General features: G+C 39.5%; 4 protein-coding genes and 1 non-coding gene across 5 annotated transcripts; all 5 read right to left on the bottom strand.

Moving 5' to 3' along the window:
* Nucleotides 1-4550: 4550 nt before the first annotated feature.
* On the bottom strand, nucleotides 4551-5075 carry LOC107808947 (1,4-dihydroxy-2-naphthoyl-CoA thioesterase 1-like). Its single transcript, XM_016633508.2, has one exon. It carries the CDS (start codon nucleotides 5058-5060, stop codon nucleotides 4590-4592), a length of 471 nt encoding a protein of 156 aa, XP_016488994.1. The 5' UTR covers nucleotides 5061-5075; the 3' UTR covers nucleotides 4551-4589.
* Nucleotides 5076-6463: 1388 nt separating this feature from the next.
* On the bottom strand, nucleotides 6464-9922 carry LOC107808948 (sphingolipid delta(4)-desaturase DES1-like). Its single transcript, XM_016633509.2, has 2 exons — nucleotides 9640-9922; nucleotides 6464-7596 (listed from the first exon to the last, which is right to left on the bottom strand). The coding sequence occupies exons 1-2, from the start codon at nucleotides 9811-9813 to the stop codon at nucleotides 6763-6765; spliced, it is 1008 nt and encodes a 335-aa protein (XP_016488995.1). The 5' UTR covers nucleotides 9814-9922; the 3' UTR covers nucleotides 6464-6762.
* Nucleotides 9923-35524: 25602 nt separating this feature from the next.
* On the bottom strand, nucleotides 35525-39357 carry LOC142179123 (CBS domain-containing protein CBSX5-like). Its single transcript, XM_075248939.1, has 2 exons — nucleotides 38864-39357; nucleotides 35525-36465 (listed from the first exon to the last, which is right to left on the bottom strand). The coding sequence occupies exons 1-2, from the start codon at nucleotides 39193-39195 to the stop codon at nucleotides 35613-35615; spliced, it is 1185 nt and encodes a 394-aa protein (XP_075105040.1). The 5' UTR covers nucleotides 39196-39357; the 3' UTR covers nucleotides 35525-35612.
* Nucleotides 39358-42780: 3423 nt separating this feature from the next.
* On the bottom strand, nucleotides 42781-42852 carry TRNAQ-UUG (transfer RNA glutamine (anticodon UUG)). The gene has a single exon. It is a non-coding gene; the product is annotated as a tRNA-Gln (tRNA).
* A 3854-nt stretch (nucleotides 42853-46706) lies between these two features.
* LOC107773872 (uncharacterized) lies at nucleotides 46707-55580 on the bottom strand (the record flags this gene model as incomplete). Its single annotated transcript, XM_075248938.1, has 8 exons — nucleotides 46707-47190; nucleotides 47368-47513; nucleotides 47807-50469; nucleotides 50919-51156; nucleotides 51274-51615; nucleotides 52568-53759; nucleotides 54567-55124; nucleotides 55225-55580. Coding segments are annotated over 8 exons (5784 nt in total), but the record flags the coding sequence as incomplete, so codon positions are not given.
* Nucleotides 55581-56145: the final 565 nt, after the last annotated feature.

Here is a 56145-nt window from a genome sequence, read left to right as displayed (position 1 = left end):
CAGTTTACTAGGCGTTGGTAAGTGGCACCGGTGTTTTTTAGTCCGAAAGACATTACATTATAACAATAGGTGCCAAATTTAGTGATAAAGAAAGTTTTTTCTTGATCGCCCAGGTGCATTCGGATTTAGTTGTACCCGAAATAGGCGTCGAGAAAGCTGAGTATCTTATGCCTGGCTATCGCATCGATCATGCGATCGATGTTAGGAAAGTAAAAGAGTCCTTGGGGCACGCCTTGTTCAAGTCTTTGTAATCTACGCATATTCTTAATTTATTTGCCTTTTTAGGCACTATTACTATGTTAGCCAACCCGTACGGGTATTTAACTTCCCGAATGGAACCTATTTTATAGAGTTTAGATACCTCATCGTTGATGAATGCATGCTTGACTTCTTACTGAGGCCTCTTCTTCTTTTTAACTGGGTGGAACTTCAGATCCAAGCTCAGCTTATGAGTGGTTATTTCTGGTGAGATCCATGTCATATCAAGATGGGACCAAGCGAAGCAATTTATGTTAGCTATAAATTATTTAATGAGTTCTTTCCTGAACTTAGGAATTAACCCCGTGCCCAGGTATACCTTCCGATCGGGCAAGTGTTCGATCAATATGACTTGCTCCAACTCCTCGACAGTCGATTTGGTGGCATCGGAATTGTCAGGGGTGATGAACGACCTAAGAACTCTGTAATCATCATCCTCGCCTACTTCTTGCTTCTCTGGTTCGGTCGGGGCCGGCATCGATGATTGCTATTTAGCTTCTTCCTTCCTAGCCAGCTCTATGTTCTTTGATGTCGAGAATGCGCACGCCGGGATCACCTCATCAACCGTGAACATTTCTTTTACGACCGGCTGCTCTCCTAAATCATCTTGATTCCTCCAGGTGTGGGGAATTTCAAAGCTTGGTGTAGTGTCGAGGGTATTGCCCTCATGTTGTGAATCCATGGCCTTCTGAATAGAGCATTATACCTCATATCCCCTTCAATCACATAGAACTTTGTTTCCTGAATGGTACCGGCGGTGTTCACCGCCAGGGTTATCTCTCCATTAGTAGTTTTACACGTCATGTTGAATCCGTTTAAAACCTTGGCTGCAAGCACTATTTGGTCTTGCACTCCCAACTGCTCTACGACCCTCGATCTGATGATATTGGCCGAGCTACCTAGATCAATTAACACATGCTTAACTCGAGATTTATTTATGAGTACAGATATTACCAGTGCATCATTATGCGGTTGCACGATGCCTTCAGCATCCTCATCGTTGAAAGAGATGGTTCCCTCCGGTATATAATCTCGGGTTCGTTTTTCCCTTGTGATGGACACCTTAGTGCGCTTCAGCATCGGTCCCTGGGAGACGTCGACTCCACCAATGATCATGTTAATGACGTGCTGAGGTTCCTCTTGTTCGGTCTATTTGTTGGAGTCCATATTCCTGAAGTGAGTTTTGGCTCGATCACTCAAGAATTCCCAGAGATGCTCGTTATTGAATAACCGAGCCACTTCTTCTCTTAGTTGTCGGCAGTCCTCGGTCATGTGGCCATGAGTGCCATGATACTTACACATCAAGTTAGGGTCTCTTTGGGTAGGGTTGGACTACAATGGTCGAGGCCACTTGGTATCTTTGATGTGCCCGATGGCGGACACGATGCTGGCAGCATCGACATAGAAGTTGTATTCTGATAATCTCGGTGCCTCCCTGGCCATGAGTGGCCTACCGAAACCATTTTTGCTTATGAGTCCCCGGCCATTGTGGCCTCGATCATTCCTTTTTTTTCATTTCTCGCAGAGTTACGCCCAGATCTGCTACCCTTTCGATCTCCGCTATATAGTTGGTACCGGTCTCTGTTCGGTCTTGGTTCATGATCGACGACTCTCTTAAACCTGTCGTTAGTTGGGATAAACGAACCTAGAGGGGTGCCTAAGCTGATCATCCTCGACTCTGATTTTCGATTGATACCTGTTATGAACGTCGGCCCAAGTTACCGCCGGGTATTCTATCAAATTTTGTTTCAGCTGCTGTGAAGCCAAGGAGCTTTGGGAGTTGAGTCCTTGAGTGAATGCCTGAACGGCCTAGTCATTCGCGACCGGAGGTAGGTCCATTCATTCCAATTGAAACCTTGACACGAATTCCCTAAGCATTTCGTTATCTCTTTGTTTTACTTTGAAAAGGTCCGATTTTCTGGTCTCGACCTTGATGGCCCCGACATGCGCTTCTACAAAGGCATCTACAAGCATAGCAAACGAATTAAAAGAATTAGGGGGTATGTTGTGATACCATATCATTGCCCCTTTTGACAGGGTTTCTCCAAACTTTTTCAGCAAAACCGACTCGATTTCGTCATCTTCTAAGTCATTTCCCTTGATGGCACACGTGTAGGAAGTAACGCGCTCATTTGGATTCATGGTTCCATTATACTTCAAAATTTCTAGCATACGAAACTTCTTCAGGATCGGCTTCGGTACTGCGCTCGGGGGGAAAGGCTTTTGGATAAATTTCTTGGAATTCAGGCCTTGAAATATCGGGGGTGCTCCTAAGATTTGATCAACTCTGGAGTTATAAGTCTTCACTTTTTTGTCGTTGGCTTCAATCTTCCTTTTCTCCGATTCCACCCGATTTGTCAATTCCTCAAGCATCTTTATTATTTAGGGGTTAGTCCCGAATTCATCTTCACCCAGCCTTTCTGTGGTTTGTTCATTCCTTTGGGTGTTTTCTCGGGATAGTTCGGGCGCAACTTTGTTAGGGGCGCGAATTTTGTTCTGCAGCTGTGCTATCGTCACCTATTGTGCTTGTAACATTTTGAAGATCACCAGCAGATTGATCCCGTCGCCTTCACCATCGTGCGTATCCCGGGCTACTGATCGAGCTCCTCCGCGAACGCTATTCTCGGGGTCGGTCGATAGATTTGCATCGATGGCCACATGTGAGTTGGCATTGATTGGGTCCGCAATCGGGACTCCTTTGGGGTCAACATGGGGTACCTCGTTGCTGGGCATTATATTGTTGTTTTAGCCATGGTGGCCAGACTCAACATCAATGTTCAAGTGGGCAGACCGAGAGTTTTACATTCTTAAGTTGACCTAAAATTTAAATCTCAAAGAACAAGCATAAAACATAGTGCGTTATGAAAATTTGTATCAAATTACCACTATTATCTTTAGCCACACGGTGGGCGCCAAACTATTTACCTTAAAAATGGATAACAATTGAATTTATATGCGGTTTTAAGTATATATGGACTAATTCAATAAAAGTGATTAATGACGTTAGGTAAAGTATATAAAAGATATAGTAAATAGCCAAACCAATGATGATAGTGAGTCTGAGCTCAGTTTAAGACTAACAAGGAACCTGTCTTCGGTTCCGAGCTTGCCCTTATGAAGAACTTATGAACAAAAATAAGAACTTTTGAATAACTTTTAGAAACAGAGAGAACAGAAGTATATTGCCTAGGTATGCGTGTTACAGTGTGTCTAATTAATAATTAACTTTCCCTTTATATAGTAGGGGAGTTTTACCCTAGATACAATTTTAAGAAAGGTAAAAAACTTCCTTTTCGCTAGTCACTGATTTTCCGCCGATACGGGCCGAGATTCATGCCATGGTATCCGATTGGACACGGATATCACGGCCCTTTGTTAATCGTGTGCGACCGTTTGGTAATGCTCTCCGAGGTCTTGGGACTCGAACCGGATCCGGGGGACGTGGTCTCGATGGCTCCGAGGGTAGGTGTTTTTCTCGAACTCTGATACGAGAGGCTCCTGGTTCTGATTATGATTCCTTGAAGTCACGTCCTTGCTCTGTTTGCCTCATCCGAAAATCGGGGTGCGCATTGAACTCGATTTTACTTGTATACAACGCTCTTCGTTGGAAATCGTACTTTTTAATCTGTTAAAACAAATCAGATTTCTAAAGTTGAAAATAACTTAACTTCTCATTTTACTCTTTAAGACCAAATTTTTATAGCCGTACAAATATTTGGCATGTTTGTTAAATTACAAGTTTTGAAAATTTTATAGCTACACAAATATTATGATATGTCTAAAATTAAACCACAAATTTTAAAAGTTTTTTATTCTTTCATAAACTACGTACTTAGTCAAATTATGCTACATAAATTGAAAGAAAGAGACATACAATAACAACAATAATAATGAACCCAGTGAATTCACACAAGTGGGATTTAGGGAGGTGAGATGTACACATCCTTACCCCTCCCCTGGGGGGAGGGGTTGAAATGTTGTTTCCGAAAGACCCTCGGCTAAAGAAAAGATAAAAAGAAGTAATGGCAATAAGTATTAACAACAACAAATAAAAAGATGACAGAATCCAAGGTAGCAATTAAACGGCAATAATAGCAATTTAAGAATAAAGGGACAATAAACTAACATTAATGTTATCGAACTGAGGAAGACAAAGGGAAAAGGAAAAGATATACAACTAATAAAAACAAAAAAATCAATAAATTTCAAAATTTGAATTCATAATATCAAAAGTAAGACAAATTCTTATTAAAAATTTTTAAACTTAATTTCATCAAATTTAAATCTTAAATCTTAGATCCGCCTCTGTTTTGTTCTGCCCTGAGACCTAATCATAACCTGGCATATTTCTTGAGATTCAGAGCAGCATCTTTGACATTTTCTGGTACAGCCATGTTAGTCTTGACAGTAACCCTAGATGATGAAATCAAAATTCTATCTTCTCCCAATTTTGAAAAATTATCACTTTTCCATAATTTCACTTCCCAGACATGAATAGATTTTCCAATATTAAGAGGTGTAGCTTCAGCATAAACAAATTCACCTAGATGAGCACTCTTGAGATGGTGAATACTTAGATGAACTCCAGCTACTCTTTGAAATCCGGACGCCACGTGGGCACCCATACTCGCCAGAGCTTCAGCAATTAATGCTGAAACTCCGCCGTGCAACACCTTGAATGGGTTGCAGCATTTTTCGGTTACCGAAAAATGGCCTGTGATTTTTTGAGAGGAGATTTCTGAGATCTTAAAGCCAACTTCATGAAGTGGAGCATCTAAAATCTCATTATTTGATGGTTCCATTTTTTTTTCCCTTCCCTTTGATTTTCTCTTTGAGTTCTTGATTTATGAATTTATATATATAAAGAAGTTTGTTTATTGGTTTGGAGTTTTTCTACTTTTGCAGAAAACGATAAAAATATCTGATTCTATTAACAAAGATGTATGATGATAAAGATTATGCAATTGTGTTTGGCTAGGTGGTGTATTTAAAGATACATTTAAAATATAATCAAAGTTCACATAATTTGAATCTTGAGATTATTAAATATGAATTGACAACTCAGTTAAAGAAATAAATGACATGATATAATTGCTTCTATTGCACTGATTTTATAAGTTAATGTTATTCCATTTTTAGACTCTTTAAATACATCACCTAAAAAGTGACCGGTTGGTATTTTATACTAGTATTTTTCATATATTTTTTATATATTCAAATTTTAGTATTTCTAAATTATTTTTACCAGTTGCAGTAAGTAACATATTTTGTCATTTTCAAGATTACAAATCTCATATTTCAAAAAGATTTATCTGTAAATATTTTTTGAGTGACCGGATAGTAAAAATTATTTACTGACGATATATATAACTTAAATTCTTAGGTGTAATAGAACACTTGTTTCACATAATCTAATCATGAGAATCCGTGCCAGCTATTTTCTGATAATTCCTGTAAACAGTTCCTACACTATCAAACATTTAATAATTTCCTAGGAGATTTTGAATTGAAAATGTGACCTTTGAAGCAGTTTCTGCTTTAACACATTATAAATTTAATTTGTTTCTCTTTTAATAGGCTTTACACGGTACAAATTCGATTAGTCGATCAATAGAGTTTCAGATATCGAATAATTAAACTAAAGGAAAATAGGAAAAGAAAAATTGAGCCACTTAATCTAACGAAAGAACAAACATGTAGTTTTATTTTGAGTTTTCCTTTCATTTTGCTGTAAAATAGCACGGGCGAGCCACTTTTCGGACTTGTAATTGAAAAATAGCCGGCATTTGTAAAGTCATCGAAAAAAAGTCACTATTTTATACAGAGATAAAATCTGGACAAAAATACCCTAGCTGAAACACGGAAAGTTCTAGCATAACATGCTGGATTATGAAGCTCCTGCGTATAAACTTCCAGCATATTATATTGGAACTTCATCATATTATAAAATTCAAGCACATTATGCTGGAATTGCATATGTAAAAACTTCGAACTCAAACATATTATGCTGGAATTTTTTCGGATTTTAAGGGTGTTTTTGTTCAAATTTTATTTTTACGGAAAAAACTACAAACCATACTTGACACCATAAGTCAAGCTTTTACCATAAATCATGCAATTGTTTTCAGCAAGTAACTGATTTGAAGCTCATCAATGAATTCAAAAACATAAAAAGACTTTCTTGCTAAGATGTAGGCTGGCTCTATTTCTAATTGAAGCTGTAAATTTTTATTTTTCAAATATTTTGAAATAAAGGTAAATCTTTCATCTAATCTTTTCTTAGCTCCAAATGTCACACATATCATCAACAGAAAATTAAGTGTTAGTGTCACAAAAATTCTATAAAAATGAATATAGTACATAGACTACATCTACTGTGCATATGATGCAGGATTGCTATAATAATGTTACAAACAAAATAATTAAGAATCAAAGAATGGATAGGAAATATCCATACCAACACAGGAAAGAAGTGGAAAAAGAAACAGAACACTAGCATAGTACCTATTCAGATTTCCTGTCCATCTTTGTCGACAACTTCCTCTTCATTCTGCTAAAAGGCCCAACCGTCCGGTCCATTATATACATGTAGATAACCTGGCTCCAAGATTTGTAAGATTCTAAGTTTTCGTAGTATTCCGGTGCAATCTCCTTCACCTTGAAGAGCTTGCTTCCAGGAATCCTCGGGAAATCATGGTGCTCGTTGTGGTAACCTACGCTCCATGTCATAAGATTAAGTGGACCGTAGTAGGAGTACGTCTCTTGCTCGGGCTTGAAAACATAATGCTCGGAGATGAAATGACCGGCCATTGGGTGCATTCCACCCCCAACAAAAGTCGACAGGATCAAATAAGCGAAAGATTTCCAACCCCAGAAGTATACCATAGCTCCATCGAGGGATAGTTGGATAATCAAATTGGTGAACTCCCACATGCCGGGTGGTTTAGGTTTGAGAAAAAGAGGCCTAAGAGCATAAAAGAAGAGTTGGAGAATCACCCATATTGATTTCGCTATGACGTTTTTGACAACATGGGCTTCAGCAAGACTTGGGATATCCATATCGATTCCATCGACTCCTTGGAAGCGGTGGTGCTCGAGGTGATACTTTTGGAAGGTAACGGACATGGGAACACCAATGGGAAGGTTGGCGAATATCCCAAGCCAACGGTTGTAAACTGGAGTAGAGAAAGCGAGGTTGTGACTAAGCTCGTGAATGGCCAAGAAGAGATTGTGGTTAAGGAAAGAGCCGAAAAAGTAGGCAACTATCAATATCTTCAGCCAACTTGCATCACGGAGGAAGGTAGCGGACCAAAGCTGAAGCAAAACAACCATTGATATCTGCAATGCATATTTGGAGATCAATAAACAAAACAAAAAAAGAAAATTTTGGTGGATGGTAAAATCTAATTAGTCATGAAAAATCATATGCCTCAAAGCTTGCTAACATTTTAGGTTTCTGTAGCTATTGATAAGAAAAGATTACAAGACAATAAACCAAAGCATTTCGCACAGGAGGTTTTGTTGTCACCATAAGTTAAGCAGTTCACGGAAGACATCAGCGATAAATCATAGCATTGCAACAGAAAATTTGTAAGAAAAGATGCTTCTATCCAATCTGAATGCCATGAAGAGGCACAAAATTGGTAAGAGAGTTCTCGATACATAGTCTGTGTTTTAAGGCCGAGTTCCAGAAAAGGAAGTCAAGAAAATCCTGATTAGTTTTCTCTCAGCCTTATAAATCTTGGAATCAGTTTGACATGAGAGTAGGAGAAGTCTCGTGTGTTCTCTCGCAGTTATCCTTTTTTTCATAATAACAGTGGTGTCAGGGCAAAATTGCACGCGCCTCGACTATTTCACCGGATACCACCTAGCAGCACAGGTATTGGGTAACTATTCACAGCGAGTCTAAATTGACGCACCTTGGGTATTCCACCGAGTACTTGTTACCTCCCACCAATACAAGTATCATGCTATGTCTAGACTTCAACCAGTTTTTAACCATGTTAATACTTCCACATAATTGGTTAATAGAAAATCAAAAATGATTTACCAATGAATCGCGAAATGCTATGGTTCTTACATATAATTTCTGAATTTATTCAGAAGTAATTTGCGTTTTCATGCACCTTTTTTTTACTAGTTATAACGGAAAAGGGTACAACTGGTTGGTATCGACTATCGAGTAACTTTTCACACCAAATCTTGGTTAGATGGGAACAAATCAGCTAGCGTCTCTTGTCTCTGCTAGGATTTAAACCCTTGTCTACATGGTTTTCACCCACTTACAGGGGTGATGAGGTGGACAATTCCTTACTCCAGCTTCAAAGGGGCATCTTTGCGCGAATAAATACTAACTCCTCACTCAACCCCTTACTGGATAGAGCAAGCTTGGAGCACTGGGTCAGGGTGGTTGGCTGAACATTTGCAATTTTATACAAAAAAAAAAGGAAAGAAAGAAACCTCCACCTTACGCAGCAGAGCTACGGGAACCACTGGATTCATCCTTCGAAAATCCAAAGGTTCCAACAGCTCTGTCGTGGAAGGTGGTGATTCTTTTGCCGAAAAGAAAGCCATCCGCCCCGAGCTGGCGCTCTAATCTTGCTCTGTCGGGTAAGGGGTTGAACAAGAGTGAAAACAAAACTAAAGGAAGCAGGACTCTTCCCCCTTATATCCTTTAAAAGCAGTCCAAAGAGAGCTAAACTCTTATTTTTATATAAGAAGGGGGAGAAAGAGCTCCTCTCCTACAAGTAAGTCCACAGGCCACTCCCTTTGATGCATTCTTTCACTGTTAAGTTCATTGTTTTCATTATCAAATTGCATCTACAGTGTGAATAAATACATGAATAACCTAACAACTAACTTGTTGAGAACAATGAAAATGACACCACAAGTCCATGGAACATAACATTATGCAAGTGCCAAACCACATGAATCTAAATGCAAGCTTTTCCCTACTCTCTAAAATGACTGAAAAAGGCAAAAGATTTTACCTTTTTCAAAAAAGTGAAAAAAAGAAAGGATTTTTAATCACTTTTACAGCAAAGTTGAAAGATTGAAATCCTACCAATTTCACAGTTAAATGATGCATATTTAATCAATAAAATTCTGAAAGGAATCCAATATATAGAAACATATTACAATGCCAAATCCAACAGATTCATGAAAACACAATGTATTATAAACAGAGCAAGCCTATATATAAAATAAAAAAAACTAAAATGATTAAAAAGATTCAAACTTTTGGAACCCATGTTTATAATCCAGATCCAAATATGACCCATTAAGCAAAATCATTAATACAACAAATTCATATCAGCATTATTTGGAAAAATACATAAGAAGGGAATAAAAGTTTGTATATTTATGAAAAGGGGAATATACCTTGAGGAAAGCAAAAGGGTCAGGGCCAAAAAGCTGTTTGATTTGAGGGTACTGAGAGAGGATTTGTCTTCTACGAGAAGCGTGAGGTTCATCTGTGTATGACCAAAAGAAATCATTAGCCATTAATACACCTTCTTCTTCTTTATCTTCTCTCTTTTTCCCCTCAAATCCCATTTTTTGCTTCTCTTTTTCTTCTCTCTGTTTCTCTGTTTTGGACCTACCTTCCCTTCCCTTGTATGGCTGTTTAGATTTTCTTTATTCTGTTGTAGTAAAGTTTAATAGCTAAATTAGCGGTTTGTTTTAGATTTTTTAAAATAATAATAACAAGATGTAGTTTCAATAAAATAATGATATTCTGGAAAAGGGCCCACAAAAGAAAACAAACATATGGACTATCTGTCCAAAAAGTTGTTTGACGCTCGTGGGAAGAAAGAGAGACATCATTATAAGGATTTTTTACTATATACATTGTGTTCGGGTAAACTCGGGCTAAAGTTTTTCCCGATTCTCCGATGAAGGAACAAAGGGGAAGCACGGCTCAAAGTGATTATAATCGAGGCCCAGTAACCCCTCGTATCGAAACTCGGAAGGAATGAACAATGTAGCTGCGGTCGGACATGGTGAAATGACGGACTCGGGCCAAGTATAACTTCTCGACCTCGGGGGATGCGATGAACGGTTATGCATGATGAGCAGGGAGCCGTAATATTCGCGCTCAACCGGATATTACGACGCGAATCTCGTTCAGTATCAACTATAGATCAATATTTACCGGAAAAAGAAGATTTTTACCTTTTTTTAGACTTGTACTAGGACTGAAATTCTCATACTTTATAAATGGGAAGGTTTTCTTTATTCTGACACATTGGGACACACAAATCAAAGCTATAAAAGTTTACTTTTATCTTCTAGCTATTGTTCAAGGCATTATTCATTTATTTTTTTCTTCACTCGCGACCGAGCTTGTATCGAGGGTCTAATCGAGGACGAATTTCACTGTTCAATTGAAGTTCAGGCTTGGTCATTACATTGTGATTGGTTTGATCATTTATTTTATCTTTAACTCATTCACCAGTTGTTTTTAATTATTCGTATTGAGTTAAACCACATATCCTTTAAACCACGTACAAATTTAATTGTTACTCATTTTTGGGTAAACAGTTTGGTTTCACCGTGGGGCTAAGGATAATAGTGTTGATTTGATACGAATATCCATAACACACCCTATTTTACGCTTGTTCTTTGAACTTTTAATTCCAGGTTAGCCTAAGGATGTCAAACTCTCAGTCTGCTCACTTGAACGTTGACGTTGAGTCAAGCCATCACGGCGAGAATAATAATGTGGTGCCTAGTAATGATGTGCGATGTGTTGTGTAGGATTGAGAATTGCATGGGTAAGGTCATGGTTCAATTTTGAAGGGAAGGTCATGAGTCCTTAGGCAGTATGGACAATTTCGGACGATTAGGTAAATAATATTACTATCTGGTATACCCTGATGCTAACTCGCAGGTGGCTATCAACATCAATTTGCCAACTGATCCCGAAAATAGTATTCGCGAGGGCCCCCGGCCAACGGCTCGAGAAGCGCACGAAGGTGAAGATGATGGGGTGAGCCTAGAATTTATTTTCGAAACGTTGCAGGCTCAACAAGCGGCAATAACATAACTGCAGAACCAAAGCTACGCCCCTAACAGGGTCGAGCCCGAACAATCCCTGGAAAATACTCTGAGAGATGAACAAGTTGCCGTGGAACCGGGAGAAGTCAAGCCCAGAGAAACTTCTGAGGTGATGAAGATGCTCGAAGCATTAACGAAACGGGTGGAGTCAGGCGAGAAAAAGATTGAGGCCAATGACAAGAAGGTAGAAACATACAACTCCAGGGTCGATCAGATCCCGGGAGCGCCTCCGATATTGAAGGGACCGGACTCCAAAACGTTTATGCAGAAGCATTTCCCCCTGAGCGCGGCACCGAGGCCGATCCCGAAGAGGTATCGAATGCCTGACATTCCCAAGTACAGTGGGACCACGAATCCAAATGATCATGTAACCTCGTATACATGCGCGATCAAAGAAAATAACTTGGAAGATGACGAAATCGAGTTGGTGTTGCTGAAAAAGTTTGGGGAAACTTTGTCCAAGGGGGCAATGATATGGTATCACAACTTGCCTCTGAATTCTATTGACTCATTTTCTATGCTTGCAGATGCTTTCATGAAGGCCCATGCCTGAGCCATCAAGGTCAAGACCAGAAAGTCAGATCTTTTCAAGGTCAAATAAAGGGATAACGAGATGCTCAGGGAATTCGTGTCAAGATTCCAGATGGAACAGATGGATCTGCCACCAGTTGCGGACGATTGGGCTGTTCAGGCATTCACTCAGGGGCTCAACCCCCGAAGTTCCATGGCCTCTCAACAGCTAAAACAAAATTTGGTGGAGTACCTAGTGGTAACCTGGGCCGACGTCCACAACAGATACCAATCGAAGATCAGGGTCGAAGACAACCAACTCGGGGCCCTTTCTGGATATGTTTACCCCATCAGAACCGATGATAGATCTAAGAGAGCCATTGATCAGGAGCCGAGGCTGGTCCGAGATTGATATCAGCCATACAGCGCGGATCAGAGGGGAAACAAATCCAGGCATCACCCAACAAGGAACGAGAAGAGAAGTGACTGAGGACCAAGTGGTCGGGGCCTGATGAGAAATAGCAGGTTTGACAGGTCGCTCAGGAGCAGGTAAGCGACAAAATTATCGGAATACAATTTCAACGTGGACGCTGCAAGTATTGTGTCGGCCATAGGGCGCATCAAAGAGACCAAGTAGACCTGACCGTTGCAGTCCGACCCTTCCTAGAGAGATCCTAATTTTGATGTGTAAGTTTCACGACACTCACAGTCATAGGATCGAATATTGGCGACAGTTTAGAGAAGAAGTTGCTCGATTGTTCAACAAGGGAACCTCCGAGAATTCCTAAGCGAGCGAGTCAAAAACCACTTCAGAAATAGGGATGAAAACAAACAGGTCGAACAAGAGGAGCCTACGCATGTAATCAACATGATCATTGGGGGAGTCGATGTACCCCAAGGGCCAATGATAAAATGCATAAAAGTGTCTATTACAAGGGACAAACACACCCGAGATTACGTCTCGGAAGAAGCTATCTCATTCAGCGACGAAGATGCCGAGGGCATCGTATAGCCTCACGACGATGCACTGGCAATATCTCTGCTTATCAATAAATCTTGGGTTAAGCATGAGTTGATTGATCCAGGTAGCTCGGCCAACATCATCAGATCGAGGGTCGTATAGCAACTGGGATTACATGATCAAATCGTACCAGCAGTCTGGGTATTGAATAAATTCAATATGGCGTGCGAGACCACGAAAAGTGAGATAACTTTACCGGTAAACACTGTCAGGACAACCCAAAAAATAAAGTTCTACGTGATCGAAGGGGATATGAGGCACACCGCGTTATTCGGAAGGCCATGGGTCCACAACATGAGGCCGGTACCTTCGACCTTACACCAGACACTGAAATTTCCCACTCCGAGGTGAGTCAAGAAGGTCTACGGAGAACAGTCAGTCGCAAGGGAAATGCTCGTTGTCGATGAAGTGATCCCGGCGCCCGCGGTTTCAACATCAAGAAACGCATAATCGACCAAAAAAGAAGAAACTAAATAGCAAGCAATCATACCTTCCCCAGCCGAACTGGAAAAATAAGAGCACGGAGCGGACGATGTGAATGATTACAGTGTCGCGAGATCATTCATAGTACCCGATGACAGTGACGCCACTAAATCAATGGCCGAGGAGTTGGAGCAAGCTATATTGATCGAGGACCTACCGAATTGAAAGGTATACCTGGACACGGGTTAACCCCCGAGCTTAGGAAAAAACTTATTGATTTTATTAAGGCTAACGCTGATTGTTTTGCCTGGTCCCATCTAGACATAACAGGGATCCCACCGGAGGTAACCACTTACAAGTTAAGTTTGGACCAAAGTTCCATCCGGTTAAGCAGAAGAGAAGGCCACAGTCAGAGATCAAACATGTGTTCATAAAGGATGAGGTATCCAAACTTCTAAAAATAGGTTCCATCTGGGAAGTTAAATACCCGGATTGGTTAGCTAACATAGTGGTAGTACCTAAAAAAGGAAATAAACTGAGAATGTGTGTAGATTATAAAAATCTAAACAAGGCATATCGAAAGTATTCTTTCCCTTTGCCTAACATCGATCGAATGATCGACACGACGGCCAGACATAAGATACTCAGTTTTCTCGATGCCTACTCCGGGTACAACCAAATTCGAATGGACCCGGACAATCAAGAAAGACTTCTTTCATAATCAAGTTCGGCACCTACTGCTATAACATAATGTCGTTCGGATTAAATAACTATGGTGCCACATACCAACACCTAATAAACCGGATGTTCGAAGAACAAATAGGAAAATTAATGAAAGTTTATATTGATAATATGTTGGTCAAGTCCCTGCGATCAGAGGACTATTTGAAACATTTGCATGAAACCTTTGACATATTAAGGAAGTACAATATTATGCTAAACCCGGAGAAGTATGCATTTTGGGTCGGCTCAGGAAAGCATCTCAGATTCATGGTATCTAATCGGGGAATAGAGATCAACCCCGCCAAAATAAAGGCCATAGAGGTCATCATTGTAGTCAACAACGTCAAGGCACTTCAAAGACTGACCGGGCGGATAGCCGCGTTGGGCCGATTCATCTCGAGACCGTCGGACAAGAGCCATCGGTTCTTCTCACTATTGAAGAAGAACAATATTTTTTGGACTCCGGAATGCCAGCAAGCTTTAGAAGAACTCAAGTGATACCTATCAAGCCCCTCTTTGCTGCACACTTTGAAGGCAGACGAACAACTGTACCTCTACTTGGCGGTTTTTGAGGTGGCGATAAGTGGTGTCCTAGTTCGGGAAGAAGAAGGTACACAATTTCATATTTATTATGTTACTAGAACCCTAGGCAATGCCGAAACAAGGTATCCTCACCTAGAAAAATTAGCGCTCGCCTTACTAAGCGCTTCTAGGAAATTAAAACCATACTTTCAATGCCACCTCATATGTGTCGTAACCTCTTACCTGCTGAGGAATGTCATACATAAGCCTGAGCTCTCGGGATGGCTGGACAAATGGGCCATAGAGATTATCGAGTATAGACCCCAGAGTGCCATAAAATCTCATATTTTGGCAGACTTTGTAGCCGACTTTATGCTGGCCTTAATACTCAAGGTCGAAAGGGAATTGTTGCTCACTTCGGGGACTAGCTCGGGGATCTGGACCCTATTCACGGATGGTGCCTCCAAAGTGAAAGGGTCCGAGCACGGTATCGTTTTAAAACCACCTGCGGGTAACATAATTAGATAGTCCATTAGAACTGTGAAATTGACTAACAATGAAGCCGAGTATGAAGCTATAATTGTAGGTCTAGAACTAGCTAAGAGCCTCGGCGCTGAAGTGATCGAAGCCAAATGTGTTTCCCCCTTCCTCGTAACTTGTCACGACCCGAAATTTTTACCTTCGGGACCGTGATGGCACCTAACATTTCACTTGCTAGGCAAGCCAACATTAGAGGATTCTTTAAACCAATTTTTATTCAATTTCAATAGCAGAATCAATTAAGCTAAATAGATGCTAAAACTAAAATGCAAAATAACATAAAGCCCATCATATTTGATACAATACAGATCTGGAGTCATAACTCACGCGCTTCTAAAATTTACTACAAACAGAGTCTGAAAGAAAATACAATTGTTCTGAATGAAAAGAAACAGTAAAATAAGGAAACTAGGAAGGGACTCCAAGGTCTTCGGATGCCAGCAGATCTACCTTGAGTCTCCGATGAGCAAGTCCGGACTGCCGAGTCTCGCGATTAGCTAGGGCCGGTACCAAAATATGCACAAGAAGTGCAGAGTATAGTATGAGTACAGCCGATCCCATGTACTCATAAGTGTCGAGTCTAACCTCGATGAAGTAGTGACGAGGCTATGACAAGTCACCCACATAATAAACCTATGTAGATAATATTATATGTATAAGAAAACAACAATAACAGCTAAACATGTACTATTGGAGGGGGACATGCTAAAGGGGCACAAGATGTAAGAGATACAACGGAAATGATAACCAGCACAGTCAACATGCTTTTAACCAGTGAAAAACAACTAAACACAATGAAGAAAATTGCACGGCATCACCGTTCGCGCTTTTACTCTCAACCTCACAATGAAGCAATAATATTGCACGGCATCACCTTTCGTGCTTTTACTCTCAGCCTCACGATATAAATCAATAGATACGGCACGACATCACCCTTCGTGCATTAACTCTCATAACATGGCACGACATCACCTTTCGTGCATTAACACTCACAATATGACATGACATCACCCTTCGTGTATTAACACTTACAATATGGCACGGCATTACCCTTCGTGCATTAACACTCTCACTTACCACATAACAATGAACAAGTAATAGCAGGGAGATAGAATCAACAAGAGCAAGTCTTACTTCAACAATGATTCCACAATATCAATCTCAACTTTGGAATCAATACTCAATTATCACTAGAGCCCGTAAATACGATAAGAACGATCAATTTAGTAAGTAACTAGTCTAAGCATGGATAACAAGATCAAAGTAAGCAATAAACTACAAGGAACAAGTCCCCACCCGCATGCTTTAACCCGAAAACAACGCGTAAGTACTCGTCACCACACATATACGTTGTACCCGACATCTAAACATGTAGCAAATAGACAAACAAGTCCCAGTCCCTCAAGTCAAGGTTAACCACGACACTTACCTCGCTCCCAATGTCCATTTCAAAGTTCAATCACAGCTTTGCCTTTCAAACAAGCCTTCGAACTAATAGAATCTAGCAAATTACCAATCAAACGATTCAAATTAAGCCTTAGGAACTACCTACGATTGCAAAGGATTCAATTTAGGTCATTATTGAAAAAGTCAACAAAAGTCAACTCCAGGGCCCACTTGGTCCAAACCTAAAATTCAAACCAAAACCCGATTACACATTCACCCCCAAGCCCAGTTATATCATTTGTTTTTGAAATCTGACCTCAATTTGAGGTCTAAATCCCCATTTTACAAAAAAATCCCTAATTCTACCCAAAACCCCCAATTTTCACCATGAAAACACAAGATTTTTGGTTGAAATCTTAGGAAATGTAGTGAAAGATTAAAAGAAACTAGTTTATAATCACTTACCAATGATTTGGGGAAAAGAGGTTCTTTGAAAAATCGCCTCTAGGGTGTCTTGTTTTGAAAATTTGAGAGAATGAACCAAAATCCCGTCTAAGTACCATTTTGATCAGTTGCAGATGTCGCATTTGCGACCTGAGGTTCGCAAATGCGAAGAATCAATCGCAAAAGCGAAGTCCTCCCATCTCTTCTTTCATCGCATTTGTGATGACTTGTTCGCAAATGCGAACATTGATCTTCCGCATTTGCAACCAAATTGATCGCAAATGCGACCAAGCCTGCCCCAGCCCTACTTCGCAAATGCGAAGTATTGTTCGCAAATGTGAACTCTGGCCTCCCCGCAATTGCGACCTATTGATCGTAAATGCGAACTCATGCTGACCCAGGTACTCTTCGCAAATGCGAACATGTCAGGATTGGGGAATGTTCGCAATTGCGAGATCAGACACCAGTTAACAGAAATTGTAGAACCAGTTGAAGTTTCTAAGTCCAAACCACTACGTAGCCTATCCGAAACTCACCCGATCCCTCGGGGCTCCAAACCAAACATGCACACAAGTCTAAAAACATCATACGAACTTGATCGCGTGATTAAATCGCCAAAATAACACCTAGAACTATGAATTTAGTATCAAATCAAAGGAAATTTTCAAGAAAACTCATGAACTTCTAATTTCACAACCGGGCGTCCGAATCACGTCAAACCAACTCCGTTTCTCACCAAATTTGACAGACAAGTCATAAATATAGTATTGGACCTATACCGGATTTCGGAACCAAAATACGGACCAGATATCCAAAAAGTCAAACATTTCAAAGTCATTAAGCCTTTAACTTTCAAATTTCAACAAAGTGTGATAACTCGAGCTAGGGACTTCCAAATTCGATTCTGGGCATACGCCCAAGTCCCAAATCACGATATGGACCCATCGGGACCGTCAAAATATGAATTTGGGTCTGTTTATTCAAAACATTGACCGAAGTTAACTCAAATGGATTTTAAGGTAAACATTTTATATTTTCTCAGTTTTTAACATAAAAGCTTTCTGGAAAAATACCAGACGGCGCACGCAAATTGAGGAAGGCTATAATAAGGTATTTAAGGCTTCATAACGTAGAATTAGGTTCTAAAACATAAGATGACCTATCGAATCATCACATTATCCACCTCTAAAATAATCATTCATCCTCGAACGGATATAGAAAAGTACCTGGGCTTGTGAAAAGATGGGGATATCTACTCCGGATGTCCGACTCGGACTCCCAAGCAGCTGCCTCGATGGGTTGACCTCTCCACTGCACTCGGATTGAAGGATAACTCTTCGACCTCAACTGACAAACCTGCCGGGCTAGAATAGCCATCGGCTCCTCCTCGTAAGTCAAATCGTTGTCCAAGTGGACATAGCTGAAATCTAACACGTGGGATGGATCGCCGTGATACTTCCGGAGCATGGACATATGGAACACCGGATGAACTGCTGATAAACCCGGTGGCAACGCAAGCCTGTAAGCCACCTCTCCCACTCTCTCAAGAATCTCAAAAGGCCCGATATACCTAGGGCTCAACTTGCCCTTCTTTCTGAATCTCATCACACCCTTCATAGGTGATACCCGAAGTAACACTCTCTCTCTGACCATGAATACAATATCACGAACTCTACAATCAGCATAACTCTTCTACCTGGACTGAGATGTACGAAGTCGATCCTGAATAATCTTAACCTTATCCAAGGCATCCTGTACTAAATTTGTACCCAACAACCGAGCCTCCCCCAGCTCGAACAATCCAACTGGCGATCGGCACGCCGACCATATAATGCCTCATAGGGAGCCATCTGGATGCTCGACTAGTAGTTATTGTTATAAGCAAACTCCTCAAGTAGGTAAGAACTGATCCCAAGAACCTCTGAAGTCTATAACACAAGAGCGAAGCATATCCTCCAATATCTGAATAGTGCGCTCGGTTGTAAGCAAACTCCTCAAGTAGGTAAGAACTGATCCCAAGAACCTCCGAAGTCTATAACACAAGTGCGAAGCATATCCTCCAATATCTGAATAGTGCGCTCGGACTGTCCATCCGTCTGAGAATGAAATGTTGTGCTCAACTCAACCTGCATGCCCAACTTACACTGTACTTCCCCCCAAAAGTGCGAGGTGAATTGCGTACCTCGATCAGAAATGATAGACACGGGCACACCGTGAAGACGAACGATCTCGCGTATGTAAATCTCTGCCAACCGCTCTGAAAAATAGGTAACTGCCACAGGAATGAAGTACGCTGATTTGGTCAGCCTGTCCATAACGACCCAAACTACATCAAACTTCCTATGAGTTCGTGGGAGTCCAACAACAAAATCCATAGTGATACGTTCCCACTTCCACTTAGGAATCTCTAACTTCTGAAGCAAACCACCAGGTCTTTGATGCTCACACTTTACCTGCTGACAATTTAGACACTGAGCTACATATGCAACTATGTCCTTCTTCATTCTCCTCCACCAATAATGTTGTCGCAAGTCCTGATACATCTTGGCGACGTCCGGATGAATAGAATACCGAGCACTATAGGCCTCCTCAAGAATCAACTCACGAAGTCCATCCACATTAGTCACACAAACATGACCCTGCATCCTCAAAACTCCATCATCTCCAATAGTAACCTGCTTGGCACCACCGTGCCGCACTGTATCCCTAAGTACCAGCAAATGAGGGTCGTCATACTGCCGCTCCCTGATACGCTCAAACAAGGAAGACCGAATGATTGTACAAGCTAGGACACGACTGGGCTCCGAAATATCCAACCTCACAAACTGATTGTCCAAAGTCTGAACATCTGATGCAAGCAGTCTCTCACCGACTGGAATGTACGCAATGCTACCCATACTCGCTGCCTTTCTACTCAAGGCGTCGGGCACCACATTGGCCTTCCCGGGATGATACAGGATGGTGATATCATAGTCTTTCAATAGCTCTAACAACCTCTTCTGTCTCAAATTGAGATCCTTTTTCTTTAACAAATACTGTAGGCTCCGATGATCCATGAAAACCTCACACGACATGCCATAAAGATAGTGCCTCCAAATCTTCAGTGCATGAACAATGGCTACCAACTCTAAGTCATGAACAGGGTAATTCTTCTCATGAACCTTCAACTACCGCGACGCATATGCAATCACCCTGCCATCCTACATCAATACTTCACCGAGCCCAACACGGGATGCATCACAATATACCGTATAAGATCCTGAACATGTGGGCAACACCAACACCGACATCGTAGTCAAAGCAGTCTTGAGCTTCTGAAAGCTCGCCTCACACTCGTCTGACCATCTGAATGGGGCACCCTTCTGGGTCAACCTGGTCAATGGGGTTGTTATGGATGAGAACCCCTCCACAAACCGACGGTAATAGCCCGCCAAACCCAAGAAACTCCGAATCTCCGTGGCTGAAGTGAGTCTGGGCCAGTTCTAAACTGCCTCAATCTTCTTAGGGTCCACCTGAATGCCCTCTGCTGATACAACGTGCGCCAAGAAAGCGACCGAATCCAATCAAAACTTGCCTTTGAAAACTTAGCATATATCTGGCTGTCTGAAGTACAATCCGAAGATGTTGCTCGTGCTCCCTTCGACTGCTGGAGTAGATCAAGATATCATCAATAAACACAATCACAAAGGAGTACAAATAAGGCTTGAACACTCGGTTCATCAAATCCATAAATGTTGTTGGGGCATTTGTCAACCAAAAGGACATCACTAGAAACTCATAATGCCCATACCGAGTCTGAAAAGTTGTCTTAGTGACATCGGTTGCCTTAATTCTCAACTGATGGTAGCCAGACCTCAAATCAATCTTCAAAAACACCTTGGCGCCCTGAAGCTGATCAAATAAGTCATCAATCCTCGGCAATGGATACTTGTTCTTGATGGTGACCTTGTTCAACTGCCGATAATCTATGCACATCCTCATCGATCCATCCTTCTTCTTCATGAACAACACAGGCGCACCCCATGTCGAGACACTAGGTCTAATGAAGCCCTTATCAAGCTAATCTTGCAATTTCTCCTTCAATTCTTTCAACTCTGGTGGGGCCATACGATACGGCAAAATAGAAATGGGCTGAGTGCCCGGAACCAAGTCAATACAGATGTCGATATCCCTGTCGGGTGGCATCCCGGGCAGGTCTGCAGGAAATACCTCTAGAAACTCACAGACAACTGGTACTGAATCCATGGAAGGAACCTCCATGCTAGAATCACATACATAAGCCAGATAAGCTAGACACCCCTTCTCGATCATACACTGAGTCTTCATATAAGAGATAACCTTGCTGGTAGAATGACTAGGAGTCCCTCTCCACTCTAATCGAGGCAACCCCGGCAAGGCTAAGGTCACTGTCTTAGTGTGACAATCCAACATAGCGTGATAAGGTGACAAACAATCCATACCCAAGATAACATTGAAATCTACCATATTGAGAAGTAGAAGATCTACACTAGTCTCAACATTCCCAATGGTGACCATACACGAACAATAAATGCGGTCTAAAATAATAGCATCTCCCACAGGTGTGGACACATACACAAGAGCACTCAAAGAATCACGAGGCACAACTAAATATGAAGCAAAATAGGATGACACGTAGGAATAAGTAGAATGAGGATCAAATAGATCTGAAGCATCTCTACTGCAAATTGAAACAGTACCTATGATAACAGCGCCAGATGACTCAGCCTCAGGCCTGGCTGGAAAAGCATAGCATCGGGGCTAGGACCTACTACTCTGAACTATATCTCTAGGACGGGCCCTAGCTGGCTGGCCTCCACCTTTAGTGGCCTGACCTCCACCTCTAATGGTCTGACCTCCACCTCTAGCTGTCTGACCCCTACCTCTAGTTGGATGAGCGGGCGGTGGAGCATTCGATGCCGGGACCATGGCACGAGAACACTGATACTGTGAATTGCTCGATGCACGAGGGCAAAATCTAGCAATGTACCTCGGATCACCACAAGTATAACAGGACCTCGGCTGAAACTGACCCTGTCGACCTGAGTAACCACCCTGAAAACTCTGGAGCGGAGGTGCACTAGTAGGAGCTGGTGGTGCACTGTAGGCTAGCTGGTCGGAATAAGGCATATGAGGGCCACGACCACCTGAAGCACTGTGGGATGCTTGGAGTGCTGAATGAAATGGCATGGGAGGATGGCCTCTACCAAAAGTACCCATGCCTCCAGACGAGGCACCGCTAAACCCACCAAAATGACGAGGTCTCTTGTCAGACCCCTGACCTCCCCCATGTGCAAGAACCATCTCGACTCGCCTGGCAACATTGGCAGCCATTTGAAAATAAATCTCACTCCCGGTCTCCTTAGCCATCTACAACTTGATAGGCTGAGCAAGTCTCTCAATAAACCTCCTCACCCTCTCTCTCTCTTTCTCGGTAGGAAGCAGAAGAATAGCATGACGGGCTAGATCTACAAAACGGGTCTCATACTGAGTGACGAACATACTGCCCTACTGCAGATGCTCGAACTGCCTATGAAAATCCTCTCTCAGTGTGACAGGAAGGAACTTCTCAAGAAATATCTGAGAAAACTGATCCCAAGTAAGAGCAGGCGACCCAGCTGGTCTGGTCGATACAAAATCCTTCCACCATCTCTTGGCGGAACCCGTCATTTTAAACACAGCAAAATCGACCCCATTGGTCTCAACTATCCCCTTGTCCCACAGAACCTCATGGCAACGGTCAAGATAATCATATGGGTCCTCAGAAGGTGCCCCACTGAAGTGAACTAGAAAGAGCTTGGTGAACTTGTCCAACCTCAATAAGCCCTCAAAAGACATAGCTGGTCCATCACCGGCCTGTGCCGCAACAACCGACTGAACTACTCCAACTAGTGGGGCTGCTGGAGCCTGATACTGGGGAGCCATCTGCTCCGAAGTAGGAGTAGTGGGAGTTTATGGTCCTCCCCTAGCATGAGAGACGGCTGGTGCCATGTGAAATGTACCGGCATCAGCCACACTCTCCATAAGGCCCACCAAACGGACCAAAACGTCCTGAAGTACTAGGGTGGCAATGAACCCCTTTGGGACCTGAGTTGGTCCGACAGGAACAGTCTGGGATGTAACCTCCTCGTCAAACTCTACCTGAGGCTCCACTGCTGGTGCTGCTGCTCGAGCTCTGGGATGAGCTCTGCCCCTGTCTCGGCCTCTGGCACAGCCTCGACCTCTGCCCCTCGTAGGAGCTGCCACTGGGGGCTTTGGCTGCTGCTCAGCTGAAGATACAGTACGTGTTCTCGCCATCTGTGAGAGAACAAGAGTAGAAGAGTTCAATTAGCAATGATAGAACAAAATCGCACAACAGAGAAGAGTAGAAGTGAAATTTGTTCCTAAACTTCATAGCCTCTGGAAGATAAGTACATACGTCTCCGTACCGATCCTCCGGACTCTACTAAGCCTGCTTGTGACTTGTGAGACCTAGGAAACCTAGTGCTCTGATACCAACTTGTCACGACCCGTAATTCCCACCTTCAGGACCGTGATGGCGCCTAACATTTCACTTGCTAGGCAAGCGAACGTTAGAGGATTCTTTAAGCCAATTTTTAGTCAATTTCAATAGCATAATCAATTAAGCTAAATAGATGCTAAAACTGAAATGCAACATAAAGCCCATCATATTTGATACAATACGGATCTGGAGTCATAACTCACGCGCTTCTAAAATTTACTACAAACAGAGTCTGAAAGAAAATACAACTGTTCTGAATGAAAAGAAACAGTAAAATAAGGAAACTAGGAAGGGACTCCAAGGTCTGCGGACGCCAGCAGATCTACCTTGAGTCTCCGATAAGCAAGTCCGGACTGCCGAGTCTCGCGATCAGCTAGGGCCGGTACCAAAATCTGCACAAGAAGTGTAGAGTGTAGTATAAGTATAACCGACCCCATATACTCGTAAGTGTCAAGCCTAACCTCGACGAAGTAGTTACGAGGCTATGACAAGACACCCACATAATAAACTTGTGCAGATAACAATATATATATATACAGGAAACAACAATAACATCTAAATATGTACTATTGGGAGGGGGGCATGCTAAATGGGCACAAGATGTAAGAGATACAACGGAAATGATAACCCGACCAGTTAACATGCTTTTAACTAGTGAAAAACAACTAAACACAATGAAGAAAATTGCACGGCATCACCCTTCGTGCTTTTACTCTCAACCTCACAATGAAACAATATTTCTGCACGGCATCACCCTTCGTGCTTTTACTCTCAGCCTCACAATATAAATCATTAGATACGGCACGACATCACCCTTCGTGCATTAACTCTCATAACATGGAACGACATCACCCTTCGTGCATTAACAGTCACAATATGTCACGACATCACCCTTCGTGTATTAACACTTACAATATGGCACGACATCACCCTTCGTGCATTAACACTCTCCCTTGCCACATAACAATGAACAAGTAATAGCAGGGAGATAGAATCAACAAGAGCAAGTCTTACTTCAACAATGATTCCACAATATCAATCTCAACTTTGGAATCAATACTCAATTATCATAAGAGCCCGTAAACACGATAAGAACGATCAATTTAGTAAGTAACTAGTCTAAGCATGGATAACAAGATCAAAGTAAGCAATAAACTACAAGGAACAAGTCCCCACCCGCATGCTTTAACTCGAAAACAACGCATAAGTACTCGTCACCACACATATACATTGTACCCGACATCTAAACATGTAGCAAATAGACAAACAAGTCCTAATCCCTCAAGTCAAGGTTAACCACGACACTTACCTCACTCCCAATGTCCACTTCAAAGCTCAATCACAGTTTTGCCTTTCAAAAAATCCTTCGAACTAATAGAATCTAGCAAATTACCAACCAAACGATTCAAATTAAGCCTTAGGAACTACGCACGATTGCAAAGGATTCAATTTAGGTCATTATTGAAAAAGTCAACAAAAGTCAACTCCCGGGCTCGCTTGGTCCAAACCCGAAATTCGGACCAAAATCTGATTACCCATTCACCCCCGAGCCCAGTTATATAATTTGTTTTGGAATTCGACCTCAATTTGAGGTCTAAATCCCCATTTTACAAAAAAACCCTAATTCTACCCAAAACCCCCAATTTCCACCATGAAAACACAAGATTTTTGGTTGAAATCTTAGTAAATGTAGTGAAATATTGAAAGAAACTAGTTTAAAATCACTTACCAATAATTTGGGGAAGAAATGTTCTTTGAAAAATTGCCTCTAGGGTTTCTTGTTTTGAAAATTTGAGAGAATGAACCAAAATCCCGTCTAAGTCCCATTTTGATCAGTTGCAGATGTCGCATTTGCAACCTGGGGTTCGCAAATGCGAATCCCGCAAACGCAAAGAATCAATCGCAAAAGCAAAGTCCTCCCATCTCTGCTTTCATCGCATTTGCGATGACTTGTTTGCAAATGCGAACATTGATCTTCCGCATTTGCGACCAAATTGATCGCAAATGCGACCAAGCCTGCCCCAGCCCACTTCGCAAAAGCGAAGTATTGTCCGAAAATACGAACTTTGGCCTCCCCGCAATTGCGACCTCTTGATCGCAAATGCGAACTCATGCTGACCCCGGTACTCTTCGCAAATGCGAAGAATTTTGCTCGCAAATACGAGTCTGTCAGGATTGGGGAATGTTCCCAAATGCGAACACTGATCTCGCAATTGTGATCAGACACCAGTTACTAGAAATTGCAGAACCAATTGAGTTTTCTAAGTCCAAACCACTCCGTAGCCTATCCGAAACTCACCCGAGCCCTCGGGGCTCCAAACCAAACATGCACACAACCTAGAACTATGAATTTTGTATCAAATCAAAGGAAATTTTCAAGAAAACTTATGAACTTCTAATTTCACAACCGGACATCCGAATCACGTCAAACCAACTCCGTTTCTCACCAAATTTAACAGACAAGTCATAAATATAGTATTGGACCTATACCGGGTTCCGAAACTAAAATATGGACCCGATATCCAAAAAGTCAAATATTTCAAAGTCATTAAGTCTTTAACTTTCAAATTTCAACAAAGTGAGATAACTCAAGCTAGGGACTTCCAAATTCAATTCTGGGCATACGCCCAAGTCCCAAATCACGATACGAACTTACCGGAACCGTTAAAATATGAATCCGGGTCTGTTTACTCAAAACGTTGACCGAAGTTAACTCAAATAGATTTTAAGGCAAAAATTTTATATTTTTTCAGTTTTTAACATAAAAGCTTTTCGGAAAAACACCTGGACTGCGCACGCAAATCGAGGAAGGCTAGAATGAGGTATTTAAAGCTTCATAGCGCAAAATTAGGTTCTAAATCATAAGATGAACTATCAGGTCATTACATAAATCAAGTCAACAAAACATTCGAAGTAGAATAGGAACGAATGCGGAGGTAATTGGACAAATTGCAGGTGACCCTATACCAATTCAAGGAATGGACTTTGCAGCACGTACCTCGGGATCAAAATAGTGAGGACGATACACTGGCCAACTTGGGGTCGTCTGTCGACTCTGATGAATTCGACTGGGGGTAGTAGTATAGCTTATGAACTCGGTGGTAGAAGAAGGTCACGCCGATCGGAAGACAGAAAAATTGCCATCGGAACCTGAAGGGAAATTGCCATCATCATCAGATCGAAGGGAAATTGCCATCGGATCCCAAGGAATCGAAAGCCTTATGCACCAAAACTGCCAGGTTTAGCTTAGTCGAAGGGAAATTGTTTAGAAGATCCTTCTTCGGCCCACTAGCTATGTACTTGGGTTTGGGAGAGACCGAATACGCCATGAGAGAGGTCCACGAGGGAACTTGCGGGAACCACTCTGGGGCAGAATCCTTGGTTCGAAAGTTAATCAGAGTCGGTTACTACTAGAATAAAATGGAGAAGGATGCGAAAGACTTCATACGAAAATAGTGTCAAATACACGCCCTGATGATTCATCAACTGGGAGAGAGGCTTTACCCGGTCTTGTCGCCATGGCAATTTATGAAATGGGGAATGGATATCGTCGGTCCCTTGCCATGGGTGCCCAGTAAAGCCCAATACATACTACCCATGACCGATTATTTTTTCAAGTGGGTCGAAGCTCCGGGGAGAAAGAGGTCATCGACTTCATCTAGGATCACATAATATGTTGATTTGGAATACCGACTGAGATCGTTTCCGACAACGGAAATCAATTCGTCAGTAGCAAGGTAAGTAAGCTTTTCGAAGACCACAAAATCAAAAAAATATTATTAACGCCTTACCACCCTAGTGGGAATGGGTAAGCGGAATCGACGAACAAAATAATACTCCAAAACTTGAAAAAGAGATTGACCGATTCAAAAGGAAAGTGAAAAGAAATCTTGGCCAAAGTCTTGTGGGCATACCATACGACTTACAAGTCAAGTACCGGAGCGACCCCATTCTCCCTAGTCTACGGAGCGGAAGCCTTAATACCGGTCGAGGTAGGGGAACCGAGCCTCAGGTTTCAGTATGCTACTTAAATTTCAAACGGCGAGTCCATGACCACGAGCCTGGAATTTTTGGACGAAAGGTGAGAAGCCACCTTGGTCCGGTTGGCCGCCCAAAAGCAGCGAGTAGGGAGGTACTACAACCAAAGAGCCAACCTTCGACATTTTCAAGTAGGGCACTTGGTGTTGAGAAAAGTAACGCCACACACCAGGAACCCGAATGACGGAAAACTAGGCCCGAATTAGGAGGACCGTATATAGTTACCAGAATAACCGGGAAAGGCTCGTATAAACTCGAGTCGGGAAACGGTGCTCAACTACCGAACAATTAGAACATGGCACACTTAAAGCGGTACTACTACTAAGGTACGAGCTCAATTCCCTTTTTTCCCTTGAATCAGGTTTTTCCCGAAGTGGTTTTTTCGGAAAGGTTTTTAACGAGGAAACAGTAAGACGTGTTACCTTAGCTTCGAAGGTCGGACTTAAACCGGAGTTGCTGATCATTTGCACCGAACCAACAATATTCGAGCCCTCATAAGTTCGACCTCAAATACTGGGGCCATTACCCCTAGCTTAAGATCCTTAGAAGGTGCAATCACTTGATATTAAAAGCCAAGGATTGGTAGTTAGGATTCATTGTAAGGGTCAAACAGTAAAACGAACCGTATCTATGTAGCCCTCTCTAGCCACGGCATAAGGCTTATGCACCTCCAATTATGTACTCTACATATAAAACAGTGAAAGAAATCTTTGCTTTCTTTATACTTTATTACTATGCATTTCGCTTGATCGATGCTTTACTACGGATCCTAAATCCCAAAGCCCACGGGCTACCCCAACTCGGGGACTGTCGTTTGATAAAAACTTAGATGAACCGGGCTATCAAATCCTAGAGGCACCAAGCCTATTAGGTAGGGCCCAAAAATGAAAGGCTACGACCGCCCCAAAATGGCTCAGAGACGTCCGAAGTTCGTACTCAGAAAGTAAGGCCCTTACGTATAATTAAAACCTAATAAAGGGTTACCCTCGGCAAAACATCATCGCATATGACTAAAACTCTTAAGTGTCTTAAAGGCCTTCGATTTTTATCCAAAATTTGAAGCCACGAGCAATCTGAAGCTACTATCAAAACCGGGCCCCATTCGGGCTTCCGGAGAATGGATGCTCCAAATTATGTTTGATTCTATGCTAAGGCATTATGGACGATACACAAATAAAAACAAATTGCAAATAGATGTTGAAAAGTAAAATCAAGGTGCTTCCAAAGGGAAAATTTTATATATATATCTCAAAGAATATTTACAAAGGCACGATAAAACAACCTCAAAATAAACAAGAAAGAAAATGTACAAAAAGGAAACAAAAAAGAGCTAAGGCATCTCCACCTGATCTTCACCGGAACCTTCGGGACCTTCGGGCTCATAAAGTTCATTTTCCTCGGCCTCAAGACTCTGGGCTTCTTCAATCTCGAACGAAAGGTTGAATCCCCGGGCATGAACCTCCTCGAGGATCTCCTTCTGGGACAAACACTTTACATACTCGGTCTTCATTCTTAAGCGGGCCTCGGCTATCTCCACATTAGTTTTATACTGGGACAACATTTACTCGACTTTGGAGGAATCAATCGAGATTGCCTCCAATTTGGACTTTAACACAGTATATTCCCGGCCAAGGGCCTCCCGTTCCAAGGCAGCTCAATCTAGTTGGGCTCGGAGTTCCTCATTTAGCCGAGACCACTTGTCAGCCTTGTCCTTTGCTCCCCGAAGTTGGTCCTTGCCCGATGCTAACTCCTCCTTTGTAGCCTCCTTTTCCGAAGCTAGCAGGTACATCCTGCTCCTCAGCGCCTCGACCGTAGCTTTGACCTCATTCATCTCGGCCCGAAGCTGGTCAATGAAGTCTATCTTCTCTTGGACCTGCGAGGTTGCATCGTTAGTAACTACGCATAACCTCTCATTTTTAACCTAAAAGTTCCTTACCCTCTTGACCAGTTCAGCATGCTCCCATTTCAAGGACACGACCTCCTTTTGTGCCTTTTCCAACTCGGCTCGGAGAACTGAGAGATCTTTGAGGGACTCGTCTTTTTGTTCACTAAGAACCCTATACATGTCCTTCTACCAGACTTGCTCTTTGAGCTCGAACTCGAGTTGGATGACTATCATCCAAGATCGAAGGAAGCTTTCATTGTGGAGCACCGAAGCCTGAAAAACAAAACGATAAGATCGTAAGAGCATGCTGAGAGATTCGTAAAGGGCACAAGAAATAGACAACTTACCCAGTTCAGTGCCTGTTGTGCCTCGTTGAAGAGGCTCGATGTGCCTACTTCGTCCATCTTCGCCTGGTCCTCCTCGGTCACTAGGCAACGAAGATAGCTGGCCACATCCACCGGAGCGGACATAGGGCATCCATCGGGATAGTTAGCACGACTGTTCTTTTACGGTCAGGATCCACACTCGGAGCAGGGAACTACCTCACCAGCTTCGGGCTCGAGTCCGGCTCGCCTGCTCCCGATGGCACGTCCTTTTTTGGGATCTCCAGGTGACCAAGCCCAAAATAATCCTCTAACGCGCTCATGTCCATGCTATCAAAAAACATGTTGAGGGCGTCATCTGGGCCCCGGGCTCTCATTTGATTTCTCTTTATCGGTTTGAGCCTCGTCGAACATAGACTCTGTGTGAGACGGCGACTCCGCGATGTCGATAACACCGGTTACCTCCTTCGGGTAAGGGGCGGTTTCTCGGGAGGCCGTGGCCTCTGGTTCTTCTTCTGGCTCCCGAGCTAGAGGGGAATCGGCCTCTCAGCCACCTTCTCTGGTTGCTGGTTATTCTCCTTCGTCGATGGTCGACCCATGAGCGTCGAACTCCAAATCATCGTCCTCAAGTTAATCCCTCAGCCGAAAGAGGGAATCGGGGTCCGGTACCCTTGCTTTGGTACTCTTTTTATTTCTTTTCCGGACCCCAACAACTACCCTCTTCTTCTTGACCTCGGCATCCGGGGAGCCAGAGGATTTCCTCTTTTTTTTCTTTTTCTCCTCGTTTGCAGCAGCTCCGGGTTGTCCCGAAGCGAAGGGTTCAGCAAGCGAGGACAGGGCCTCATCTTTATCCAATGGCCAGCTTAGTAGTCTTGGGATAACCTGTGAAAGGGAAAAATACTTAGCAGAAATGAAGGTTAACTATGAAAATAGAATTGTTCGGGAGGAGGACTCACCATGGGAACGGGCCCACCACTTGCCCTTTGAAAGCTTGCGCCATTCGCGCTCGAATTAAGACATTTATTTGCAGATCCCCTCGATCTACTCCTTGAAGCGGGGGACTATATTAGGAACTTGGGCGACCACTGCACATTGGTAGACACAGGAAATTAGAAAAATAACAAAAGAAGTGTCAAGTACTCGGGAAGGGGAGAAAACTTACGGGATGAGTTCCATTTTTCAGGGAACGGTAAGAATTCGGGGGGAATGAGGTCTTCAGTTTTCAACCGAATGAACCTCCCCTGCCAATCTCGATATTGATCTTCATCGATGCTCGAGAATGGAGCTTTGCTTGCTCGACGAATGAGCTTGATCAACCCCCCTCGGAAGACTCGGGGACTGTAGGGACGAAGCACGTGGTCGAGGGTAAACCAAGGTGCTTCGGTGTTGTAGATGAAGTGGCAGAGGAGGATTACGATCCTCCAAAAAGACAGGTGAATCTGCCTAAGGCAGACGTCGTACCTTTTATAGAAGCCGAGAATTATAGGGTCCACCAGGACGAGCATAAAAGGGTAAGTGTAAAGACATAGATACCCTTCCACGTAAATAGTAATGTCTTCGTTGGGCCCGGGGACGACCACAGCCTTGCCCTCCTAGTTGCAGTCCACCCGAACTGTGGGGAGTGTGTCCTCAGTAATGGAGCATATGTACCTCCACACTCCCTCACCCCGGTCCTGTTGACTGGAGGCCTTCTCAACTTTGAAATCGTTCTCAATGGAACAGCCCCCGGGGACGAAGCTCTTCAAAGGAGGCTCTGGGGCCACCTTAGGAACGACCACCTCGACATTCGTGGTTGGTTTGGAAGTTGAAGGGACGGTCTATTGAGGCACAAATTTGGAAGTTTTTGCCATCGAATTTTGAAAAGTATGAAGGTTTGAAGGTAAATATGAAGGTTTGAAGATGAGGATGAAGGTTTGAAGATAGGGATGAAGGTCTGACTTGAAGATTTGAAGAAGGAGTATGAACTTTTGAAGATCAAAATATGAAGATCTGGAAAACAATGGATGAAGGTTCGAAGGGGTTAGAAATAAGTGAAGAATTTGAGGGTAAGTCCGGGAGCTCTAAAATCGGAAAGTAAAAAAGTGAAAAAGGGGTCGAAGCTTTTATAGAGAAAGGATAATCAATGCGTGACGTTTCGCATTCGAGGATAGTCAACCGGCGGCTGACACATGTCCGAAGTTAGAACGATGTGACTGATGGGATATTTTCCTGACTCGTCAACTCGGTTGTAGCGTACGGAAGAAGGAACCGGGGTTAATTTATCGCTTTCCATCGCTCCGATAAATCTACTCTCTAGGAAACGAGTAGATTATCTATGTACGGATAAAATCGAGGGCAACAGTTTTTTCGATTCCCCGATGAAAGAACAAAGGGAAGCATGGCTCGAAGTGATTATAATCGAGGCCCATGAGCCCCTCGTATGAAACCCGGGAGGAATGAACGATATAGCTGAGGTCGAACACGATGAAGTGACGGATCTGGGCCAAGTATAACTTCTGGATCTCAGAGGACGCGGTGAACGGTTATGCATGACGAGAAGGGGCTGTAATATTTGCCCTCAACCGGATATTACATCGCGAATCTCGTTTAGTATCAACTGTAGATCAACATTTACCGGAAAAAGAAGATTTTTACCTTTTTTAGACTTGTACTATGACTGAAATTCCCCTACCATATAAAGGGGAAGGTTTTCTTTATTCTGACACATTGAGACACGCAAATCAAAGCTATAAAAATTTACTTTTGTCTTCTAGCTATTGTTCAAGGTATTATTCATTTGTTCTTTTTCTTCACTCGCGACCGAGCTTGTATCGAGGGTCCAATCGAGGACGAATTCCACTGTTCAATCTAAGATCAGGCTTGGTCATTACATTGCAATTAGTTTTATCATTTATTTTGTCTTTAACTCCTTCACCTTTTGTTCTTAATTATTCGTATTGGATTAAACCATGTATCTTTTAAACCGCGTACAAATTTAATTGTTACTCATTTTTGGGGTAAACACACACACACACATATATATTATAATTATATTGTCTAGTTTAATTATATTTTGCTAATTACTAAAACTAATTAAGAGTTTTTTATAATTTGTAGTAGTACTAAATGAATTTATAATATAGTATAACTAGGTAAAAATATCATCATTGTATACCTTTGGATGAAAAAAATGTAACTTCTCTCTAATATTTGACACATTGCTTTTTAAGATTCAAATTAAGTAAACTTTTATTAATATTTAAAGTTTGTTTTTCTTTTGCTTGTTAGATAGAAGAGATTTGTAACTTATAATAATGTTCATATAGTTAAAGAATATGTAAATTCATTTTTTTAAAAATAATCTAGTCAAATTTTAGCTCTTAAAATTGGTCAAATGGATTAATTATAAGTGAAAAGCGCCGGACAAATTGATATAAAGAAAATATTATATATTAGAAAGAATATTGTGTTTTGACTGTTAGAAATCTCAATTGGTTGACATTAGTGGAAAATGCAATAATCAAATTACTCTTTTCTGGGGATATCCCGCTTCTCGGACTAGCTTTACTAATGTAAAAATTGCATCGGCGCACTATTTGGTCGCCCCAATTTAACATGTTCCCACTTTTAATTTTTTTTAATTTGTACCCATTGTTTAAATAATTTCAGGTATTTTTCTCCTTCTTCTTCTTCTTCTTCTTCGGGTAACAATGATTTTATATGGTATTTATGAACATATTTTAAAGTAGTTTGTGATGTTTTATAATTGTGAGCTATTGTGGCGCTTTATTTTTTTACTATTGATTATGTATTTTTTTTCTTAATTACAAAATGAGTTTGTTAGATTTATTGTTGTTTTGACAAATTGATGATTGAGGTTTGTTCTTGATGATATTTGGAGGTTATTTTTCAAATTTGAACTCATTTGGAGTAGATTTAGGTATTAAATAGTATATTGGATTGTTATAACGTTGGTTGCATTTCAGACCTTTTGTCCTTAAGTGTATCTGAAGTGTAATTTTTCACTTCAGACTTATTGGCCTTAAGTGTAGGAAAACGTTTGTGCACTTCAGACCTTTTGGCCTTAAGTGCATGAAACCATTGGTTTCACTTCATACCTATTTGACCATAAGTGCATCTGAAGTGCAATTTTTCACTTTAGACTTATTGGTCTTAAGTGTAGGAAAACGTTTGTTGCACTTCAGACCTTTTGGCCTTAAGTGTATTTGAAGTGCAATTTTTCACTTCAGACTTACTGACATTAAGTGCATATAATCATTGTTTGCACTTCAGACCTATTTGGCCTTAAGTGCATAAGTGGAATTGTTTCATTTCAAACTAATTTTTTTTTAACTTCAAACTGATAAGCCTGAAGTTCATCGTAAAGTGGGTAGACTTGCAATTTTTTTTGCAAAGTGGGTATAAGTTCAATTATGACAATGGATGCTTATCGGGCGGATAATTATTCTTAACGGTTTGGCTTATCGGTTATCGGATTATAAATGTAGTAATCTGCTAGCCATCCAATAAGACAATAGGTGGATTGATATCAGATTAATGATTATCGGGCAGTTATCAGGCGATTTATCGGCAAAATCAAATAATTCTTTTTTGAACAATCAATACCAAACGGGTGAAGAATAAAAATAGAAAGTCTACCTTGACTCTACTCTCTAGCGATAAAGTCTACCGTTTCGAGGAAAGATTCTCCCTTGAATCCATCGAGAGATTGCGATTTGGTTTTAGTTCTTATATCATTCGATCCATCAAACACCTCCATCTCTTTTCTTAAATTTGTATCTTAGGGCTCGTAGTCAGTCAAAATCAATTTGAAAAGAATATTCTTGGTCGATTGTTTCTACGGGGTTCTCGCATCGCTTGGTCTGTGGCAGAAAGAGGCTAAGATCTTGTTTTTAGGCCTTGATAATGCCGACTAAACTACCCCAGTAGACTTTATCGCTAGAGAGTAGAGTCAACTACCACAGGGTTTCAATAGTACTTTATATACATAGGGGTAAAAGTATAAATATAAAAATTCTTAACGGGTTAACGGTTTACCCGATAAGAAAATTGAGTAATCTGTCCCCAAATCGTTAAGACGTTAATTATAGAATCTCAATCCGTTCACCATCTATTACCCCGATAATCCGATACTAATAAGTCAATAAGCCATCGGTTCGGTTCGGTTAACGGTTCCGATTCGGTTTTGAACATCCCTAATTGTGACCCCAAAAACGGGTATAGATGCAAAAGCCCCTCAACTAACTGTATTCATAGCTTTCTAGTGTCGGAGCCAGATCTACTTTCTCGTCGGCATTCTCTAAATAAATTATATTATGGTCTTGAACTCTCGATATATCATAATGAATGATCAAGGTTGTATGTATCAAGATGGGTAAAAATAACTTAATCGGCATTTCTGGCTAATCTTGCAAGTATAGCCAGATTATCCACCAAGTAGAACCATTCTCTGCCTTAGAAATTTTAGAAACTTATCTGCCTTGCAGTCCAAAATTTCATTCTATAGAAACACAAAAAGATAGACGCACAAGCTCACAACAACCTCTGATAATCAAGTCTCAACTGTGGTCAGGTTTTGCAAGAAGCTTTCAGGTAGAAGTTCGTTTGAAAGATTATACAGTTGTAAACAATCCAATTGTTGACAATCATCAATCACAAGCCTTACGAGGCGAGGAAGGATATCATGTAATTTGGCCTGCAGTTTAGGACACTCCTCCAAATGGAGCCAGTGTCGGAGCTAGTATTCAACTTTATGGGCTCTGAATTTTAAAACGGCAACTTCAAGTACTACTCAATGGGTTCTAAATTGAAATCTAAGTCAACCCATAGAGCTTAAATTAGTCATAAGCAAAACAAACAAGACAAAGAATAAGTATCAGAAAATCCAAAGATAAGGTTTATCATTAAAATTGGTAACATAGTCTGCAATATAATCTTCTACTTATATGGATACAAGCTGAGCTAGTGAGTTGATAAATTCTCCCTTTCAGGTTTACACCTTGTATTCGCAAAACCCCTAAAAACTTTCAAAATTCCTTTAAAAGTTACAACTCCAACCAAATTTTGATCCTCATCAATGACCCAAATGAAACTCGCACGATGCGCAAGCGCTTGAATCAACACAGCCACCAATGAACTCCCGGGATAACACGTGATCGCCTCTGACCTTCTTGCTGAAGAATATCGCCCGGAACCATTTCTACTCGACCCCGACTCATCATCAGAAGAACAACTAGAAGCTGAAGATGATGAAGACGACACTGAAAACTCTTTGTCCATCAATTCTAGCATCAGGCCAAGTTTTTTCTCTTGTAATCTCATTTTCACCAATTCAACCAAGTCCTCTGGAGGACCACCATAATCAATGTATGCCATAAGATCACCAGCTGAAAGAGTCGTGATCGCTGCTGCAACAGATTCATCGCAGTAGGCAAGAGTAGAGGGGGAGATTTCCCCGATTAGTCTGTTGTCATCATCGACAACTGCAACTGCTGTTTGTTCAATATGTGCTAGAGCGATTGAATCCAAAGCAGAGATTGCAGGGTCATGGTAAGGAACAGTCAAGATGTTGTGATCGATGATGTTGAGCGATTCAATTGAAAAAGTTGGCATAGGGGAGAACACTCCAATGGAATTGAGAAGTAAGCGGACAACGTCTTCCTGTGTTATCCAACAGTATTCAACTCCATTATGATGTGTGGATTTCAAAGAGGATGATTTACTCAAAGGCTTTCTCCTTGAATTTGTGTAGTTGTGAATCGGTATAACAAGGTTCTGTGTACCTTCAAGAATGTGATCTATAGCTTCCAGCAAGCTGAACAAACAATAAAGAAATTTCAGCAGACTACCAATAACAGCACACTGCAATAAACCAATCAACATACTACGCATCAATCTCAAGCTAGTTGGATCGGCTATAAATCCTCTATTGAATGCCGTATCTACACTACTACAACAACAAAAAAGACAGTGTAATCCCAAAAGAGGGGTCTGAGGAGGGTAGTGTGTATGCAGACCTTACTCCTGCCTTGTAAAGATAGAGGGGTTGTTTCCAATAGACCCTTGGTTAAAGGAAATATAGGAAAAGAAGCACTAGCAGTAACAACAGTAAAGGGTTCTCTAAAAGTAAGCAGGGTTTCTGTTTGTCACAGGTTGTACTATTGTCTTGCATAGTTGTTCTATTTTGTTTGTTTGTGAAAGCAAAAGAATAATCAAAATAAGAACAAACTCTCTCACCATAATATTCAACTCAATTCCCAAAATCAAATACAAATTAAAACATAATATAAGCAGAGGTATTCTAGTCCAAACCCATCTAGCAATTCCTCAAAACTCAAACTAATCCCGACATTGTCATACACGAATCTAACCCGACTAAATCTTATTTCCAATTAGTTGGTATTGACTAATAAATAGTGTCCCTCAATGCATCAATCAAAATGTGTAGAGACGTGCGAGCGTTAATACTTATTCGCATCTGGTGTTTACACCAAATCAATCAATACTCTTTGCGGTTGTAAAGTAAAGTGAGAATACATGTCATTTGACCACGATTTAAATGATAAATTTGCGTATGATAGACACATGTAATTGATTGATTTGATATAAATACGAGATGCTTTCCTAAGAGAGCCTCAAAGGTGGTTGCCTCTCATGTGCCAAAGGATGTTCATCTACACTACATATCTAAACCATAAAAAGACAAAGACAGCGGATCAACAACAACAAATCCAGTCAACTCTCATAAGTGGGGTCTCGGAAGTATAATGTGTACACAAACCTTATCCATACCCTAGGAGGGCAGAGAAACTGTTTCCGATAGACCCTCTGCCAAAGAAAAGATGAAAAGACAGCGGATTAAACAAATTAAAACCACTTGATGCTGCATGAAATGAACTTGTAGCTGATATGTTAAGGAAAAAAGACGATAAAATGTCACGTTGATACACCGACTGAAAGTTTTCCACTTGATGAAAAAACTGTGATTTGTGAGCTAAAAATTGTTCCTTTTCAACAAATTCTTTAGCATTGTTATTTTGGAACATCCACTCTCCATATTTATTAGCTTTCCTCTGTGGAATACTAAGTCATACGTTCAAGCATCAAGAATTCGGAACTCTTACCTAAAAATAATCACCTTAATCTTCATATCATATTTGGAACCACAAAAAAGAAAAGCAAAGATTTTTTAAATTCTCTCCGCCACAAAATTTCAGAGTAAAGGATGAAGACTGCATATATTCTTAACAAGAAACTTCAAAAACAAAAATAGTAAACTAATAAACGAGCTAAGAAAAGCGATTCTCAGAAGAGAAAAAATTAAAAGCAATTAGTAGCAGTAATCATAGTAAAATCCTACTAAATTAAATAAATGCAAGAAGAGAGTACATGACATGGGACAAATCAACCAAGTGGAAGAAATGTGAATTCTTCAACTAATTTAATTTTTATGTGATTTGGTCATCGACTCTTCAAAACTTCAAAATATTTAAACAAAAGTTAGATATTCTGTTCAACGACAACAAATTCATGATATTTTCTAATTAAAAGTATTTAAGAACTACTCTTTCCGTTTCAGTTTATGTGACACTATTTCAATAGTCCGCTACAAAAATGACCCCTTTTCTAAATTTGAAATTAATTTAACTTAAACTTCTTATTTTATCCTTAACGAGAAACTATGACATGAGGGCATATTCGCGATGCAAGTTTCAAAAATCTTTTATTTCTTTCTTAAACTTCATCACACTATGTCGCGAGTAAAGGGCAACCCGATACACAAAGCATCCCGTATTCACGTAGGGTCCAAGGAAGGGCCGCACCCAAGGAGCAGAGGCAGATCTAACATTTAAGTTTTATGGGCTCAACCTTTAAGATTTTTATAGCATTGAATCTATTTAAGTTATAGGTTCATATTGCTATTTAAGATATTAATGAATTTTTACATATAAATTTATGTTTCGCGCCAAAAGTATTGGGTTCAGTTGAATCCGGTGCCGATACATGGCCTCCGCCTCTGCCAAGAAGGTGTAATGTAGTCGGTCTACCCGATGCAAGTATTAGTGGTTGATTCTACGGCTCGAACACGTGATATAAGTCGCGAGTATTTGATAAATTAAAAGAACATTTGGCTGTCCAATTAATAATAAAATATAAATTAAATGACACAAAAGTAGTAGGAATGTAGGATTCCATGTAAAAATATCACAAACCTGGAATTGGGCTCCAAATGCCTAACAATATTATCCCCTTTAGTCAAAATCTTAGATACAGGAACCTCAAGTACCTTAGAAGAATCAATTAAACTTTCCTCTTTACATAAATAGCAAATCACATCCACCATTGAAACCTTCCCTATACAGCGGCATTCAACAGAATAATCATCTTCTTCTAGAACCTTCCACACGCTTGCATAAGTCTCGCCGGTTCTCTTCAAAACCGCTATCGCCTCCGCTAACGTGGCGGTCGCCGGAATTATAGGCCGTAATGCCGGTTTTCCAAGGCATAAATCTGATACCTCCCGATTTAGAAAACTTACTGCCATGCAAAATATGAGGAAAAAAGGGATAGAAAAAATTAGAAAGGATAAAAAAGGAATTAGAGGAATAGAGTAGGGGTAAAATGGAGAATTTATATTGCCGGAACAACCGTGTAAGGGAAGATCCGGTGGTCGTCGAAGGAATGACGATGACTGAGGAACAAGCGGGGAAAGATTTGAGATATTTATAGGCGGGGAGTTTTACCGAAATAGCCGGTGTTCGGTAAAGGGATGAGCTTTTTTCCACTGATTTTATATTTCTGGATTGTGGGGCCCAGGTGGATCCAAGTGGTTATGTTATTTTGGACTTGCAATTGTCTATACTCCATTTTTAAGTTAAATAAGCTACACTTATAATAGAATTTTTATAATATAGTGCATTTTAAATAGTTATAATATATTGTAAAAAGAAATAGTTAAGACATGTTATTACATATTATATTTTTCGATTATCATATCGAATCTATTGTAAAGAGTTATTTACTCCCTTTATTTTAGTTCATATCGCAGTTTTTGACTTATTGACTGAATACGGAATTTGAAAGAAAGAAATGTTGTGTGGATTTGATGAGATTTCTGTTGTTATAAAAGTACGTTGTTAAAGTAAAACATAAAGCTTATACTTAAAAAAATTATAAAAAATATGTCATTCTTTTTTTAACGGACTAATAAAGAAATAATGTTACATAAAATAGAAGAGAGACAGTATACGTTGTAAGTCGAGTTAATCTGATGGTGTATATACACTATATCTAAGAGAATAACCTCCTATATTTATTTGAGAATTTAACTTGTATATATAGATAGTAGAAGGAATTTTTCATTGTCAGTATATTTTAATTAGTTATAGCATGTACGCTATTTTTGAAGTAACTAAATTGGGTTTTAGTATATTTATAATTGCAGGTCACCTTGTGTAAAAGCTAAATTCATTAACTAGCTAGTTAGGTTTAAGTGTTTATATTAACTTGCAATTTAGCATAACGTATGAATGAAAATGGATACTAACTTTGACCGTACAACTGAAAAACAATTAACAGAAACAGAAAGTTAAATTAAATTAAATGATATTAAATACTGGTGTCAAATGTCAATATCTCCTATTGAACTTATTTATAAGTCGAATTGTGATAATGAATCGACAATGCTGGTATAAAATTCTGCGACATGTGAAATATAATTTTCCATCAATTTTTCTTCATTTCATTGGACGTTGGCAATTTAATTAATTATTTTTAGAGAACACCTTTTATAAAACTTTTAACTATTTATCTTGATTCCATTCGTGAGTCTTAGCATCATTCATTTCAATTGATTATTAATTGTTTATAAGTGGATTAAAGTTATTCCTGAATCTATTAATGAAGGTTAACTAAGAAATGTCGAAAAGCAATATATATATAGAGAGTCAAACTTTTCTATAACAGTCATCCTTGATAACAGCACTTTATTATAATTGTCAAGTTTTCTTGGGAACCAATTTTTTTATGTTATGATAATATATGTTCTCTATAATATTACTTCACCATAACGGCAAAACAATATCGAAATAAACGAGACTGTTATAGAGAGATTTGACTCATATTAATTAAAATGCCCCAACTATCATTTTTTTTAGTTGATCCTATGGAATGACATGCCAACCCAAATATATCATTTCTTATAGAGGTCATGGTTATGGAGTATAATTGTTTTTTAACCAATTCGGTGGTTTTTATTCTACAACAAACTCGATGGGTTACAAACACTTTTTAGTGGTAAACAATTCTCGACAAAATGACATAATCCCAATTTTGTTTTTCAAATAATTGCTAAAAATAGAAAAGCGCGTGAGTGACCATATGGATGTTAGTAAAATATTTCCATTATTTGGTACCCAAAAAAAAAATACTAATTTAGTATTGCTATTTATGAAAGAAAACGAAATAGTGTGAAAGGACATACGTGAGGCCAATGCGCTGTACATCATAATCAAAACGGCTAAGTACTTTGTTTTATGTAACAACCTTCTTCTATTTATTTTTAAAAAAATTATGTCGAAGGAGTTAAATTTTAGATGAGACGGTCACAGTGATTAGATACGCACGATTATTTACTATAAAAACATAGGTTTTCACAAAGTTGTAAGATCGTATATGGTGGTTGACGTTTTCCAGTACCGAAAATTTAAGAAAGTTAGTGACCTAATGACAAGGAGCCGGTGATTATTTTTGAGTTCTAGTTTCACATCGATCTGTCAATAAACTAATTAAAATATTATGGCTTGCACGTGAAAAAGTTTACTATAATAAATAATACTACTGTTACTATACGTATGTTTCAATACCATGCAAGATGAGAACGTAAAAGAGTATGTTATGGATATAAAAATGAATAAATGAAAATGGTTCATGTTTAATATATATGTTTATTTCAGATGATTTCACAATTCAATATTTCACAAGTTTCATTAGGGATGTTTACTTACTAAGAGCCCGTTTGGACAAAAGAAATTTTTTTTTTTTTCTAAATCAACGTTTGTTCATAAAATTTCAATTTTCACTTAAAGATATATTTTGAAAATTTAAAAAACTCCAAAAAGCTGTTTTTCAAAATTTTCACTCAAATCACCCACAAAACTTCAAAAACAACCCAAAATTTTATTCATGTCCAAACACAACTCTAAATTTCAAATACCATTTTCACTTGGAAAAGTTTTTCCCCCTATTTTGGAATTTTACAATTATTATGTCCAAACGCCCACTAAATTTGTGCTAAGCCATTTGGTTATCTCTCAACCAGCACACCCGTCAAATTTTGGGAAAATGATACTTTATAGTTGCTCTCAAAATAATAACCGAAAAATGTATATACATTATGTATGTTACATATAAATTTTATACATTTTTTCGGCTACCAAATTTAAATAATTTCTGGCGCGGATTAAAAGTGATAATACCCCGTCAATTATTTTGTGCAATAATTGTATGATACGGACTAACTTTTTTTATGTAACGTATGTCAAGTCTTAATATGATTTGTTCTTCTTCATATATTTTCCTGATAAATTTTATATCCACTTTGGATGCCCGTGCTATATTATTCACTCGAAACTATTCATGAACCAACAAAAATTATGTTAACTTATTGCAATTGCTCGAAAGATATTCGCCTTTAATATTTTTATTTTTATTTTTATTTTACACTGTGGCGCCTAAAGAAGAAATTTTGGAATTTAGCATAAACAACGAACATGCTCTGTAAAAATAAGATTAAAGATAATACAGTTAAATCTCTCTATAACAGTCTCGTTTCTTCTAGATATTTGTGAATGTTATAGCGAATTATTGTTATAGAAAACATATATTATAACAGAAAATGGAATTTAATTCTGAAAAAACTTGATTTTTATAGTGAAGTGTTGTTATATAAGGATGTTGTTATAGAGAGGTCTGACTGTAATAGTTCAATGTAATTACGTCAACATATATCCTTTTCCATGTAATGGTCAAATGCCATATCCTTTTCCCTTTTTAGTCCATGAAAAATCGATTAAATAAGAAAAAAAATAAACAGAGAATATAGGATCAAGATTAAAAATAAATCAAGAAAAGGTCCTACCGGGAGTCAAACCCAGGTCGCTGGATTCAAAGTCCAGAGTGCTAACCACTACACCATAGAACCACTAGACCAGAAAAACTATTTGTGTCTTTTCCCAAAGATATATATATATATATATATATATATATATAAATTCAAGAAATCTGATTTAAGTCTGCGAATTTGGTACATAAGGAAAAAGGTGCTTCACTTTTTGAAAAGGAAAATTTGAAACACTTATCACTAATTGTAAAAAAAAAAAGTCCATTTTTTTTCTTTCTTAGACAACAACAAAAAATCTAACGCAAAAACTTTACACTTTTCATGCCAAAAAAAGAAGAAGAAAAACTCAGAAGAAATAGAGAGCATATTTGTTAAGCAGAGCTCCGTCTAACAACAACAACAAGTCCAGCGTAATCCTACAAGTGGGAAGGGTAATGTGTACGCAGTTTTATCAATTACATTGTAAAGGTAGAGGGGTTATTTGTGATATACCCTCAACTGAGAAAAAGCAAAGTCACAGCATAGTCGAAAAAACAGGATAATAAATTAAATAAACTACGGAAGTAGAGCTCTGTTTATATAGCTGAAAAAACAAAGACGACATGTGACATGTTGTTGCAAACATCAATAATTAACGTACAAAAAGACAAATGTACGATATACGATGTGTATGCAGTGACAAATTTAGAGTATAATATATGGATTTACGGAATTTAATAGTCTTCGTCTAGATTGTCAATGTAAATTTTTGTTAAATATTTATAAATATTTAATTATAATTCGATTATTATTATATATTAACTTGATATAAATAAAGTAATCTTTAAGTTTTAAATTCCGAATTCGCTTTTGTATATGCAAACATGTTAAATCATTGAGGTTAAGTCTAATCCTCAAGCCTTTCAACATTTCCCTGTTTGTATTATCCTTTACGGAATGCTTCCAAAATCCCCCAAGATTATTTAGAGAATCCTTTGTCAGCTCCCGTTTGGCCATAAAATTTGGAAGTTTTTTTTTTAAATACTTATTTTTTTATTATAGATTTTAATCATTTTTAACAGATTTTGAAACAAAATCTTCAAATCCCAAAAAACAACCCTAGAGTAGTTTTCGAAGTTTTCTACTCACAAAATTTTAAATTCTTTTCATGTAAAATATTTTAACTTTCAAATAGCATTTTTTATCTCATCATTAAAAGCTCATTTTTTTCGAGTTTCAACCAAATCTATGTCCAAACAGTAGTTTAGTGAAAGTCCTTTGTCTTTGGACCTTTTATCCGAGCTAAAGGAAGACATGGAACGTATTTCAGCAAAAAATTGAGAAATATGACACTTTTTTGGGTCCTTATACAAAATTGCAAGAACAAAAGTTAACTTTTTTGTATGGTTTGGTTTGTATTTTGAACCGTATTACGCTATTTAATAATTTGATTTATCCTTACAAGTTCATCATATTGAATCAAGTCAACATACAGATCACAATTCAACATGTTTCAAGTTGTGTGTTCCATCAAATTACTGAAAAAGATTGATTTGTGAACTTATTTGGAATTCGCTGTATAATACAATCCACATTATATATTGGAGTATTTTATGGTTACCAAGCAGAGGCGGAATCAGGATTTCAAGATTATGGGTTCGGAATTCTAATCGTTTAAAGTTACTGGGTTCTAAATTAATAATTTCTACGTATTCAATAGAAGTTTTAAGACAAATACAAGGTTCGAACTAAAGCTACTCGGTTCGGCCGAACCCGCTTTCAGTACTCTAGCTCCGCCCCTGAGCCCATAGGCTACTGTCTGAACTATCATCTATGTCATTTTACCCTTTAAAAATATTTCCCTCCAAAATATTTTCTTAAAAAATGAATGATTTTCTTACTTAGTTTCTATAGTTTGATTAGTTAACAAAAATATTTTTTAAAGAGATATAATCTAGACATACACTATGAAAGACGAACTGAATGAAGGCAAGCAAGGGGGAAGGGTGGGTGTGTGTGTGGGGAGGGGGGGTTAGGATGGGACAGAGTAGAGGGAGGAGTGCGTGGTGGGCCGAGGCGAGGGTTAGACGATGAGTGGAGGGTTCCATGGTGGGTACGATGTGGCTTAGGGTGAAGTCTGGGTGCAGGATGGTAGGTCGGGGTAACGGGCCCGAGGTGGCAAGGATGTGGATTAAGGGGTAGGGTGGGGTGGGGTAGGGTTGGGGTGGAAAAGGTTGAAATAGAATTTTGAAAATTGTTTTTCCTCCTCTTAGTATGGAGGAAAATGAGTTCATAAGAAAAATATTTTTCAAAATATTTATACCAACCAAACATGATAAAATTGAAAAATATTTTCCACATTATGTTTTCCATCATACTAAATACGCCCAAATAATCATGGGAAAAGGTCTAAAATTGCCCCTTACTATCTATATTGTTTACTTCTGCCACCCGTTATACACTTATATTATTCGTTCAATCTAGCCCCTACCCTTAATAAACTTTTAAAAATTGCCCAAAACCCTAACGGATCTACACCGTGACAGCTGACCCACTCTATTTTTTCTGCCAAGTCACACGACCCCGCCACATAACGACTATCCACAATGGCACCCAACCCCTCAATCAAATGGCACATAAGCGTCAATGTCACTATTTTAATATTCACTTATTTACTCAATAAAAAAAATTAAAACATATCCCACAACCCCACCCCCTCAGGGCTCCTACTTCCTCTTCTTCCATGAGTTCTTCATCTTTGCTTCAAATTTTTCAATCCAAACTAGGCCAAGTTCTTCATTAAACTTTCATTAAACTGACTCAAGTTGCAACCATAACTTCTCAACATTAATATTTTCAACAAATTCCAGCTAACACTTTGCTTAAATTTAAGCAAATTAGAATACCCATTTTATGTTCTCAAGCATTCTTACAAATCCTTTGATGGTGATTTTTTTTTCCAAATCTATACTCCAATTTTTATTTTTTTCACTCGATTTCAGTAGGAAACAAACAAGAATTTCAGATTCTTAAATCTTTTTTCAACTTCAAATTTCGGCAACCCAAAAAATGGAGTACAAATTTGTTCTTCACTTAAATCCACGAAATTAATGTTTGATTCACGATTTTAAGCTCCAAACAACAACATCCAGCTGATTTCCTCCATATATAATCAACAAATCGAATTGTCAACTTCAATTTTTCGACACCCAAAGAACACACCATAGTGGGTTTCGAGATTCTCACCATTGTTAACTAACTTGAATGACGCGGCATAGATAATGAATCAGATGCATCTACTCCTTGTAACCTAAATGATGAGCTCGCCAATGCTTCATCGACCATCGTTGCCAAAATAAGTCGAGCTCTTGGTTTCTTCCTCTTTCGGGCTCTCTAGGAGATGTTCCCCATGAATTTCTCATGAAGTTTGTTATGAAAATCCAATTTTGAGATTTTAGAATTTGTGATGTTTTGAAGTTTAAAAACTAAATGAAAATCACTTTTTGAGCTCAAACAAAATAGCCATTGCTTTTGAAGAGTTCGGTGGTTAAATTTTTCAAGAAAACCATTGTTGAAAGGTCTTGAATTGTGATTCCTCTCATGAACATTAGTGTTTCAACATTGATGATTTATTAATGGAGAAGAATAGATTTAAGTGGATGATTAAATTTAAGTGGGTATAGTTATTTATATTTAAACTAGTGACATGGACTCTAATGTGTGGCATTTTAATTGAGAAGTCGGGTGTCACTTCGTCAATTGAGGATGCAAAGGAGTTTATGAGATTTTAATTTGGCGGGGACGTGTGACTTGACTGCTGATTTGGAAAAAATGGAGTGGGTCACCTGCCACGGTGTAAATTTATTAGGGTTAGGGACAATTTTTAAAAGTTTATTATCGATAGGGGCTAGATTTGATGAATAGTATAACGGGTGTCAGAAGTAAACAATATAGTATAGTAGACAGGCAAATTTAGGCCTTTTCCCAAAAATCATTGCAAACAAAGGACAGATACATATATTCCTTTCTACTTTTTTTACATGACTATCTTACATATCATTTCCTTTAGAACACCATACAGATTCTGTATTACATAAGAGTTCATTTCAACTCATTGTTATTCACAGCACAAAGGTGCACAAAAGTATAGTTCACTTCTTCCTGTTTCCTTTTCGCTTCTTGAACTTGCCCTTCCCTTTTCCCTGCTTCCTTCCCGCGCCCTGATCACTAACTCGGGTCTCAGAAGTACTTGTAAATGGAAGATCCGTTGTAGCAACTTCATTACTCGCTACATAAAGCATTTCCTCGCATTGGTTCTCTAATGCAACGCTCCGGCTGCTATCCTCGGGCACAATGAACTGATTCAAGAAAGCTTCTAGCTTCGGCTTTTTTGACAACAAGCTCTCTAAAAAAATTTCAATGCTTCCCCTATCCAGAGGGCTGCATAACATTAAGCACAAAACTTTAGCCCCTTGCTAATCTAGTCAAATTAAATGTGTCGAGGGGCGGGTGGAATTCCATTTTGTTGACCTAAGAGCATACTCTTAACTACAGGTAGCGTGGTATAATGCAGCAGCGTAAATTCGAAGAATACAGTGGTTAAGAACAAGATCGCACCTCGTATTCATCAATGTATGGAGTTGTATCAACTCCTGAAGCATATTACGCGCTTCCTCCATCAATTCCTCACCAGCACAAAGATTCTCTCTCGAGGACAGGTTGATTGCAGCAGTCAAAAAGTTCACATTAGCATTCATTTCCTCCTTAAAACAACAAAAGAAAAGTTTAGTAACTTAATAGAAAAAGAGAAAAGCATGGGCAGCCCGGTTTACTAAACTCCCGCTATGCGCGGCGTCAGGGGAAGGGCCGGACCACCAGGGTCTATTGTACGCAGCCTTACCTGCATTTATGCAAGAGACTGTTTCCACGGCTTGAACCCATGACCTCCTGGTCACATGGCAGCAACTTTACCAATTACGCCAAGGCTCACCTACCCGAGTACACAGTTTAACTGAGTTCTAGATCATAAGACACAGAGAATTAGGATTAGCTTCACCTTCAAATTACGAGTTGAGAAATCTGCAGAAGTTCCAGAGTCATCGCCGCCACTAGACTTCAAGACATCTGATATTTCCTGAAACAAGGCCCAATTCATTTGCATTGGTTGATTACCACAATGCGAGGAAACGTTGGCGCATGGATCAGTAATGACTTCTGTAACAGTGAAAGTCTGAACTATTGAACTGCCAGTTCTGGTCGGAAACAACAAACTCAGGATGTCTTCTCTGCTGCAGTTTGTTCCCAACTTGACAGAAATAACATTGGTATACTCAACTCCCGTAGCAATCTCACCAAGGTTGACAACCAGAAGAGCGTCACCGCCTTTTTGAAAAGCTTCTCCAATTTCATTGATCTGAAGATAGTTATTCTCCGTTCCTCGTTGAAGGATGGAATAAAGTTCCTCTGGAAGTTGGTTCCTAACATCATCGATACTGAGCACTTTGAAAAGAACATCATAGTATTTCTCACAGTTCACACAAAGTATGCATAGGATAAGAACCAATCTCAAGACCATTTGCTTATAGGACAGATCGACATTAATTTTACATCGGGAAATCCACTCAGTTGTACTAGCTTTATCATAAATGAATACTTGCACCATTGCAAGAATGGAATCAAAAAATTCTTCTAAAGGCAGTGTGTTAATTGCATGCCCGGAAGTTGGTCGGGCTTCAAACTGCTCAGAGATCAGCCATTCCACAAATGAAGATTTCGCGGTGAAGAAGAATCCACGACACAGAGATACCAAAATCAGAAAGCGCTCAAGAAGATACAAGAAGCAACAAGGAGATAAACAGTCACCTATTTTCTTCCAGTTCGCACTAAAGGTATCCTGTAAAGCTTCAAAAAATATCTGCAATAATGTAACCTCCGCAGTTTTAACTGGATTATTCGAAGATTCCAAAGAACATTCAAGATTACAGTTGCTTGATAGAACTTCTTGAAATTCTAACAATTTGCCTCCACGAAAAGAATCGCCCGACTGAAAATCTTCCAAGCCCCCTCTCCGTTTCGTGCAACTGAGAATTTCAATGAATGATTTCCACGGAACATCTGACGGGATTCTTCCAACAATTATCTTGTACAGCTCGTCGGAAATATTTCCGGAACTAAGCCATATGATCACAATCCTTCCAATCTGTCCGTAGCTAAGATGATCACTGGTGCCAATATCTTGAACGACGAATTCTTGAAGTAAGTCAGAGGAAAGCTTTGTTCTCCTTAAAGAAATCATACTTTCAACCATTGACTGTCGGGGGTCAAGGGGGAATACCTTTTCAAAGTACTTTGTAGATAGTGTCAGAAAGTTCTGTATTCTACTCTCAAAAATTTTAAAATCATGGTGTTTGGACTCACTTAAACACTTTGCAATCTCGTAAATATTTAGTAGGCACATGCTTTGACAAAATAGAGGCATGGACTTTGCAGCCAATTCATAGAGGAATGCAAGAGTTTCAAGAACATTCAGACCGACTACGAGTAGTTCTGTATGCCAATGAGTCCGAGCAGCAGAAATAAAATGCCGAGCATCAACAAATACTGTCTGCTTGTTCCGTCTAACGACAAAGTTTTGAATATTTTTGATCCATTCGGCTTCTGGATGCAGCAGAACATATGTGACGTTGAGACCATTCAACTGCTGCCTAGCACCAAAGTATTTCAAGCAAAATTCACCAACTCCCTTAAATTCGCCAAAATTTACTTCGCCGAGGCACTCGAGAGAATCAAGAACGTAAAAGACATTTTTCTTCCACGAATTCATAAACTGAACCAGCGTTCCAACACTAACCTGACAGCACGAAATCAGTTCTTCTGAACTCTGTAGATTGACCGATAATTTATCATCCCAAACATACTTCGTTGCATCATTTTGAAAATGAAAATCCAAGATCTTTCTACTGCATAAAATTTCACCTACGAGACATCTACATTTCTGAGAGGCGCTGAAAATATGCTTCAGGTCAGACCAATCACCCGACTCATTTGATAAAACTTTAATTTCAATGCTCGTGGTCTCAAAATTTGTCCCATGACTCGCAAATGACATCGCCTTCTTTAAGAGATCCTCCTTTTGCACGAACGACTTCAAAGGCCAACCTTTGCTTCCGGCCATCCATAAGGAGTGAGAGAGCACATACAAAAGGATGAGCGAGGACGCCTTATCGAAATCCCCTCCCTTCCCGGTCATATCAGCTTCACAAAGAATATCTCCCTTCAGCCGCGCGATTTCTGCAGCTTCAGCAAAGTTTCCTGACTCTTCTTCTAATAGAAGCAGCTCGTCAAGGCACTTTCGAGACATCAAGAATTTGCGCTTCATGTCCATTGATGGAAAAGCTCTGACGAATTTCATCATAGATGCTTTGTCCTTGAGCTCAAAATAATTATATGCACAATTCTCTAGGAACTCCTTCCCAATTTTGTCAATTTCAACAGCACTTTTCCCAATATTATCCCCCTGGACAGCCTGTTGCTTCCAGTACTCGATATATTTCAGACCTAAGTCATAACATTTTCCTTTGGAACAAACTGACAGACATTCTGCGAAATAATTTCCTTTTGCATAAACTCCTGCTGCCCGCTTATAGCGACCGGCCAGTAAAAAACATTCAGCAGCTTTTATCAGTTGAGATTCACCACACTTGTCCAAATAAATACTTCCTGCATATAAGATTGGCACGTTATACAGATTAACCAAAAACACCATCACATATGAGACTTATGTAGAATTAATGATGACGAGTTTATATGCATTTTATAGCACTAAATACCAGAGATAACCAACGCATTAAGACAGAAGGCTTTTACCATTTTCAATTGATTAGTGAACAGGTATACTAATGTTTTTCATTAAACTAAAGTACTAAACATATCCTGCGTCAAAGAAAAAGTCGCATTATCCTTTTTTAATTTCATTTCAGGTGGAGGAGGGAAGGTGCTAAAGCTCAAAAGTGGATGTCTAAAATTTAAGAAACGGAAGTGCAAAAATGACTTCAAAATGCAAACACAAGAAAGCTGCAGAGTTGGAAAAGAAAAGGAAAAAATCCCAATAGGTTAGGAACTCCGGGGGAAACGAGGCAAATTTACAGGAAAGATCACCATTATCATACCTGCTCTTTCATAGTCCCTCAAGTCATAAAAACATTCAGCTGCAGACTCGAACCTGCCAATAGAATAAAAGATTTCAGCAGCCTCGAGAAGATAGGTGCGAGCCTTTCCAGGATCTGAATAAAGAACTCGTTCAGCAGCTGCCCTGATACCAGCTGCCTTAGCTCTTTTTTCCCAATCCGTTTCTCCCGCTTGCTTGAAACACATTAGTGCCATCTCATAATTTTTCTCCCAAAACAGCTGCATTAGAACATCAACCACTTAATGAGGACAGGGAAAAATTGAGATGCATATTTTAATGACATAAGACTGAAAAATGGAACGTTGAATCAATGGAACAAGGAAGATCAACTTGACCTTCATTCCCCTTGATTTCCACTCCTCCGGAGTGCTAAATGTTTGCATAGCTTCTGCGATTGAATCATCTACCTCCCTTACTTCTACAAGACACAACCTTCGCCAGTACTCAAACATAGGCCTAGAAAACTCATCTACGCTTTCACATATCCATAATCTTTGCCTTGTTCGAGTAATTGCCACATATAGTTGCTTCAGTTCAGAACACAAGACATTATGTCTTGTATCAGAGAAACTTGGGAAGGATAAATCGGCTAAATTTTGTTCATTCAGGAACTCATATACGACTCTCCACTGATTTCCAAGTGGCGACGAGCTAAAAAAATTGTATAGGAGTACGTCCTACAAATGATCAATGAAATATGAACATGAGAAGAATTCAGTAAAAGACAGCAGAAATGTAATATATTCAGCAACTTTTCCAAGTAGAATTAAAACTGTAGCAAGGTAAGTTAAGTGCCGCAAACCAACCTATTCCGTCTTATAATGTATACCAACATTTCAGTCAAATGAACTTTATGTGTGTGTGTATAGTATGTATAATCTTCAGATAGTCATGAAATCTAAATCTGCATTAGTTCCAATATAATTTAGTCATATAAACCCCTTAGAATAAGGAATTTACTGTTCTAGAATAATGGGATCAAATGACAGATTTGCATTGTCTCTCTAATTATTGTACCAGATTTTATTGGCCATATGCAAGAAAAAATTGATATTATTTCTTCTCAACTTTAATTATCACACAAAAAGACACATTGCACATGAATAATACCTATCGCGGACCATCTAGAAATCACATTGCACATGAAAGTATTTTCTATGTACTTCCAAAGCATGTGTCTAACATGTACGACCACAGATTAGAGGTACTGTTTTTGGTTCCTTCAAAACAACAGAAACTTGCTAGTGTATGATAATTGCGCCACAGGCTGCCTATATTTAGGTCAAGAAAGGCAGGAGAAAGAGGTAAACAGCTTGCTATTCAAGCCTTAGAGTAGTAAGATCTCATTACTCAATTTTTCAAAAAAAGAAAGAAAGAAAGAAAGAAAGAAAGAAAGAAAAAAAGAGATCAAGCAGCTCACTTTTGGGGATAAGTATACTAATCCATGTGCATTAATTATCCGATTTGTTAAACCCTCGAGTTAAGACATGTAAAGGTTCTACACTAAGCTCTTAAATAATAGCCACGCGACAAAATTCTGTCAATTATCACTGAAACTAAAGGAAAAAAGAAAAGTGAATTCTAAGATTAACTGAAATCTTAAGCACAACAAGCAAGCAGAAGACTTGCCTGAAATTCCAGCCCTTTGCATTCCACAATGGTCAAAACAAGAGCTTTCTGACCAATTAAACCAAAGATTTCCTTCTTAGCAGATTCATCACGTACTAATATTACCTGTTCCGCACCAAAGCCTACTATTTTGCCAACATTATTGCCCCTATTCCCAAAAATAGTTAAAATAGCATTTTCATCATCTCCGGGCTTGAGCAACACTGGAGCCGCACCATCTATAAGACTTGTCTCGGGTTTCAAGACATCTACAGATTGAGGGAAATAATGACGAAGCAGATCAATCACACTCTGAGCAAGTTTGAGTACACCAGTATGTGTGCGGAAATTTTGAAGCAACTGAAAAACACATGACAAGTGTCCTTTATCTTTTCTTTTGGCAGCTTTGTCACCCTTTGAGTCCATGACAAACTCATTGTAGAATAGATTCCTTATGTCTTCAAACCGAAAATCTATTCCCCTTGCAATTGTCTGGGCCGTATCCCCAGAGAAAACGAAGCCTTCTTCAACATTCCTACAAATGTATTTGAAAAGAGAAATCTGTCTCATTGTTAGATCCTGAACTTCATCAATATACACAAAGTCTATCTTGTCACCGTCCAAATTATGACATTTTAGCCGATGATGGAGATCATTAACTACATCAGATATATCAAATTCACCACGCTCCATCTTCATCTCTTCATAAGCTCGGAAAATATCATAAATTCCATTTCTTTTTTCCGCACTTATATTGGAGACCCGATATTCAGACATCGAAATATAGGCGTCTCTGTTTAGCTTCCCGTCATGAAAATCCCCTGCTTGTAGCCCTCCTTTTATATGAGAGATTATTTCCGTAAAGACCCTTGAAGAATCAAGATTCTTGGTCAACTGACTACTGAAGCGAGGCCAATACAAGCAACAGAAACGATCATAGTTGATCTCCTTCTCTCTTATGAAAGTTTGTAGAGCGACTGACCTCAAATTTCTATCATTGGAAAGTTTCCACTTCAAATTGAATCTATCAAAGTAGGAGGAACCTACAGTTCCATCAAGCATCATTAAGAATTTATGAAATGTGATTACAAGAGGGTATTTTTTGTATGGAATGTCAGTAAAGGAACTCGGTATGTCATTAAACTGCTTCAATCCATCTAAATCATCAACTTCGAAGCTACTTTCCGCCCAAAAACTTCCTCCACAGGCAAACCTGCAGATTTATGAGTGGTAAGTGTTAGAGGAACACAATTACGATCAACAAATTTTACGCCTATCAGGAACACAACTAAACATCCATGTCACTAATATCACCTGCATCATGTAAACATTACTAAAAAAATTCTTAAAAGCAACATGCACTAAGCTAATAAGTTTGCACCATAGAACGCTATAAAAAAATAAAAAGGGGCGGCCCGGTGCTCTAAGCTCGCGCTATGCGCGGGGTCCAGGGAAGGGCTAACCACAAGGGTCTATTGTATGCAGCCTTACCTGCATTTCTGCAAGAGGCTATTTCCCCAACTCAAACCATTGACATGCTGGTCAAATGCCAGCAACTTTACCAGTTACGTCAAGGCTCCCCTTCAGAACATTATAAAAATTATAGAACACTATAAAAAATTAAAAATTAAAAATAGCATAAGATGAAGGAATTATAATGATGAATGAATTATACAAATAATGATATTAAGAATATACTATATAATAATTATCCTTTTCCTATTTTCACCTCTAACTCAAAACAAATTGCATTTGAATAGAGTAGCCAATGATTTTAAACACAATAGTTTAATCAAATTAGAAAAAAAAAAGAGACTTGCTCAGTTATTAAAGTCCCTAAAACTGAACGTCAGATCATTCTTCCATTTTCTACGAAATTGTTAACCTGTATCATCATAACAGCAGAAACAAAACAAAAACAACAGAAAAACTAAGTTGGAGCCTTCGAGGATAAGACATGCAGCTCATTAAAAAAGGTAGTTCCACCAGGGAACTCTCGAACGCAGATTAGATCAATCACCTTTGTAGCTGAGAAACTTGTTTTTTGACAGCGTAACATAGTTTGGGACTAACTGTCACAAATAGCTGGCGCAAGGTTGTCCTGCTAGTCTCTCCAATACAGCGACTCGCTTCATTATCCTCGTATGAGCTAATTCTTGTTTCCCCTGCAAATTGACTTACCTCCTTTCCTGCCGCTACATTAAATCCTTGAACAGAACTATGGTGTTGTTGCTCCTTTTGGAACAACTTCATTGTCAACACAGTAGTTTTACCTGTGCCTGAGCGGCCAAGGATGAAACTGCTTTTACTAAAACGGATTACCTCCCTCTCTTCATTAGTAACTTCAAAAGGGATATCTACTTCTTCACCATGGTGATCGGAGAGCAAATGCGTGACAACACCAGATGACAGGGAGTAAAACTTCATTAACAATAGGCTTTCGCTCACTCTTGAATTTTCAACATAACCATTGTTATCGAGTGTACTAGTCGAATCGTGATTCAATTTGCTCTCGACATCCTTTTTATACTGAACTACATCACGATGAACCTTCCAACTCTTTGGAACTTCCAGATCCCTAAACAGAAGATGAAAAGTTAAAATTAAAGAAATTTTTAGAAAGACAATTCAGTCTATCATAATATCGAGCACAATGGAGCGTAAAAGAGCTAGTTTACCCCTCAAAATACTTCTCCTTACAGAGGCTGATGAATTCATCGGTGTACATTAAATATATTCTATCAAGACGTCTTAAGAAACCCGCAACCTCCTCCAAAGGCAATAAATCCCAAACCTTTAGAACTTGCGTATAAAAGAACTCTTTTTGAATTTCAACTGTACAAACAACATAACGCCCTTCAACCACCTTGAACTGCTTAACCACCTGAGATGAGCTTTCACAAACTAACTCTACATTCCTTCTCTTCGGCCGCCATCCACTAGCAAGCTTAACCAGAAGAGTTAACACATACTTTCTCAAGCAGGAGGATGCCAGCTTTCGAAATGATTTTCTAAAGTTGTCGCTGAAAACGACCTGAAGAACCAGATAGAAGACAATACAGCTGAGGACCAAGTAAAAGGATTGATACAGGACTGTTTTAGAACACCACAAAAAACAAAACAAAAAACAGTAGTTGCGGGTGAATAATGATACTGACCAAAGTTATTTACACAATGAACGACGCCCACGTAAAGAATGAATAAATATTTAAAACAGAATAACAAATGTTTCAAACTATAACCAATGTAAGTTAGAACATACACCAACAGTTTGGTGAGTGAAGCTATAATGATAATGGAATGCTAATTGCTTCTACTAATGTCTAGAGATGAACCATAAGAAAGGCCACATAAATATATGAACTGTAAAAGATACATATTTCCGCGAACAAACAATCAGTAAAAGGAGGCAAGATATTTATTCCTAATGAAACATTGAATCTTCAAAGGGTTTCTTCTTTTGATAAGGTAAGATATTTTCATTAAATAACATACCAAGGAGGTAAGACAAAACTATGTTGCTCGGATACTCCAAAAATGTTGTCACACCCGTGTCGAATCCTCCAAAAATGCAGTACTTTGGAGGATCTGACATTCAC

Source organism: Nicotiana tabacum, unplaced genomic scaffold (assembly GCF_000715075.1).
Source record: "Nicotiana tabacum cultivar K326 unplaced genomic scaffold, ASM71507v2 Un00389, whole genome shotgun sequence".
In the NCBI taxonomy this organism is placed as follows: Eukaryota; Viridiplantae; Streptophyta; class Magnoliopsida; order Solanales; family Solanaceae; genus Nicotiana; species Nicotiana tabacum.
This window is presented reverse-complemented; position numbering and strand designations above follow the sequence as displayed.

What these genes read in the sequence shown, in the direction of transcription:
- LOC107808948 (XM_016633509.2), bottom strand. Translation starts at nt 9,813, where the DNA reads ATGGGATTTGAGGGGAAAAAGAGAGAAGATAAAGAAGAAGAAGGTGTA. An exon ending in ACCCTTTTGCTTTCCTCAAG is followed by an intron (nt 7,597 to 9,639) that starts GTATATTCCCCT and finishes TATGCATTGCAG; the next exon opens with ATATCAATGGTTGTTTTGCT.
- LOC107808947 (XM_016633508.2), bottom strand. Translation starts at nt 5,060, where the DNA reads ATGGAACCATCAAATAATGAGATTTTAGATGCTCCACTTCATGAAGTT.
- LOC142179123 (XM_075248939.1), bottom strand. Translation starts at nt 39,195, where the DNA reads ATGGCAGTAAGTTTTCTAAATCGGGAGGTATCAGATTTATGCCTTGGA. An exon ending in CATTTGGAGCCCAATTCCAG is followed by an intron (nt 36,466 to 38,863) that starts GTTTGTGATATT and finishes TTGTTTGTTCAG; the next exon opens with CTTGCTGGAAGCTATAGATC.